The 66,141-nt window shown below is 39.2% G+C and overlaps 1 protein-coding gene across 1 annotated transcript; it reads left to right on the top strand.

Annotated features, from left to right (window-relative positions):
* Positions 1-6,517: 6,517 nt before the first annotated feature.
* NDFIP1 (Nedd4 family interacting protein 1) lies at positions 6,518-29,501 on the top strand. The gene is made up of 8 exons (XM_015597933.2): positions 6,518-6,586; positions 8,117-8,204; positions 13,133-13,263; positions 16,663-16,750; positions 17,642-17,766; positions 19,642-19,708; positions 22,812-22,917; positions 28,463-29,501. The coding sequence occupies exons 1-7, from the start codon at positions 6,518-6,520 to the stop codon at positions 22,913-22,915; spliced, it is 672 nt and encodes a 223-aa protein (XP_015453419.1). The 3' UTR covers positions 22,916-22,917; positions 28,463-29,501.
* The last annotated feature ends 36,640 nt before the right edge of the window (positions 29,502-66,141 follow it).

The following is a 66,141-nucleotide window of genomic DNA, read 5'->3' as shown; positions in this document are numbered from 1 at the left end:
CCCCCATCTCTCCCTCTGTCCCCTCCTCTCTCCCCCTCTCTGCTTTTAGGAGCCTCCTTTTGTCCCCATTGTTCTTAAATTTCACTGTTTTCCCTTGGTGTGGATCTATTTTCATCCATTTGGTCAGGTGCTCAGTGGGCTTTTTTCTGTCTCTCAGCTCTGGGAAATTTTTTAAAGTATCTACTTGATTTTTCTGTGCTTTGATTTTTTTTTTCCCCCTTTTCTCATTGGATCTTGGACTTAATTTACTCATTCTTTAATTTTTTAAATCATATTTTTCATGTCTTTTTCTCTACTTTCTATGAGATTTTTTTCAGTTTTATTTTCTAATGCTTTGATAGAGTTAACTTCTATTAACATTCCTAATTTTAAAAAACTCTTCTCTAATCCCTCCCTTTTTAAAATGGCACCTTGTTTTTGTTTTATGGTTCTAATTTTTTTCTCGCTTCTCTGAGAGTATTGAAAGTTTTTTCTTTTAAAGTTTTCATCTTCCTGCATAATTATTTCCTTTGCATTGCATTTACTCTCCTTGCTTTGGTCTTTTTTTGTGATCTTTTATGGTAGAAGCTTTTTTTTTTTTTTTTTGGGTGCGTGGCGATCTTGTCTGCTTGGTTAAGAGTACATGGTCTGTAAAGCAGTTTGGAAGCTGCTCAAAATGCTTGATGGAGCTTTTCCTGTACCACAGCATGACCTGACTAGGCTCTTTTTTTAAGTTACAGTGTCTTTAGGTCTTTTCTCTCTGGTCAGTTTCCCTAGAGAATAGGCCTTGTTGCTATTCTGCTGGGAGCTCTCAACATTTAGTACATAAATATATGAATCACTTTTTTCTGACATGCTACCCTTTCTCCTAAACTCTCGTGTCTCCAGGCCAAACTCTTTGCTTTACCCTGTTCAGAGAATAAACCTGCAGTCTTCTAATGGGAATTCTGGGAGCTGTTTGTATTTAACTGCATCTCCAACCTTTCTTTCTGCTTTTAAATCTCATTTTCACTCCTTCCACCAGTATCTGGTACCACAAATTCCTGAACATTTTGGGGATGTAGTGTGAGACAGGTTGCTTTTCTGCTTTCTGGTTTAGGATTCTGCCACCTGTCATTCTGTTTCTAGCTTTTAGGATTTTGTTGCTGCTTCCTCTCCTGTTGCTTGTCTTTGTAGTTTTTTCTCTTAAAATTAACAAAATTTTACTAACATTTACATTTAAGAGGGTTTTGGAAGGGGCATTTAAGAGGCAAATGTGTGTGTTTAATCTTCAACTAGAACATTGTAATTCTAATTACTTCTTTTGATTGTCTTTTTTTTCTTTTTTTTTGCTAAACTGCAGGCTTAGTGAGGTCAAAACACCAGTCATGTTCAACGTTGTGTCTTCAGACCCTACACCTGTCATGGCTTGACATGTTCATTGAGTGGTATTAAATTAATCTAGCAGTTAAACACTTGCATAATGGAACATTCTGATAATGGTATGGAAGAAATGCTTAATATATTTCCCTCTTGGCTCTCATGATTCTTGCAGGAGAGGAGGACCTCATGATGAGACCTAAATTAAAGCAGGCTCTCTTGAATAGAATGATCCCAGCCCTGGTATGCCCTGCTCCAGGGTTCTTCATTCCCATCATCATAAGCAAGCATAGCTTTGGAACTTCTCAGCCTGAGAGAGAGAGCTCTGGTGGCTCATGGGCTAGTAGAGCCAAGCAGGCTGCTGACAGCATGCGTCCCTGGGTTGTAGGCATGTCTCTGTCACTTTCAGTGTCTGCACATTTGATTTCACTGACTTTTTAGTGTGGAATATTCCATTTTTTCGATATGCCAGTTGGCCTTAGAAGAAAAAGATATTCTGGAAATTACAGTAGGATCACAATACCATTTTTTTTTTCATATGTACCACAAACATTTATTAAACACCTATTTGTACCCAGTACATTATGCTAAGTATCATAGGTTATGTTAAACATTTCTTATTTCTAAAGAGATAAAAGTTGGATATCTTTTGTTTTTCTTGTACTGTTGTTACAGTTTCTTTTTAAAATTGGTGATTATAGAACCATAATATTCATTTTTATTGTGAAACATCGATATATATGAAAGAACCTTATGAAGCATGAAAAGAAATCAAACACTTATAGGTTTACAGCCCATGCCATAGCAGTCTTTTTTGAAAGGTTTTTGATCTCTCACACCTCCTTGCTTTTTAGATCAGTAAGAGAGAGCTGCTTTTTTCATGTTTACTTTATAAAGCCCTGTTTCTCTTCCGTTCTCTCCATGTTTTATGTGCTCCTTTTGCTGAGTAGTGATGGGGATGCCACCTGCTGCTGATCACTCGTGGAGCCATCCATCATCACTGTCGCTTTTACAGATATGGTAGTCATCTGCATGTGGCTACATGTCTACTTGTATGTTTATTTAGCAGTTTATAAAGTCATTTGAATACTTGGTATAAATGTGAGTTTATCTGGTAGGTTAAGATGGCATTAAGGTAGCAGCCATTTCTTCAGGTAGGTTTCTGTTAGAGCCCCACATCCATGCCTGCCAGTCAGCATGCGCTAGTAAGGTGCCACTCACTGTTAAGTGTTGGGGTGAATACAGTGATAAACCATGCAAAGGTCTACGGAGAGCTCACAGAGTATTGCGAATCCTCGGACAGGCTCCTTTTCTCCTCTTCCCGAATTGTCAGTTAAGTATGAATTACATACAGAAATGTGCACAGATTATAAATGTATAGCTCAGTAAATTATCACAAGCTGAAAACACATTGAACTAGTACTCAGATCAAGAAATAGCATTACCAGGACTCAAAGTTTCCTTCAGGTGCCCTTCAAGTTGCCCCCACCCCCAGGGTAACCACTCACTGGTGTACTAGGTTTGCTTGGTTGATCTTTATATAAATATAATCATATGTGCCTAAGAAACTACTTCCTTTGGTGTTTTAGTATAATAGTATATAGAAATAGTGCTTCTGTTAATAGATTTAATGAAAAAATTATTTGTCCTTATTGATAAATGGTGATCCTAATTGTACATAAAGCACCATTTAATAAATTTCATCAAATTACATTTTTAATCTTCAAAGTTATCAGCCTAAATGGTATTAAGGCTTAAAATAACAGTCTTTCTAGTAAATTAATGAAAAAATGGAAGTGTTCTTTCAGGAATGTTAAGGGAAAAATAGTAAAAAATCGGTGTGATTCTGGCATATTGTAGTGCATGGCAAAATTTCATTGAATGAAATATTCAAATTTCTGACTATCCAGGAGGAAGGTTGTTGTAAGCTATGGCAGAAGAAAAGGCAGTGGTGAGAAGAGAAAGCTTGAGTCACAATATATTTACGTTTGATATAGCAGTCAATCATTCCCCCTTCTGCCCTTCAGCATTTGGCAAGTGCTAACCTACTTTGTGTCTCCATTGGATGCCTTTTATGGACATTTATATCAATACGTGGTCTTTTATGATCGACTTTTGCTTGGCATGATGTTTTCAAATTTTATCTTTGTAGCATGTGTCAGTTCTTTATCCTTTTTTAATAGGATGGATTATTCCTATCCAGCCTTTGTATGGATATACCATTTTTTGTTTATGTATTCATCAGTTGATGAACCTTTGAGCTATTATAAATAATGCTGCTGTGAACATTTTTGTATGTGTTTTCCTGTAAAATTATATTTTCAATTCTCTTGGGTATATAATTAGGAGTGGAAGTGCAGGATCTTTTTCTAACTCTATGTTTAACTTTTTTTTGGAGAACTGTCAAACTTTCCTACAGTGGCTGCACCACTTTACATTACCACCAGTAATGTGTCAGGGTTCCAGTTTCTCCACATACTCAACAACACTTGTTATTTTCTTTTTTAATTTTTTATGGCTGTATTAGTAGGTGTGAAGTGGTGTTTCATGGTTTTGATTTGCATATTTTAGATGTGCTTTATTTCATAGGCTAAATCTAATGAATAATGATGTTGAGCATCTTGTGTACACTGTCTCCTGTTAACATTTTTACCCTTTTAAAAATTAGATCTTCTTTATTATTCAATTTCTTTGTCAGAATTATTTACCTTATTTTAAATGTTATCCCCTAATTAATAACAATTTAATAGAGAACTGTTCTTGAACGTAAAGAAATTTGGCAATGTTAGAATGAACACAATTTATAGTCACTGTACAACATCTATAGTCTGTATAATATAAAATTTACAGTCCTTACAAACTTTGGCTGTTTCTGAACAACAGAGTAAAATAGCATACTCAGTTGTTTACCTAAAGAAATGTGCTTGTTTACTTTCTGGTAATTACACTGTCTCATTTGGTAGGATTTAAAGAGTATGTAGAAATAGTGGGTTGGTAATGAGAGGTTTAAAAATTGCATTTAAGGTAAGCTTTTTAGAAATTAACTCTAAAATTAGAAGTGGTAAATAACATTTAAAGCTAGAGTTTAGGCATTGATCCAAGATTTTCTGAGACTTATTGAAAATAACTGAAGGAAGGGGTTTAAAACTTCAGAAGAATTTTCTTGCTGTTTAAATAGGACTCAACCAAGGAAAAAATGCGTGGTATACAAATACTTGTAACTTTATGGACTTATTGGTAGTTCAACATTATTTTCTGTATGCTTGTTATGTTCACGTGAACTGTACGGTATATTTTGATACCTCTTCTCATGGATAAGGATTTATGTTTTTCTTCTCTTTGTTGGTTTGTAGGGTTTGTTGTTGTTCGTTCTTAGTAAATAGAGATAATACAAAAATTACTTTTAAGTGCCTTTAGTTACTGTTATCAGTAAAATTATAAATACTGCCCCTTATGTAATTAGGCCTAATCCTAGCCCTGGCTTTGCTATTGCTTAAAACAGCTCATTTCTAAATTAAAGATCATCTTTAGAACTACTTAGGGGAGGGTAGTGATGGGGTGCAAACTCAAATAAGAATTTAATCCTGTAGGGCAGGGGTCCCCAACCGCCTGGCAGTGGACCAGTGCTAGTCCATGGCCTGTTAGGAACTGGGCCACACAGCAGGAGGTGAGCGGTGGGCTAGTGAGCAAAGCGTCACAGCCTCAGCTCCACCTCAGATCATCAGGCATTAGATTCTCATAGGAGCACCTGTCCCTGGTGCCAGAAAAGTTGAGGACCGCTGCTGTAGTGTATAAACGTCTTTAAACTTTTTAAATTCAAGTTTGCTTCTATTAGAACTAGAGCTATGAATGATTTCTATATGGGACATTCTTTAAACTGTTGTTTAGCTAAAATGTCATATATTTCTTTCCAATAACAACAGTACAGATAGGATGCAGAGGAATATATTATTTTAGATGTGCTGTATTTCACAGGGTAAATCTAGAGTACAAAACATTATTAGCACTTATTCGCAGGTAAATATTTAAAAAAATTGAGGATGATCAAGGCCAAGCGGTACTACAGAAGGTTGTGATTTATCTAAAGTGAGAACATGGATGGGTTTTAGGGTTCTTCTGGGGAGCCATGACAGAGTCTGCTCAGAGTATGGAGAGGAGCATCAGGAAGGTGGGAGTGAGGCATGGTCTGGCGCGTGGTAAAGAGAAAGGCCATCTGAATTTTCAGATGGTTGAATCATTCCTATCTCAACGATGGAGATATAGATAGTTTTGTAATTAACTCAGGACTTTATATGACATACATAGGTAATCATACGATTCTTTTTGCGGAAAAAATGCCATTTTTACTTATTTACAGATAAATTTGATCATTGTTTTAAAAAATTACATGACAGAAAAGAATCCAGCCACCAATAGGTATTTATTATCTGTTTACAGTTACACAATGAAGGGATTCCCCACCCACCCAATAGCGCAGTGCAGGGAGAGAACAGAGTCCCACCATGACTTTTCAAACCTGCCTCTCACAGTATATCTTAATACCAGGATTCTGTGACAGGTTGGTTGTACTCAGGCTCCCACCGACCCAGCTGATAGAAGAAACTGGGCATCTTTCCAACTCCAGCCCCTAAATGACAATGATGCTTATTTTCTGAGAGAGTCTGAAGATCCCTGATCCCCAGGGCACTGTGGCAGGGAGGACTGTACAGGAAGGGTTTGCAGGGACAGGAAAGGGGAACCTTAAAAAGACATTTTGGAACCAAGTGCCTTATAGATAAGCCCCACTCCAGTTCTAGTACACATGTCCCCCCCTTGTTTGTGTGCCTAACTTGATTGGCCGGCAGAGCCAAATTAATGGCTGTGGATGCCCACAAAGTGTAAAAAGATGTATACTTAGGCATTCAGTTATTTAGCTAGTTATTTTTCATGCACATGGTGATCACTAAATCCTTTTTGAAGGTGATTGCCTCTTTTCCTCCACATTGTGGTGTTTTATTTTAAACACCTTTCTTGATGTAACCTAAACTTTATCAGCAGCATTAGAGAAAACAAGTCAGAGCCGGGAAGCCTGTTCAGTGAGGTCCTGTAGTCTTCTCAGTGTGTGGAGCATCCATAGCCAGAGCGGGTGCTTTTTGCTGTTTTTATCTTCAAATGGAAATAATACATGTGGTACGTCTACATGATTCCAGCGTCACCTGGAGATGTTTCTTGTTTGCTCATCAAAGAGAAAATGGGGGTTTCTGAGACGGTTGGAATTTATTTGCTCTGTTATGTTACCCTGGTGTGGGACGATCAAATTTCTCATTTCCAGGTTGCTAGGAAACAGGCAACCTATCTTGTAGATACTGGCATGTAAGACCTCTTTATTCTTTGGACTTCTGTACTTCTTAGAATTACCATGCTTCCTTTCTAAAACCTAAATTATGCAGAGGCAACACGATTATTTGACCAAGCTCAGGAAATATAAAACAGGTCAGAAATATCAAGCTAGGTTTAAAGAACATCACTAGGTTTAACGAACATTACTGGCTACAGTATATTAAGGCAACATTCTTGAAAAGTCTGTATTTGCCTGTTTTTGCAACAGACTCTTGCTTCTTTTTGTGACCTTCCCAGGGCGCACAAGGTTAGGTGGGAGTAGGCCAAGAGTAGGCTGAGAATACCCTCTCTAGAGCTTCAGATAATGTTAAAGTATTCCAGGTGAACCGTGGCCTCAGGAACTCTTATTTAAAGAAGTTACTGATTTGGTGTCCCAGGAACATTGGCTTTACTGTAACTGTTTTGCCCATATGCCTTCCCTTAAAAGAACAATTCACCTTAAGTTACAGTACGATTATTTTGGGAGTACTTTAAGTTTACCATTAGATTACAAGGGTTAAAAAAAAGAATTGACTGGATGGTAGATGTAGATGAAGATATGGCACAAAAATTCATTTGAAACTACTTTGAAGTATTAATCAGAAAAATTTTGTTGGCTTCCAATTTTGAATGACAGGGGTTAGAGACTGAGATGGTTAATTAAAATTTAATGAATTAGGGAGTTCTATTTCATGTTATGGCAGGTCAAGCTTTCTTTTTCTCTCTCAATTCAAGAGAGAGTTCTTTGCACTAGTTGGCTTAATTGGCTCTTTATATCATGATAGTGTATGGTAGGGACTCAGACCCCCAAGTCAGTTACACCGATAAATATTCTGTTATTACTGTACAGATTGACTCCCATTCTCAGCCGGTTTCATCTTTTAAATGAGCTGTAGTCTATTGTCACATTGGAAAAATTGAATTTAATGTCTCTGTTCTATGAAGATGAGTTGGGTAGACTATCCAGACTGACAATGGCAGGAAGACACACTTTTCAGTGTGAGTTAAAGTAACTAGAGCTGTAGGTTTGACCAGTGAGAAAGTTGCCGAGATAGGGATGTGTTGACAGAGGTCATATGTAGAATTACATAGAATTTTTTGTTTCCGTAAATGTCTCAATTTAAGATCTAATCTCTATGCACAAACAATGTAATGATAAATCATCGTTTGCTGTGATTCGTCTTTGTTTTAGTAGGTTATTTTTCTAACTTAAAAAATTATACAAATAATAGATATTTGTTACAAAAAATTAGAACATATGTATAAATAACAAAAAGAAAAAAAAAATCCCCTATGATTACATCATCTGGAGATAAAAACACATTGCCAAGTAGCCTTCCAGAAAGGCTATTCCAGTTTTCAGGTTCTCCTTTGTCTTACTGGCTTTATGCTTGCATTAAAATGTGAAATTTTTATTTAGTTGCAGAATGAGGAAGAGCCTGGGGAGCCGGAGCAGGCTATAGGCGATGCTCCTCCACCTTACAGCAGCATCTCTGCGGAGAGCGCAGGTAGGTGATGGGCGAGGTGACTGTGGAACTCCTGAAATGCACTTAGCCATAGACTTTTAACTAGTATGTGTTTATTGGTGTTTACCTTGCTTCAGCTTTCCTTAAGTAGTCTCTGAGAGTATTTTCAGTTTTTAGCCTGAGGTGAAAAAAAAACTCAGTTACCATCCTGAAAAACAGGTAAAACCTCATTTCAGTGTGGGGTTTTTATAGAGCTCAATTTCATTCCAGCAGACTCTTAGTATAAAGGAAGTAGAAATCCAGGACTAGGTAATCACCTGAGTTTTGTTCTTTTTGTATTTTCCTCATTAGCTATTTTGTTCTTTGTGATTCTAGTAGCTATGACCTGGAATATAGTATGTTAGATTTCTTTTATGATAGTAAATTTTAATAATAATAATAATAATAATAATAATAATAATAATAATAATAAAACTAGAAGTATCCCAGCTCTTTCATTCTGTTCCTAATGTTTAAATGTTCCTCATAGTTTAAACCCTCAATTAACCTTAAGTCTTTCCATTTTATGCCAGATTGTCTTTTTAATTTTCACGTTTATGTGTAGAAGGTGTGGGAGATAGGAAAGAAAATCTCAGTAATTGAGGACTTTTGATAACTAGAACTTCCTGATAACCAGTTCTGCTTTAATTGCTGAAAGTTGACCAGTTTCGATTAAACCTCTTCCATATTGTCTAAAACAGAACTGTGGCAGAATGGCAAGTACATAGCCCATGGTGCCACAATTGAACCCAATCTACTCCCAGGGTAGATATGCAGGTTGAAGACAGCGTTCATCTCAAACACAGTCTCAGAATCCTTTTCAATAGACCACTTCAGGCAGCTGCTGTCAGTTGATGTGAGTTAAACCTATTGGTAGTTTCTGCGGCCCAAGGCCGCTATGATAATTAGGAGGAACATAGGTCAGAAAGTTTTTCACCTTGACTCTTGCTTCAAAATTCTGAACTCTGTCTCCTTGTATTAGTTAAGATTCTTTTATTTATAAGCATCTGAAACTAACAATGCTAACTTAAGGTTTTGGAATAATTCAAGGGTGTCTTATGGAATTAAATTAAGATAGGAACACCAAGACTTGGGAAAGAATCGCAATGCCCTGCCCTATCCACTGATCCCTGCCCAGGCTATGAGAACTGGTCTTCTGTTAGATAGTTCCAGTGAAAATTCTAACTCCAACTGATTAATAAGAAATTGAATTCCTGTTTTATTAATGATAAAAATCCTTTATATTTATAGTTGGTAATTTTTTCTGAATATCTGAGTTTCTACTTTCTGTAATTGTAAAAAATTATAACCATTTTAGATAGAAATCTTTGTCAAACACTGCTCTCCCTTACTTACATCTCATATTCTTTGTTTATATTTTTCGTTTTGATTTAGAATTACAATCAAACATTCTCTGGTAGGTATTCTGTTCTATATTATATTATAGTGATTCCTTTATTCATTAAGACATATAGAACTTTTTGACTCAAGAATTAAATTCCCTTCTTGCTGTCAGATGGCATCTCCTATTGCTATCAACATATGAGGTCCTTAACCTCTTTCTCTTTTGTTTTTGTTAATCTCGAGATTGGTTATAAAGGTAAACTCTTTATAGTATAAGGATTGAAGAACTCTCTCTCGAATAAAGTCTTTGAGTTTTGTGGCATTTCATCTTGGAACTGTAGACCCAGCTCAGAATGGTCCTGTTCTGTTTAATAAGATGCCGAGTTGCTCTTCAGAGACAACAGACCAAAACTGTATGTCATGTAGCTGAAGTATGCACAGGGGAGAGAACTTTGACTTGTAGCTGCACCCCAGAATCAAAGTCTCACCCACCCTATTCACCCACACACAGAAACAAAGGACTTGGACATAAGTGGAACTTGGACATCGGAACCCTTTCAGAAGCGACGGGTCTGTTGTTCAGGAAGATCCAGTGCTGACAAACTTTACCATAAATGACCAAATTCCAAGATCCTCTAATTAAAACTTGCCCCACTAGTGCTTTCCTTAACCTTGACCAATGAGCAAGATAGGTTTGAGGTGCCCTTTAGCTTCCCATCTTCTTGGTCGGTGCTTTCTTGATCAATAAACCTTTTCTTTCTTCAAATTCTGATGTTTAGAGTTTTGGCCTTTCGAAGTGTCAGGCACATGAACTTGGGTTTGGTAACAGTCTGACTACACACAGAGTCCTTAAACAAACAAACTAACAAAACCCAGACTTAATTTCCTGGCTCTCTACTGAGCTCTTGAGTTACAAGTAAGTGAAATGTCAGGGAAATCCATTTTTATGGATCGCAAGTTACTTAAGACCATTAGTTTTTTGATATTTATAAACTGGAGTTTTCTGATTTTACTTTTTTTTTTTAAGGAAACCTCTAAAATGCCTTAAATGGCCTTTTCCCCCTTTGTTTTTAAATTAACATGGCTTAGATTTTAGATAAATGTTGACTTGTGTATACCTATTATTCCATTTATGAGAAAAACAGAAGCAGAATGGTACACTGTGTTGATGGTGGGGAGGAGCACAAATCATTTTGTATACTCGCTACCTATTTTGTGATTATACATTTGAACTATCTAACAAATTGGATTTTTTGGTTTTGAATGTACTAAATAAACTTGAAAAGATTGTCATTAAACTTTTTGTGAAAACTAAAATTTTATGAGGTATCTGTATTGATGGATTCCATTTTTAAAAAATCTTTTGAAATAGGGAAATAAGAATGTTGTTTTCTCTCAACTTAAAGTATTAATATATTCAGAATTACTATGTCAGTAGGCTAATTCAAATTGTGCATTTCAGTTTGTGATATGACTGGTGTGATTTGATTAAAAGTAAAAACATTTTTTCAGAAATTATGTGGAATTTTTTATGTCTATATATACATGTGTATGTACATATGTGTATGTATGTTAATAGTTATTTTGACACACGCAAAAAATAGGTTCCTTAAATTATAATAGGTGGCAGCTTTAGTTTCAATAATACATTTTCCTGTATTTTCTTCTAAAAGCTTTGATATTTTATTTTCCCCCTCTAGATCTGTATTCCATCTGGAATTATTTATTCTATATAATGTGAGGTAACAATTAACATTAAGGTCCAGCACCATTTATTGAAAAAAATCATTTTTTTCTCCTTTGTAGTGTAGTGCCGCCTTTGCCATAAAATAGGTGACCATCTATATGTTTCTGGAGTCAGTATTCTGCTCTTTGGTCTATTTATCTTTTTTTTTTTATTTAATGAAAACTTTAACTTAAAGGGAAAAGTCCTTTTATTTACTTATTTTTCTCCTGTTTTTTTTTTATTATTATTATTATTATTTTTTTAGTGACATTGGTTAACGATATCCAGTAAATTTCAAGTGTATGGTCTATTTATCTTTGTGTCTGTGCCCTACTGTCTTAATTGTGGAACTTTATATTCTTGATCTCTAGTAATGTAGGTCCCTTGGCCTTTTTGTTCTTCAAGACTGCTTTGGTTCTTGACCTTTTACATTTCCATGTATAGTTTAGAATCAATTTGTCAATTTTTATTAAAAAAAAACATTTATTGGAATTTTAGTTGGGTTTGTATTGAATCTATGGATAAGTTTGAAGAGAAATAACGTCTTTATAGTACTGCATCTTCCAGTCTATAAACATTCTGTATCCCTCTATTAAGATCTTTAATTTCTCTCAATAAGATTTTGTAAGTTCCAATATAGAGGTTTTGCACATTTTTATTAGGTTTAAAAATCTATTCCTAGATATTCAGTATATTTTGGTGCTATTATAATGGTTCTTATATAATTTATTTTCTATTCATTACTGGTATATGGAAATATAATCAATGGTTTATATTAACAGTGTATCCAGAGACTGCTAAATTCATATATGAATTCTAATAGCTCATCTGTAGATACTCATGAATTTTATACATATATAATTATGTCACCTATGATTAAGGACAGTTGTATCTTCCTTTCCAATTCTTATATCTTATATTTCCTTTTCTTGCCATATTGCATCAACTAGTAGGACCTCTAAGATAATATTTGATTAAAGTGGTGCTAGTGGGCATTTTTGTCAATTCTCTAATTTTAAGTGAGAGAGCTTTTAATAATTTCCCATTAATTATGATATTTATTGTAGGTTTTTCATGGAGATTTGTGATAAGATTAAGGAAGTTTTCTTTTATTCCTAACTTGTTAAGTGTTTTATTATTAGGTGTTGAATTTTATAAAATTTTTTCATCCACGTGAAGACAATAGATTTTTTCCTTTTTTCTGTTAATGAGGTGAATCGTATTGATTGATAATTTCAATAATTATCAAATTATTGATATTTTGGTATCAAATTACAGTAAATTAGAAGTTAATTATAATTAACCAAAGAAGAAAAAAAGAAAAATGTTAATCATGAACTACAGAAATTTTTTCAAAAATTATATAGACATGTAATTCATTTGTAAATAGATCTTTTCTAATAGATACTGAATCTTTTATAATATAATCCAGTGAGACTGAAGATACATTAAAAAGAAGAAATGAAAGATTTAATGCAGATAAGTAATGATTTAAAGTTGATTTTTCATGTTTATAAATGAGAGGAAACAATGGTACAGGTTTACAAACACACACACAGGCGAAGTATTTTTCATTTAAATGTTTTCCTTATACCACTGTTAATATTAAATCATTTCGTGAAGACACCACATAACAATTGAAAAAAAGTGTTTGAAAGCACTTGGGAGGGCAAAGTGAGTCTGGAATTTAAATAATTGAAGTATGGATAATTTAAAAATCATTCCTGCCCTTAGTCATCTGTAAACATCTTTTGATTCAATTATTCTACATGTACCATTAGAGGAATGCCCGGTTTTTGTTTGCCGGAATTAGTGGAAATTCAGCTATTCAGATAACTGTGACTTCCTTTTTATTCTGCAGCATATTTTGACTACAAAGATGAGTCTGGGTTTCCAAAGCCCCCATCTTACAATGTGGCTACAACACTGCCCACTTATGATGAAGCTGAAAGAACCAAGGCTGAAGCTACTATCCCTTTGGTTCCTGGCAGAGTAAGTCCAATTTACCATGTTACTTGGTGGCTGTTTATAGGAATTAAGTTATTTTCATTTTCACTTTTGATTTATTATTTATGATTGTATTGATTAGTAAAAGTACAACTAATTTTAAAAAAACAAGCACATTTTCTTTTGCGATAATAAACTTACCTCTTCCTGAAAATAATTAGGTAAAAGGTACAAATGAGCAGAAAATCACAGGTCAAAGCTGTTCATCTCTCAAGTCTCCTGGCATGGCTGAGATTTCTTGGAGCAGGAACTGATTTAGGAAATACGCTGACTTCACCTTGATTGTGCATACTTAATATTTCAGTGTTAGGTAGATAGCTGTTAGGGAGATCTATGGAGAGAATAAGTAAGTGCAACTTTATAGAATTAAACTCATAAAAGGTTCCTAACAACCTTCTAGATGGACCCCCATGCCACCAGCAGTCCAGATTATGCCATCTGTCAGGGCATAGTGAATTCAGATCTCATCTGCCCTGATGTTAACTCATGGGAGTAGGGAGAGATTGTGATGAAAGTGAGCTTGGAGAGTTTTGGGTACTCTTGGTTCTTGATGTCAGGCCTGTAAGTGATGTAGATGTGGTTTAAATATTCATCCAGGTTGAAGCTGATGCGGGTAGGGCCTTGGGCCAGATAATGGGAGAATGGGGAGCAGAATCCAGTCCCCAGGGATGTGAGGCTATCAGGGCTCCAGACTCTAGTCCCGGCAGGAAACTAGAGTGAAAGATAAAAAACAAGCGCAGTATAGTGGCACTACAGAAGTTCAGGCCTTAGATTAGGGAACTGTTTACAGACCACACTTTTAGGGATGGGGCTCCTAAAACCCACTGCATGGCAGAAATAATAGTTTATTAGCCCAGTCTAGGCTGATTTTACATGGTGACGTGCATTCAGTTTTTATATGTGCCAAGGGAAACTAAGAACCCTCATGGAGCTTATTGTCTGAGGGCCAAATTCTTAATATAACTACTATGTATTGGAAGCAGACAACATGCTTGGTCCTATGTTTGGTGCTTTTATATAATATTTTGTATATTGTTTCAGTCCTCACAGTTACCTCACAGGGTAGGGATTATATTATCCCCATTTTTCAGAGTAAAAACAGTTTTAGAGAGATTAAGTAATTTGCCCAGTCATTTAGTTAATAAGTAGCATGGGTGAGAGCCAAACCCAGATATTCTAGACTCCAAAGTCCTTATATGTACTCTATAGATGTGTTGGAATATGTGGCAACTATCCCATGGAAATAGATCAGTCGATTAGCTCTGACTAATCACAGAACTCTTTGGAATACTTTTATTTGGCAAATGTATGCATGTAGAAACATGTTAAAGGGTTCTATTATTCAGCAAACCTATACAGAACACTTTTTTATACAGCGTGTATGTTCTCTATTTTGTAGTAGATAGGTAGGAAGCTTTGTATAAGGCAACATTCCTGCCATGCAGGAGCTTAAAATCCAGATGGGTGGAGGGGAAGGGCCCACAAATACCCATATCTAAGCAACAGCACAGGAGCAGTGAGCAATAAGAACTGTGACTTTTTATTATATGGTCGTGGGGAAGATGAGATTTGAAATGGGCAGCAAGTGTTAATAGATAAGAACATTCCAGAGGGAAAATCCCAGGAAGGAGGTATGACTTCACCTAGGTACAGAGTAGGTTATGTGCATGTAGTAATTGGTTTTGCTTGAGCAAAGAGTTTGTGACCAGAACTGTAGGTTATAGAATCTCCTGAATGCTAGGCTGAGGCATTTAGACTTATATGTAGGTCACATAGAGTCTTCAGTTTTTGAGCAGGGGTTATAGTAAGGCAAGTATGGTGTTTTGGAAACATTAGCCTGGCAGCAATTCATTGGAGGAATTCTGGTAGTAGAGATAACAAGAACAGGAAGAAAAGTTGGAAGCATTTGCAATATTATAGATACTCCTCGACTTTCGTTAGAGCTACATCCTGATAAACCCACTGAAGGTTGAAAATGTTGTAAGTCGAAAATACGTTTAATACACTTGACCTACGAACAGCATAGTTTAGCCTGGCCTAGCCAGTTTCTGTTGATGCGTATCACTTTTGCACTACCGTAAAGTTGTAAAATCGTAAGTCAAACCATCATTGAGTTGAGGACTGTGTGTATTAGAAATTACTTCCATGTATTTTTGTAACATATCTGAGTAGTTATGCAAAAAAAAGAATTAGTTTCTAATCTAGCGAAGCCTTTATATATCCTACTAATAGGAAGTCATAATACTAGGTATTTAGTATTTTTAAAAATATGAAACAAACCATTCTTGTAAAAATTTCAAACAAGTATGTTAAGCTAGAAATGGAAGCTGCCTCTGGCCCTTTCCTCTTCTCTAGTTTCCGCTTCCCAAGGGAAGCACTGTCAAATGGTTATGGGTCTCCAAGCTCATTTTTTTGTGTAGGGCAAGTTTCAATTGCCCTTTAAGTTTTGTTTGTTTGTTTGTTTGAACTTGAGTAACTCTCATTGGACTGTGTACAAGTCTACCACTTTTAAGCGTATATTCATTTATTTTTCAACATCTCAACACATATCTATATCAATTGAAAAAGTAGGCTACAGTATGTTGGCGTCAGTGTTGGTCAAGATCATATTACTTCTAGACTTGAAATACGTTTTCAAGTTATAATGGGAGGGATCCTCTCTACCAGTAAAATTGGAAGTGAGGTTGTTTCAGACCTGTGTGCCAATATAAACCAATGATTATGGAGTCGAGCAGTGGACAGGCCTGATTCTTCATGTATGATCACACTATCCTTTTTTCTTTGCCCTATGTCAGTCTCATAAAAACACTTGAACTAGTCAATTGTATCCCCTTAATAGGCTCTGCATTACTAATATTCTGGGCCACTGATATTCTAGAATTTAAGCCAAATATGTAAATATATGTTTTCTTTTTCTTTTATACATGTGTGTGTATAGTTTTACACACAAATATATATACACATACATATACATTTGTACATATTTATATAAAGGAACTTTGTGAACTTTACAGTTTTTGAGGTGTATTGTTAAAGAACTTGGGTTATAAAATGAAAAATTCTTTTCATTTAGAAAATTATGGAGATTTGTTTTTTTCTCTAGTTATATCTTTTAATTTTTAGACAATGAAATTAAAGTTTTTTAGGTCTTTTAAAAATAATTCTTATTGAAGTAACATTGGTTTATAACATTATGTAAGTTTCAGGTGCAAAGTGAAATTTTTTAACACATATTGAGCTTTAATGCTCATAGTTTTAAATTGAGCCAAAGCAGTAAATTTTCTCTTTGGTGCCACTTTTGTCCCTTTCTCTATTTTTCTTGATGTCTTTCCTTTGCCTAGAAATAATTCATTGTGAATTTACCTTCTTTTTCTTTTTGTTTAGGATGAGGATTTTGTGGGTCGGGATGATTTTGATGATGCTGACCAGCTGAGGATAGGAAATGATGGGATTTTTATGTTAACTTTTTTCAGTAAGTATATACACATAGCAGAGCCACTTTCCACAAACCAGATTGCTTTGGATTATGGGTAGATCTGACTGAATTAAAATAACTAGTTGAACTAATATTTTAATACATTGTATTTGGTGCCTTTTACTGAGATGTCAGAGTTTAGTACACTTTTATCTTAATATCCCTGCTCTTCCTTGTCTACTTCTGTGAATATCTATGGAAAATGTAATTAAAACAGTTATGGGGATGCTGCATTTTTACATGAGCTAAGCCTCATCTTTCAGGTCTGCAGGGCCCCTTAGGCCTTGTTTTCTACTCATACCTGACCTGTAAAATAGGAATTAAATGCTTTTGTCTGATGAATTTTGTTTTGTAAGCTTCTATTTCCTAATAGATCAAAGTCAACATGATTTTTCCCCCTTGATGTTATTATGTATTTATCTTTCCATATGCCTTACTTAGAAATGAGCAGCCATTCCTTTTATTTGTCGCACTGAACAGATATAAAGGAAATGCAGTGCTTTTAGAGGTGACATTATGTAATTCATAGAATTCAAAATTCATAGAAGCAGGAGGATGAACAACTTGAATCAGATTATTTGGGAGCTCTAATTTAATGTTCAAGACATTTACTGAAGTGTAACACATACAGTAAAGTCATAAGTATGCAGTTTGGTGAATGTTAAGGCATTTTTCAAAGTGAACAGCAGAAGACGTAATTGTGTAACATCTGATTTTCAGAAAAGATATTTTCTTTTTTGCTTTGGGGAGGTGGGTTAAGAATTGTGGAGGATGGGTAGACTGCCTTTTGTCCTTGGGAAGGCCCTTTAAGCAGAAGCAAGTGGAGAAGGCCTTGTTGCTCTGGGTAATGACATGTCTGACATCTTTTTTTCTTCTCTGCTTTTACAGTGGCATTCCTCTTTAACTGGATTGGGTTTTTCCTGTCATTTTGCCTGACTACTTCAGCTGCAGGAAGGTATGGGGCCATTTCAGGATTTGGCCTCTCTCTAATTAAGTGGATCCTGATTGTCAGGGTAAGTTATACATCAGAGAAGATAGTCTCTGTTGAGAAACAATAAGAATAACTTTGAATATTTGATTTTTTCATTTGCTTTTTTTGCATTATGTCACATTTAAAATTATTTTTGGTTTGCCTTTGTGCTGGTTTCAAGAAAATGAACCTAAATCAGTTGCAGTTGATTCATGCATACAGGTTTTGTAGTCAAATCTAGTAAATATAGGTGGTCCATACTATACTATACTATAGTATAGTATAGCATCTATACTATAGGCTGTTTACCACTTGTTTTCTCCGTTTTTAATCTTTATAGTATGATAATGCATGTGTTTGTTCTGAAATTAGTTTTTATAATAAAAGGAAGGATATTATATCTCTGGTTTCTTGTCAAAAACTGGCATTCTTCTTATTACTTGTACTGAAGTTTTAGTGTATCTTCTTTCCTCCTCCTCTCTTTTCCCTGCTTTCTCCCTTTCTTTTCCTCCCTCCCTTCCAGGACTGATTATCAGTAGCTTCATTGGTTATGCCAGAATGTTTGGAGAGCCAAAACTGTTTAACAAGTAGCTATTCCATTAAGGGACCTTAATTTCTAAAGTAAATTAAAGATCTCTTCAGTGATTTGGAAGTTACCAGTTAGAATTGCATGAAGTAGTTTAGTTATAAAAGATTTTGTCTCTTAAAGTGTCCTCTGATTTCAGATAAGTTTATTGCTATTGTCAGCTTTACAGATAAAACCAATATATTTATCATAAATTTTCATTAAACTAATTAATAGGTGTTAACTGACCAACCACTGGAGTTGTTTAAAACTTATTTATCTAAAGAAGTTGTTAATATTTTTTAAGATTCCAAGTTCTTTTGAGAATCTGATAAAAGTTATGGGCTTTTTCCCCAAACAGCTAATATATACTCATCTAAAACATGGACTTTGGGTTAAGAACCTAAGCCCTTCTCTAAATCTTAATTGTTATTAAGAAATAAAATACTATATTTTAATGCTCAAACTGTGTTAAACTCTTGGACACCAAAGTCCCCAATAGAAAACAGATACAATTAGTTACCAATTTATTTTTACTAAATATTTAAATTACCTAAATTTTAAAACTGAATTTAATCAATTTATATTAGTTAGGATGGCTTTGTCTGTGAGTAACAGGAACGGTTCAAATGGCTTAGAAAACAGCGGGGAAAATTTATTTCCTGTGAATCAAGTCCTGTTGTGGAAGTTAGTTAAATCAGTGTTCATTGACTCTGCTCAGCCTGTTAATATAGTTGCTCCTCCTTGAGGGTTAAGGCATCATATCAGAAACACAACAGTGCTTGATGAAAGAAAGTTCTTTAACCTTTCTCTTTAAGAGCAAAGAGGCCTCAGTAGCCCTGAATTCCCTTTGGCTAGAATAACATCATATGCCGGTCCCTGCAAAAGAATGGGAGTTTCAGGATGTGTAGGAGAAAGCTCCTCAGGCCTTGGCTGGAGGAGTAGAAACAAAATCAGGGCTCTTTAGAAAGGAGGCCAAGTTGTTGGTTATGGCACAGAGTAAGCAAAGTAAAAGTATCATCTCAAAACATATTTCAAGAAGAGCCAATATCATGTGGGCCAAAAAAATAAACAAAAATACCCCATATTCAAACACTTTCAAAACAAGGAGTCTATAAAGCTCAGTGCTATCATATTTCAAGATTGCTTTTCCATGAGAGGAAGGATATTTGCATATGTTGTAAGCATTTCAAATCAGTAATATATAAAATACTTCGATTTATTTAAAAAAATTATCGTAAGAGCGAAATGACAGCATTCGTATACAAAATAGTCTTGTGTTTTGTGTGCTTTTAAGTTAAAATATGAAATTATCTGCTAAGCTACTACGAAATGTTTTGCTTTATTTTTTAGTTTTCAACCTATTTCCCTGGATATTTTGATGGTCAGTATTGGCTTTGGTGGGTGTTCCTGGTTTTAGGTAAGTGCTTTTAACATAGACAAAGGAGAGAAACGATTATCTTAAATTTACAAATAAAATTACTTTTAGTAAACCCTCATCTTGCTTACTATCTACAGTAATATATTAGTCAGCAATAGTAAGTATAATTTTAAAAGTATTTCTCTCTTAACAGGTGGTTGTCACCATCAAAATAACATACATGTTAATGAAACGTCTCTTAACGGTGCAGGTTTTTCCTAACCCATTCATACACACTTCTCTGGTTCCCCATGTGACCAATGGGGCACACTGATAAGATGACTTTATAGTCTGGATTTTTTTCCTTGTGAGTTACTGCTACAAAGCGTTCACAAACTGAACCCCAAATTGCTTATAGACATATTGTAATCAGTTGAACTACTCATGAATGAATGTGTCCCATCATCAGTTGGATTGGTCAGTAGGAAACAGGAAATATATAGCCTGGCTATAAACATAAGTTCTGGAAGAACCATTGTTGGGTTTCCAGAATTCTTTAGTTCATTATTAATGAGAATAAGAATTATTTTGTGATAAGGAGGAGGTTTTTTTTAATGCCAGGCATTTTAGCTTGTTGGTCTCAAGATCATATTTTTTACCTTAAATATTTATTTAAAAATCTTCCAAGACATTTTAAAGCAAAGAAATGAACAATGAGGTGAATATTGTTGGCTTTTTCATTCTTTGTGAAGAAAATGTTTTTGATAACAGTAACAGAGCACCATCATTTCTATAAAATAGTAATAGCAGGGCTATCCTGTAGCTATTAAAGATGTTCTAATCGCCTTGCTCTGCTTCTGTGACATCACTTTTTTCTCTCTCTCCTGTTTTGGTACTTCTTACTTAATGGCAGTGCCGTTACATGGTCTGGCTAGCACAGCATAGCACATACCCAACAGGTACTTAATACAGTCAGGACCTATCTTCTTTGCCTAGGGTGACAAGAGCCATGCATTCCTGACCCTAAAAAGTGCAAATCATCTATCTCGCCATCCCTTACCTCCCCAATAGCATCATCTTCTCTATTATTAGTCATTAGAATTCTAAGGAAAGAAAAATAGTGATTTTTCTCCCTCCCTTGATTACTGAGAAGCTTATTATATTAATAATAAAAACGACCTACAGGAGAGTTACTTTGGAGGAATAGTTTCTAGGCTTGCTTATTCTCTAAACCAGGGGTCCCCAATTCCCAAGCCGCAGACTTCTGTGGCCTGTTAGGAACTGGGCCACACAGCAGGAGGTGAGCAATGTGTCAGTGAGCAAAGCTTCGTCTGTATTTGCAGCTGTTCCCCAGTGCTAGCATCACCACCTCTGCTCCACCTCAGATCATCAGGCCTTAGATTCTCATGGAACACCGGTCCCCGGTGCCAAAATAGGTTGGGGACCACTGCGCTAAACTCTGTCTTTAAGAGAATGGCTGACTTCCCTCTTCCCCAGATCCTAAAGTTCAAGCAAACCCTGAATGGACCAAAGAAAAATCATTAAAGTATATTTTCAGGTTGATCGTTAACAACATAGATTAAAGAAATTTAATAGACCGATTTCTTAACTATATTAAAGTTTCATGGGAGATAAATTTATGATGCTTTATAATTGATCATTCTTGCTATCTTGCTGCTTAAAGTGGTGAGATTTTGGATGTGTACTTAATGCATTTGGACCCAATGTTTGGGTCATTTTTGGAACTTCTCTTGCAAAGAGAATTTTTGGCGTTTTCCCTGTAAGGATCAGGTCTGCACAGAGTTCTTAAGGTGGCAGCTCATGAGCTACATCTAGCCCGTAGCTGTTGGTTTGTTCTACAGTTATTTTGAGAAGTTTTTTTTTATTAGTTGCCGTCGTTTAAAAATCAAAAGTTTTCACATAAAACGTCTAAATTATTTTTACTTTTCTTAAAAATGATAATATCTAGCAAAACTGGACTATATACATGGCACCTGCCCTTTGACTGGATCTGAATTGTAGCTATCCCCTCCATACAGGCTGTGTATACTCTAGTTCACTAGGATCCCCCCACCCAGCATTTGGAGGGTGACCCTTGCTCTACAATCTTGTTTTGGTGCCAAACAATGGTGTTTACTGAGCTCAGTGCTGACTGATGACACTTGGTTACTGCCAAAAATCAATTCTGAGTACAAAGCATTTCCCACCACTGAGTATGTTTTAAAATGTATCCACAAGTTACTGCTAACAGGTACAGATTTTTTTAGGGGTGATAAAAATGTCCTAAAATTAGATATGGTTTTGGTTGTACAACTCCATAACTATACTAAAAGCCAGTGAATTGTACACATTAAATGGGAGAACTTTATGGTACGTAAATTATATCTTCATAAAGGTGTTTAAAAATGTGTCTAAGACTCGGACCATCTTTGAAGGAGTGTGTAAGCTCCCGTGGGAAGGGCATATCACCTTCCTGCACACTCTTCCAAGAGGTGCAAACTTCTGTGAATGTATAAATTCTGGTGTAGCCATACAAAATCAGCCTTACTCCTTTACCTGTCTGGTAAATAAATGGCAAAGTACCCTATTTTTTTTCTCTTAAGAATAAAGAAATTAAATTTGAGACTGTAAGAATTACTGTAAATAGGTAAGAGGATCCTGACATCTAGTGGACAACATTATGTACAACATTCGACAGGGAAAAAAATTGCATGTCAAGAAAGGATGAAACTTTTTTTTACTTGAAAAAAAGTTTATAATCTCTCTTTTTGTAGTTATCTTGGAATAGATTTTGGAACTCAGAAGATAGATTTTGTTTGTTTTTTTTTTTTTAAATTTTAGAGCTGTTTTATTTTGAAGATAGGTTTTGATAATGCTTCTCAGTAAGGCTTCCAAATACAAATGTTTGCCCCATTTTTTATTTTTTTTGACCAATTAGATTCTGAATATGCAGAAGAGACTTTTATTTGGTTCTTATATTTTCTCATTGAGAAGTGGAAATTTTGGTGTGGAAATCCTTCAGAAAGTTTGGAGGAAACTGCTCATGTTTTGATAGCTTTTAGCAGAAAAACAATGAAGTAGCGCTATCAAGAGGGATATTTTTTGGGAGAGGACTTAATGTGGAACTTGTAAATTCATTCTTGACTTTTTTTTTTTTAATTAGGCTTTCTCCTGTTTCTCAGAGGATTTATCAATTATGCAAAAGTTCGGAAGATGCCAGAAACTTTCTCAAATCTCCCCAGGACCAGAGTTCTCTTTATTTATTAAAGGTATTAAAGAAAAAAAAGCTTTTATAGTCCCTATAATCATGTGATACATTGAATATTTTTATTGAGGTTTAGAGTAGAGCATACCCCCTCTGGTTGGGGATATAGAGAAGGTAAGGGAGTCACAGTCATTGCTTTTTAGCAGTTTCTGGTTTAGTGATGGATGTTTCTACAAAAAAAACTGTAGAAAAGCAAGTTAGAAAAACTGCCATAGGAAAAAACGTTATCTTATGTTCTGACATTGCAGAAAAGACAGGAGTCTTAGTAGTCATCAGGGAGTTAGGATATTTGGCTGGGACTCAGAGTTCTAGATCTTTGGATCTTGAATCCCCAAATCACTCCTTACTGTTATACCAGTCCCAAAAGACAGTATCAAGAAGGAGCCTTTCAGGCCTAATCACTCAGCTCTAATTATGTAGGTCCCTGAACCCTGAGTCTGAAGAGACCATGGGATCCTTTAGGGACTCCTTTTGCATGGGCTGCTGACAAGCCCACGAAGGTTTGCATTTCTTAAAATTAGTCAGGGAGGCTTTCCTTTGCTTCAGGGTCACAGCACTGATGTACCACTCTGGTAGTAAGGAAGGTCAAACCGAAGGAAAAGAAGGGGAGAAAGGGCTTGATCCCCTGCCTAGAATAGGAGCACTAAGCCCAGCTCTTCTTTGAGTCACGTGTTTGTTTTTCCCCAGAGGCTGATTGCATCTTATTTCAGCTGCAAAAAAAGAAGAGATAGGGAGTCTCGGAAAGAGAAGAGTACATTGGAGAGAGGCCTCTCATAATAAGATCTAATAGACTTCTTGGACCTCACCCTTTGTTCCTTAAGACTGTTGAGGATGGGTGGATCAGTCCTGGCCCCTGGGAGTCTTGAGCAACACCTAGGGGCCAGGCCAGTCAAAAGCCTCAGGCAAGGCCTTGCCAAGGGTGTAGGAATTGAGATAAACCTTAAATGATAGGTAGAATTTCTACTAGTGGAAATTGGATAGTCAGGGGAAGAATTTTATAACCACCTGAGGCAGAGTGGAGAACAGAAATACAGGCAGGGAAGTATGGCACTTGCTCAAGGGACAGCAGTTTGATTGTAGCATCAAGGAGTCGAGGGTCAAGGCTGGAAAGCCAAGTTGAGACAGTGTTCTCAAATATCTTGAGTACTAAGGCCATGTGCAACAGAGTCAATAGAATTCATGGAGTAGCCCTTTAAACCCAGTGATGTGTTGGCTCAGTGCAAGGCTAATAAGCCTACGTGAACATCATTGTATTCTGTGTGAACTGTTGAGTTGTAATAGTTTATATAGGTAATTGTATGCTAAGAGTGGAGTTCTCAATTTTGAAGATTCATGTAGGTCTCAGAATGTATGTTTCTAGAAAAGAAAGTATACCATATTTAATTTGCCCCCTGGTGGAACAGCATTGAAATTTTTTAAGTAACAGAATAATATGATGAGAATTTCTTGAATGTAACAAAATTTTTTTCAAGCATGGTATATTAATAATAACATTTATAAACTTTTCGATATTATCAGATACTGTATTAAGCACTTTACATGTATAGTTAAATGTACTTATACAAGTAACAGAGGGCTATAGTGATAGATAAGCTCAGATTCATGCATGGTAGAGTGTAATCATAGGCATTTCTTATAAAAGTTAAAGCATACAAAGAACTTAGTCTTGTGTTGGTTAAAGTTGGTTTATTCAAGGAAATACTTTTATTGGAAAGAAAATTTTAATCATTAAGAGTACCATCTGTGTTTATGATTTTTTTAAAGAAAGATAATGTTTTATTACATGTTTAAAAAGTGTGTGGCATGTCCTGAATTGGAATTAGGTTACAAAGCCTGGACACACATGGACATTGACACCACTGGCCGAGGCCCTAATGCCTGTGATGGATCTTTCTTTGTGTTTAGGACATCCCAACTTTAAGAGGCTTATCAGATGTTCTGTGCAGTTTTATGCAAGTACCATTGTCATCTTTTTTCTTTCCTCTCCATGTCTGATAATAATTTACGGTTACTTCCAAGTCTTTAGTTTAACTCTTACCTACCAAAGATCCAAAAATTAATTCTTTGAGATTGCTACAGATTGCTTTCTTACAAAGGGCGCTAAAATCACCGACAGATTTCCCCAAATTCATTGATTCCTAAAATGTAGTGAGGGAATAGATTTCTTACTTTTTTTAAAATACTTTTTCTAAGTCTAGCCAAAAGGTAGCTATGAATTTCTAAATGGACTGAGGTCATACCTCTGTCTGTTCTCTTCATTCTTCTCTTAGAGAGAAATTTGCATCTTCAGTAGGGGATTGTACACATTATTCATCTTGCTTCTAATACATAACAACCAGGCAGAGAGAAAGCCTGAACATCTGTTTTCCTGAATCGTTAAAGACTTTATTGACGGTTTTTCGTTTATGAAATTTGTTTTTATTTTGTGTTCTGGGAGTATCCTAAATGTAAAACAAAGCATCTCTAGGGTTATGATTTGTATTAGGCAATCCTTAGTAATAATGCTGTTGGAGGTGTAAAGGGAGATTATAGACCGGCTTGTCTCTGTATTTGGGAGTCAGGAGCCTTAAAGTGCTTTAGGAGTTGTCAGAAAATCAGAGGTCTGTGAGCTTCCTCCATAGGAGGGCAGAGGAGGGCTTTTTTGCTTTTCTGTCTGACTTTGCTATTCTGGTTGATTTGAAATCATTCCTGACGTGCCCAGAGTATTCAGAGCTCTAAATTAAGGGTTTGGGGACTTAGAGCAGCATTTAGAATTCTAATGACTTCCTTACTAATTTTCACTATCCCCAGAGGGGATAAACCATAGTATCCCATGAGACTGAATTTCATTCATCCGTTGACAGGGGTAAGAACTGTCCATTCAGATCCAAAAGTATAATATTTTCTTTCTGTAGTTCAGAGAAAATTTAGTTTAACTAAGTTTAAAGATGTGCTAGAAAACCATCATGTAAATTATAAATATTTTTTCTCTCATTGAGACTTTTTGCTTTCTTTAATGAAGATGTCACTAGTTAAATGCTAGCCATAGGCTTACTTTTTGCCAGAAAGACACAGAGAATTTTAAAAATAACTTTGCTCTAACAGAATAATAACTTAATGCCCATGCTGTGCTAAGACCTAGCATTTTACTGGAAAAAGGCATGAGAATAGTGACTTTCCTATTCAGGCTATCCAAAACATAGTACATACAAACAAACCTTGAAATGACCCCAAAAGGCTGCTTTCTAATCATAGAGGCAGCTCTTAGCTTCCCATTTGAAGCCCATTTAAGCTTAAAAAAGGAAATTTGGCTTTCTACCCCACAGTAAGAAAAACCAGAAGGAACTGCTAAAGGTGGGCACAGTGGCACCAAGAAGTGTGACCATGAGGAAGCAGAAAAAACAAGCTGTTTCTTCTGTGTTGTTTAAAAAGAAATAGATACCTGTTAGAAACATCTTTATCTGAAATGGTAAAAAATGTAAGGTGTTCATACTTTTTCTTAATTAACTAAACTAGTTAACTAGAAAATAAATTTTTATGGATTACTATTTCCTTTGGTGTTGCCAGGGAGTTGAGGGATTAGCCACAATAGCCATAAGGCGGTAAACACAATTAACTGGTATCTAACACTATTCCAAGAGCACTTGTACATATGAAGCTTAATAGATTTTAATTTCTGTTGTTGTTGTTGTTTTTTTAACCACATCTGAAATAGGAAAGAGAGCTTGTAAGCCCTGGTATTAAAGTCTTTCATAATTAGATAGTGATTGCTTTGACCTGGTGAGCTATACCTATTAGGCATCAGATATTTTATCTTCTTCCATATGATGATACATGCTTTCATTTCTCCCTTTCTATAATCTTCTTCCTCCTTAATACCTCTCTTATTAAAGAAAATTCGCCTCAAGTTAAAATTTGGTTTATTGGACTGTGTTATAAGGTAGAAGGGTTTCCAGTGGAATTTTTGCTTAAAAAAGAAAATCACATAGCATCCAAGAAGAAATGGTTGTCTTCTTGAAATTAAATGATATGTAAACTGTTGAATTTCTTTTGTTTTTGAAGCGATATGATCTACAGTTTAGTAAAGATGTCCACAGTCCCTAAAACCTGTCTGTCCTCCAGTTTGTGTTCCACCATTGTTTTTGTTAACAGCTTGTGAGTTAAGTTGATCTAAACAGGCCTCTAGATCTTAGAGAGATAATTAACTTCTGTGGAAGCAGCACAAGCTAAGCAGAGTGGCCAGGTAGTTATCTAGACTGTATCACATGTTCCTGCAAACTCCATTATTTTTCATCTGTTAATGGAAACTGATAAAACTGAAGTTACTTAGGTTTGTTTTGAGTCCAGGCTCATTGCAAAAACTTCCATTTGATACAGTCCATCAATTTTCTTTTTGAGTTCCTTATGTTCTTGCCTTTGTCCCTGCACATTTTGAGGTCTCAGTCTAAAGAAAGGTTGCACTTGTGTCAGTATCATTGGTTTACTTCAAATCAAAATACTAACTGAATTTGGAGTTTGGGACAGTATTAACAGTTTTAAAAGAATATGTTGATTTCCTCCAGTGTGGTAGCTTCTCTGCATTTTGTCAGCCTTTTAAAGATTTACACAGTTGTCTAATCACAAAAGATATAAAAGGGCTGGTCGTGGCTTTTACAGTAATTTGGAAAGATGGAAAAGTAAGATAAGGGCCTATATGATCCCATCCAACTCTCACTTGGTACACAAACCTCACTTGGGGCACAAAGTAGCTTCTTGATAAATATTTAACTAATATATCTCTTTAGCATTTCTTTTAGCATTAATATAGGGAGTTACTTGTACTTTTTCGTGTTATTTCCATGAGAACCAAAAAATATATTATGCCAATACAGAAATGCCTCGAAATAGTAGATGAAAACTACGTTTAACAAAATATACAGACATTATTTTTGAGAGCATTTACTTCAGTCATGTACATTTCTTTTTAAAAGTTAGTTTTGGGCTATAAATATTGTTTTTTTCCAGAGATAATTGCCCAAAATACATTGACTTTTTTCCTAATTGATTTTTTAAAAGTATTTGTGATGCCTATGAGTTTTTAACTTTGCCATGCTCTAAGTACAGCATGACATCATAGGCATCCTTATGGGAGCTCTTCCTTGCGTGAGATCTGATAGAATTGGCAGGGTAAACAGCAGCTCAGGCGTATTAGAAAAATGACCTGTGTACTTGGATCCTACTGTCTCTCTGTCCGCAAGTTTCAGTCATTACTGTTGAGGTTAAGTGTGTGATGATGGAAGTGCTATTTGCATTCTGTTCTTTTATCAGGAAGTTTGGAGAAAGACAGACCCCTGACTGGATGGGTCTTAAAGAAAGTGTTCAGGTTCTTTCTAGTTCTAGAGTCTTTGATAATTTTAAGAAATTTTAACGTTTATTGAATGCTATGATGTCAGTGTATAGTCATCTTAAAGCTATGTTAAAATGTACTTCTATGTCTCTAAACATCCTGCCTTCTTTTGTGACCACATCCTTCTCTCAGCCAAAATAACAAGCTAACTAGAATTTCAATATTCAATATCCTTCTCTGGCAGATGTTTTCTGGCAAAGGCCTTCCTGCGTTTATGAATTCTCTCTCAAGAAGCAAGAGAACACCTGCAGGAAGTGAATCAAGATACAGAACACAGAGGAATAATCACCTGCTTTAAAAAAATAAAGTACTGTTGAAAAAGATCATTTCTCTCTATTTGTTCCTAGGTGTAAAATTTTAATAGTTAATGCAGAATTCTGTAATCATGGAATCATTAGTGGTTAATGTTTGAAAAAGCTCTCGCAATCAAGTCTGTGATGTATTAATAATGCCTTATCTATTGTTTGTAGTCATTTTAAATAGCATGAGCCTTGTCCCTGTAGTCAGTAGGGGGCAATCTTGCTTTAGTCATCCTCCATCTCAAAATGAATTTGGAATTAAATATTTTAGTGTAAGATATGTATGGCCATTTTAAAGGGGTTTTCTCAAAAGTTAAAACTTTTATTTTGATTGTATTTCTGCCCGTAATTCATATTTGCTGTTAAAATTAATCTAGAAATCTATTCCATTGTACTGTGAACACCTGGAAGCAAAACCATAGTGCAAAATACATTTAAGGTGTGGTCAAGAATATGTTCTCAATTGGTAAGTAAAAAGCATTAATTTTTTTAATAGTCTGTACTCTAAATTTTATAGTACTTATTGTTCTTTGTTGTGTACCTACGGGACTGTAAAGGCTTGTCACTGTATAAAATAGAAAGGACAAGGACAAATGCAGCTTAATTATTAAAATGCAATTCTTGACACTTTTCTGTATGATTAGAGTCCCTTTCCCTTTTTTTTTTTTCTTTTATCTCCTGATGATTAGGCCAGAGGCTAGGAGTAGGGAGGGATTAGGTACAAGGAGCAAAGAAAGAATTAGCTTGGAACTTTTGAGATGATCCCTAACATACTGTACTACTTGCTCTTACAATGTGTTAGCAGAAACCAATGCTTTATAAATGTAGAATGGTGTGCTTTCTGCCAAGTGGTAATTCACCTTGGTTTGCTATGTTAAAACTGTAAATACAACAGAACATTAATAAACGTCTCTTGTGTAGCAACTTTTGCTGTAGATTAGTGTTTAATTTGTTGGTTTGCATTTGTTGATTGCTAAGACAATTTTTTTCTAATCTTCATTTATACACATTGCAAAATCAGTCAATATAAAGAAATTGGTCTTGGGCCAACTTTTCTTTTTTTTTTTTTAGCACAGGAAGTTTCCTTCTTTCACATCATAATCAATACATTCCTAAAACTGTATGTGAACATTGGTTCTACAAAAAATAATGGAATAAAATAGAGAAGAGATGTAGAGATTTTAAAGCATCCTGGAATTCCCAATTGTGCTTCATTTAATAGACATAATCTTAGATAATTTATTTACAGTATTTTCTGTGTGGCCCCTGCGTTTACCCTTTCTCTCAGTTGAACACAGCCAAACTGGTTTAAGTCCTTTGAGCAAGCACTGAGTTGAGGCAAAAGATTTCTCATTCCTTCTGATTTTTATTCTTGTCTCAATTGTGTTAAATTTAGAGACCGGTGGTTCTTATAATATCAGCCATTTGATATTTTCCCCCTCTTCCAGTTACTCAAAATATGAAGAAGAAATGCAACAAAATGGTCAAATAACCACACAAAGCAGCACTAGCATGGTGTGATAGCTGCAATTGTTCATTTATCTGCTACAGGTGAGCGTCTGGGTTCAGCAAAGGAAATCTGTTTAGGAGTGTCAGTGTGTGATGCACAGAAGTGTAGGTGGTTTGAAAGCTAAACAGGGAAATTGAGAGCCTCCTGGACTCATGTCAATGATCAGTCTAACTAGTTTATTGATTATTATAAGTAATAGGATAGTATAGCAAGGGGTTTCATGAAAGCCTCTGAAAGTTTTTTTTATTTTGAATTAGATTATACCAACAGTAGAGTTTGAAAGAGTATATAGCCTATAATGTTCTAAATTTCAGAATGAATATATCTCTAACTGAATAAATGTGGACACATGCAACAGAACTGTAAATTATCTTACAAGACAGAATAATCTTTACCTAAATCATTCAAACATTGTGGACTCGCGTTGTGTTTATTCTTTAGGTCTTTGTGCCTTATTTGGTCCTGTATATTCAGGGAACTGAAATATTTGAAGTTTCTGTTTGTACATATTAGGTGGTCTGTGCGACTTGGTCAAATGGGAACCTACAGTTTGATATGCTTTAAGAGTCAGTCCTTAGTCAGAATGACTAACATAAAAATAAGAGCAACATTTTGAAGATTTATTTCCAGTCTTGTAGGAGGATTTTGTATTTGTTTTGGTTTTATTTAAGTTAAATAACTCTTATTATTTTCTTTCCAGTTCTTCACACAATAGAACTTGACCTCATGTTTACACTATCATTTTTCCAATAGATTTTCTGAAATCAGATTTTTGGTTCAAAGAGTTAATTATTTGTGTATAACATGGAATTGTCTATCATTTATATCATCTCAGACCCAATAGGTATCACCTGTCAATTTTCTTCCCAATAAAAATTTTTCCCAGTGTCTTCAAAAAAAAAAAAAAATATATAGAATACTAAAGATGATGATTTCTTTTAAATGTTCTAAAAGTCTTTTCAGATGCATAAAGTTGGTACCATATGTCACCTAGATCCTAGATTCCTTACTCTTCATTTTTCTCTCTTATTTTCTGTCTCTCTTTGGTAGGTTCATTATTAAGAATAAGTCTTTTAGAAATGGGTAGGTCTTTAAAATAAATTATTTTGAAAGGGGATATTGAAGAACCACTACTATTTGCTTACGTTTATGAAATAAACTGGCTTTGACCTTGGCCTGAGGGACAACCAGGGCTCACCTATGGCCACAGAGATCCCTCATGTCTCTTACGTGACGTATTTACAAACTATGTTTAAAGGATTCTGCATAGCTTTTTTTTTTTTTTTTTCTTTCAGGAAGTTAGATTGCTTATTATGAGAATAAAAGGTGTTATCAAAATTTATGTGTTAAAAAATACTAAGAATGACTCTTTACTAATAAGATCAATTTTGTGTAGAGTTTTAAAGAAACAACAGTTTTAGTGAAGTAAATAATATTCCGATTTTTTTTTTCTTCTTCTTGTTAGGTATAAGTCATCTGACTTGAGCTGTGGCCCAGCATGAGTCATTTGTAGCACAGATCAAATTTCTTTTGACCTTCACTATATTCTTGCACTAGAATATCCTCTTCTTAGCTGTTAAGTGTTTATATTTAAAGGAAGAAATAACTACTGAAAGGGAGTTTCAAGGCCATTAGAAGTGATAATTCAATTTAAGTGGTTGCCTGAGGTGGCAAGATTCTAGAGGTGAGAATCAGCAAATACACACCCCTCGGAGTGTGTAGAATGGAGCACTGGCCTCAGCTTTGAATTCAGCCGTACCACTCCTTCCTAGAGTGCCCTTTGACAGGCAGCCTCTGAGTATTGGTTTTTTACAGACTCTGCTACTAATAACGTGGAGGACATGTCAAAGAAATACACCAGGAATTCCCAAAGGGGAGAATAACTTTAGCTTGACTAAAAGGTTTTCAGGAGGAAAAGACAGTGACAAACTCATTTTTATATCATCCCCATTCTAAAAAGAGGCTTGTTTTATAACCCAGATTATTGTATCACCTACTACTTTATGGCCTATAGAAAGACTTGCTCTTATGGAAAATCTGTGAATGGAGACCTGTCCTGAGGACAGTTTCCCTGTCTATAAGATTTTTTAAATATTCCATCTACAGCATGGCATTTTGATCTCCTCGGCCCTCCAGTTATTCTCAGAATTTGTCACTTAAAGGATAGAGACATTATTCAAGTTTTGGTTTAATATCTGTTTTTACTTAAACATCTGTTTTGTTTTTTTTTTCTTTTACCAAAGGGCATGTTTTCTGATTTTGAGAGTTTTAATTCTTAAGTTCATCAGTTGGTGAATTAGTAAGATGTAAATATAGAGAATTCATTTGCATTTGTGCAGTATTCCATCCAGGTCAGAAACTAAGATGTAATCATATGAAATAGACATCTCCCAGTCCTGCTTTGTTATGTTGTTCATCCTGTTCTAAAAGTAATTTGTTTTTACCATTTATGTTGGAAATAAAATGTTTAACTTTCCCCGATCCGTATGTGATTGCAGGTTTATAGACACCAAAACTGACAAAAGTGGTTTCCTTTAAGTCTTAGAAAGATTAGCACTGGAGCTCTGAGAAAAAAAACTATATTCAGTTGTACTGTGAACACCCAGAAGCAGTATTCATTGTTATGCATTAGTTGTCTGGAAAGTTCACGAGTGGTATAGCAGCGCGGGAAAGAAGAAAATGGTTGAAAAACTTAAATCTCAAATAGAGAAGGTGATTTTTTGACAAAGCAATTATCAGCTAAACTATAGTAAGGAAGGCCTGCCTTCTGACTATGAAACCCAGCTTGACTCTCCTGGAATTCATCCTGAGCTGTAGTGACTTTTTACCTTGCATGTTAGGGTTTGCATTCACGTCCCCTACTGAGAGCTGCTTCCCCCATTTAAGCCAGTTACTTCCTGAGCCAAGTAAGAGAGCACCGGAGCAACCTGTTATATCTCGGCTAGAGTTTCACTTGACACATCCTTTTCATTTGCACAACAGTCAGAAATGCCTAAAATGTTCCCTTAAATGAGGTTTTAGAATTTTGCCATCTGCTTCCTGATTCCATGTCTTTTATCTTGACAACATTTCACAGGTTTTATTTGAGTTTAGATGTCATTATGGTCATTTTAATGTTTCTTTTTCTCTGATTATCAACATTGAAGATTTACACATCCATGATTTATTTCCACTTTATATTTTACTTTTTGGGATTGCAAATAAATTAGTAAGCGAGCCACCGGATGGATCAATATTTTAACCAACGCTTTTATTACTAGCATCATTTGGTATTATTATATAGTTGTTTAAAAAAAGAAAGTGGGCACTAATGGCCAAAAAAAGCAAAATAAGCAGTCTACTTTTTTTTTTTTTCTTTCTTTCAGTCTGACTCAGTGACTCCCAAGCCTTCGATCTGTGTACCCATGGGCATGTGTATGAGGAAAGCCTTATTTGGGATAGTTATATATGTTGTTCCTGAGGCTACAGATGGGGTGTAATCTGTACTAGATCTCCCACCTGTGTGTGGCCTTAAGCCCTCCTGTGATTTATCAGTTCCCTAGATTTAGGTATTAAAATCAAACTTTTATGTTTTTCTAACACCCATCTGGTGGAGTTATAAATGGTCAGACTTGGTTCCTGCCAAGAGTTCTACAGAGCTTCCAAATAAGGATAATAGGTAAGAACTCATTTCAAAATCTTCACTCCAAAATGAAGGTCGAATAGAAGAAAGCTGCAGAGCATGTAGACCTACACTTAAAATTGTGAGTTAGTTTTTTATTAGAATATTTGCATGGCATTGATTGTTGGGTAAAATTGAAAATGTTTTTTTCTTTGTGTAGGTCTTCTCAAAGCTCATGGCTACTATATTTTCCTCTTCTTTACGCCAAGACTGTAACAAGGAATGTGTGTACAAAGCAGTGGAGAAAGGCCATAGGGAAATTAATTTCTAAATATCTGGCTAAATGTGATCGTGGACTCTTCCTTGGAGGTCCTTTAAAATAGAGTAGAACCTCCTCGACTGGAATTGTTTAAGGGTAAAGGAAGAGGAATGGAATTATCAGGCCCTTAAAGTCCCCAAGAGTTCTAGAGGTTTATATGTGGCCCATGTCAGTGACAGATGGAACAGCAAGTTCAACAGATGTCACATCTGTTCCCAGGCAGTGCCTCCTTTAATGCGGCGACCTTCCGGGAGCATTGCAAGAGAGAAGGGAGTGCGTCTAGACTATGGTAAACTTAATTCAGTTGGTTTATTACCTACTGTTGACACTTTTTTAGAGATCCAATGATGAAAAAAAGTTGCACTTTGCTCAGAATTCCAAAATAAAACAAAAAACCACTCTTTAATCTCTGAAACCATTTTCAAGCCTTTGTATATTCTGAAGGAATATTTCCTAATATTATTTTTAAAAGTCCTTCCCCTAAGGGACCATGGGTGGAAGGAAGAAAGATTAGATAGGTGAGGAGGGGCGGCCGTGGAGGAAATGAAGTCTGACTCGTGCAGAAAGGAGGACTGATGGAAGAGTGTGGCAAATCTGTTCCTTTTGTTCTTTGCTCCTGCTTTAATCCTTTAGACACAGGGTAAGATTGCCAGCTAATTGCTAGGAGCCCCCTACAAAAGAGGATTCGCCTAAATTGAAGAATGAATTTAAAGAGTGACTAAGGATTTTTTTAAAAAATTCCTTCTTTATTCGGGTCACTTTTCTTTACATGTGATTATGTCTCCAGGAACTGGTTGGATACTTCTCAAGAGGTTTTCTTCACAAAAAAGAAAAAAAAAATCCCTGAAATTCCAAAGACTTTCACCCTCCACTGTAGCATTTATGTAAGAGTGTGATGAACTAACTAGACTGTAGTTTAAGCTTAAAAAAAAACAAGACTAATGTGTTTTATGGTGGCATTTTTATACAAGTGACTCATTGGTAGAAGTATATGGACCATTTTAAAGTGCAATCTGATCTTTCAGGGGGAGACGTTTAAATTCTCTGAGTACAGACACTGTACTCAGGACAAATTATTTTGTTTGTACCTTAGTGCCAATCTTAATCATGTCCACATTGGGTGCTTATTTTCAAGTAATACCCGATCCATCCAAAAACTATACTAAAAATTGTCGTTAAAAACATATCAAGTTTTAATAGCAAGCCATGGATACTTTTACTGCCTTTTATTTATTACTGGCTGTATTTTATTAGAAGGAAAGGTAAATAAATGTGTTTTGCAGAAAATATGTAGTGTAAGTCAGCTCCGGTAGCAGTTAGGTTATTATTTTTTAACTAGATGATGCAGCATTTACACACTTAGTTTATTAGTGACCTTCTCGTAAAATTTTTAGGAACACAGGGCCAAGCAGAGGTCATAAGTTTATCCAAGCTGGCCCTGAAGAGCACTACTTTGGTGACATCAGATAGCTGAAGAGAAGCCAAGACACCTTCCCTGCATCTTCAGATTCCAAGTGGCCTTGGCTTCACCTCCATCTACAGTATTTTATTCCCCTTGGAAAGACAGATGAAATTTGGAAAATCACCTGTGTCAGGAGTGATAAAGTTCTACTTTTGAAAAAGAGTTTCTATATGCTGGAAATACTTGTGCTCTTGCTTTTTTCTTTTTCTTTTAAACCACTTTTTTTTTTTTTGCGATATGATTGACATATAAAAAGCTGTACCTGTTTAATTTATACAATTTGATGAGTTTGGAGATACATATATATCTGTGAAACTATCGCCACTGTCTTATGCCATCAACATATCTATGACTTTCAAAAGTTTTTTCCTACCCTCTTTATTTTTTATTATGTTTTTTTGGCGGGGTGGGGTTATAAGAACACTTAACATAAGCTCTACCCTCTTAGCAGATTTTTACGTGTACAGTACAATACTGTTAACAGTGGGTACCATGCTGCACAGTAGATCGCTAGGACTTAGTCATCTTGCATAATAACTGAAATGCTCTGGCTTGCATATAGTTGTTCTAGGCCTTTATTTAATATATATTTATTTTCATTAGCTGATTATGATGTGTATGACCTTGGCTATAGTGTACACAAGATTGTACAAGATAGCCCCTGGCCACAAGGAGATTCTTCTGGTCTAGGGATGGGGTTGGGCAGGATAGAAGACAGTGCTTTCCTGTCCAAGGAATCTTAGTATGTTATTTTCTCTGCCTTATTTGTATAGTGGTGGAAGAAGCTTTTTATACTTTTTAAGTTATGATTACCTGCTTCTAAATTTCACCAGAAGGACGCTAAAGATCTTTATAAAACCAAATACCTTCCAAGTGAGGAAAGATTACTGCCACCTGGCAAAGCTACCCCCGAGGAGCCTAGAGGAATGGAATGGGCAGCATCTCGGGGTGCTGCGAGTCTGCGACCTGGAATACCAGCTGCTCGTGGGAGAGGCGAGCATGCATTTACTAGGCCAAGGCTTGAACACTCACTCCCCTCTTATTAACTGTGTAATCTTGGGTCCTTCATGTGCCCTCTCCAAGTTTCCTCTCGGTACTGTCTTTAGTTCTAAAAATATCGTAGGTAAAGTGCCTGGCACATAGAAGACAGCTCTTTGCAGCTCTCCAACCAGCTTCAGAATTGGATCCAAGGGCAGGACATGAAAAGCACAAACCTGTAACTCAAACCAAGGGCTTTCGTTTCCTTCTCAGGACCATGTAACTTTCCTAAGTTCTTCCTTTCCTCATTCTTTCTTTCCTAAAGGCTGTCATTAGACCATCCCTAATAAATCACACCACTCTTCCTCCTAAATCCCCGCAGTCCAGATGAGAATATGACTTCCTCTTGCTTTTCTGGTAATACCATCATGTGTTTATGTAGGACCTTATATTTATATACATGTTTGTTTGATCCTCAAAGATTACTATAAAAGGGATTATTATGCATTCTTTACCACCAAGCAACCAAAGCCTCCCTCCCCCTGGCAAATCATTTTTCAACACTCATCACATCAAAACACTCTATAAGTCCAATCAGCTCTGATTCTCGTTTCCTGAGTTCTATAGGCTGAAATTCTGGCCTCCTTTTTTCTTGGGCCACTTGTATTATATTACAGAATTTGCCATAAACTATATCTTTGTATGGATTTAGGTCTAAGTGTCCCTTGAACTTCTCATCCATTGCCTTGTTTCTTTCTGCACTTGCTTTAAATTCTTTTCTGCTTCTTCATAGACCTTCTTTGCCAGCCTCTCTGCACCTCCCCCTAACAAGCTTTCCAGTGCTTCTTAGATCACTCTACTTCTCTGCCTTTTCCTGTCGTGAATTCCTACACATTTCTTTTCTACAACTGCAGAGAAGGTCATTTTCTCAGTGGCCACCTCTCCCTTCCCCTTCTCATCTTGCCTGGGCCATGTCAACCCTAGCTACTTTCTGCCTTCCTTCACCGTCCCACTTAGCCCCACCCAACAAGTAAAGCACAGGCTTTATATTCCTTCCAGAAGCCCTCCAGTTTGAGTTCCTGAATGCTCCTAGGTAGATGTTCCTAGTCTGTGTGTCTGTACCTTTACCCCGCAAATCCAAGCCTGCCCAGGAACGACTTGCTTGTTTTCTCCTTTTATTTGGGATCTGGGAGCTTTTCACAGATGTGGCCTTTGTCACAGTGTCCCCAGGCTTGCCTTTTCTCCATGCCTCTCGTGTTAGTTTTGTTTGGTCATTGAACAGAAGATGTTGGGGTGTCTTCTGCTCACTGTCCTTCCCTGCTTTACATGAACACAAAAGACGTGTGTGTGAACCCATGGCAAGCCTTGGGTCTATATGGTGTTCCATATAGAAAACCTGGCAGTCGACTAGCCCCAGTAATCCTCTAAATGTTTCTGAACTACCTTTCAAGAAACAGTAGGAGTCTGTCAGCTTTTAATTGGAATTTTATCTTCTAAAAATACTTTTAATCATTAAAAACAATAAAATATCTTTATTCGAGTATGTATTCAATCTGTGTAGTTATTTGTGCAGTGATTTGCAGACCTAAGTGGAGCAGAGATTCAAATTGAACATGTAAATGAATTTGCTTAATAAAAGCATTTTATCTGCTCATATTTGGGTCTCAAGATTTTATTTACAAACAAAAAAAGTTTTTCAGTTAAAGTTTGAAAACCACTGCCTTAGGTGCACACCCGAGCTCCTCTCTTCGCTGTGCCTCAAGCTGTTAGACCATCAACATTTTTTTTAACCCCTTGGTCTTCTAGGAGTTTCTAAAAATACCCTGATTTTGCAAAAATAACCAACAAATCTAAAAGTTACCTCTAATATCACTACCCACCAAAATCAACTGTTTGCTCTTTTTCAGCTTTGTTTTTATTAATTTATTCTGTTTATATAGTGTGGTACTCGCCTACCAGCACAGTCTGATGAGATGAGGTCTCTTTTTAAGCCATTCTGCCTATGTCAGATGTTACATTTTTTAAGTCTTTTTGCTACACTGAAGGCTATCTTGCCTTTTCCTGCTTTTCAGCTAGTTTTAATGAATCTTAAAATGGTAGTGTTTTTTGAGTCAACTTCTAATGCTGCTTTTCACTATTTCATTGCTGAGGAGTATGACTAGGCTTTTGTAAGTTAAAACAAAGGCTCCTGTAATCTTCGTCTTTCATTAATAGGTATCCAAAAGAGACCTAGTTTTTCTGGTGATCTGAAATTCACATCAAATTCCTTGACCCCAGGGATTAAACCGACAGTGAATACATGTATTATTGTTGTGTTGCAGATGCCTCCCTTAGATTGATAGTAATGGGTACCATGGATGGAGCATTTATCATGTGCTAAGTACCCTGCTTCGTTCTTTATACACATACCTCATTTAATCATCATCCCAAACTTTTGGGGTAGGTAGTCATATTATCCTCATTTTATACTTTATAAAAGGGAGGCTCAGAGTGGTTAACTGACTTGCCCTTTATAGCTCTTGAGTGATGAGGCTGAGACTAATTTGGTCTGTGTTGTTGGAAGATGAACTCTTAGCAGTGATACAACACCTGCCCCTCCTGCTTCTTTTTATTCTCCTGCCCCTTCTCGATCCACCTGTAATACTTATTCCTTTCTCTTTCCCCAGGGCTTCCAGCCTGACAACTCCTCTTTATTGGAAGTGGGAATAGGGGGTTCTAGCCTAGAGGCACAGAAGATCCATGCTAACACAGCCACCCGAGGTGGCCTCTGGTCCTTGCATATTCTTTATGGAGTAGGCTCAGACCCACCTCTCATCACTGTGTCACCCCCATCTGGCCTGGACCTTGAGCTTAGCTTTAGCTTCCCTAGCTCGCACTACAGGGTTTTTCAGACAGGACTCGCTGAAGATAGGAATCTTTCTTGCTACTGCTTAAATGAAGTGATTTCTGCAGGCTCTTAGAGTTAGCACTGGACAGAGACAGGACTGATGTCTTCACTCTCAAATTATGCAGAATGACATCTTGAGACAGTATGTTGATACAAATTCTTAATAGCTTACATTTATTCAGCACTTATTGTGTCCAAATGCTGTTATAGTGCCTTTTAATCTTATAATAATTCAACAGCAAAGGCTATTATCCCCATTTTACACTGAGGGAGCTGGCTTAGAGAAGTCTGGTAACTTGGGTAAGGTCACACAGGGATATTCTGACCACTAATCGATACTTCTTTCTCCTTCCCACCCCTTACCCGCCAAAGGTAATCCATGTTGATTATGGAAACATTTCAACTCTGATTTTGTAAAATCTGCCTTCTGTCAATAATGCTAAATCTGGAGTCCTTTTTTAACCTCTTAAAATGCCACTAATTCTAACGTGTACAGCTGTGACCCTTCATGGGAAAAGCATCGAGTCTTTAGACTTCTAAGAATAAGCTTGTTTTCAAAAAGGGTGTTTGAAGTTGCCCAATTGATGTCATATATATTGAGCTATTCATGAGAAATATTTATTTAGACCTGAGAACTGATTACTAAAAACAAAATTTATTATATTAACAGGTCTACTACTATTAGTCTCATCCTTTTAAATTGAACTTTATTGTTTTATACTCACTATTTAGGTTGCAAACCTGAAGGAAACAGTCTATAATATTTTATTATCCTTTCATACACCTTTCCTGGAGCTTTATATATACTATAACCAGTACTTCTCAGACCATAGCATGCATATGAATTGCCTAAGAATCTTGTTAAAATGCAGATTCTGGTTTAGGAGGTCTAGGCTGGGACTGGAGATTCTGCATTTATAGCAAAGCTCCCAGATGACACCTAGCCTGCTCTAATCCACTTAGTATTCAAGAAAGAAATTCACATTCAAAACTCTTGCTTTACAAAAGCTATTTACTAAATAACCCTAAACTCAAATGGTTAAAAGAAACAACCCTGTCCTCTGCTTCATAACAGTCTGATTTTCTTTGGGCTTAACCTTGACTCTCTTTTCTGTTTACATTAGTGCATGTGGGTAAACTCACTAGCTTCCTCTCTGTGCTTCTTTGTGAGCTGAGTCATTCATCTCTTTTAGTGTGATGTGGGTGGGTCATGGCTTCAACTAGTGCATATGTCCTGTTTCAAGGACCCACAGTGAGTTTCCCAGAAAACATTTTCTCAATCTCAGTTGTTACAAGATCTCTGTAAGGTGGGGTAGGAGCCAGGGACAAAGACTCAGAGCCCCAGAATTGAAGATCAACTTTGTCCTGCCTGTGTGCATTTATCTGATAAAGTACAGGAAAAGTTTGCCTCTCTCCACCCTGACTCCGCCTACCCTGAGCCTTGGCCTGGGCTAGAATGGACTCCGGATGGCAATTGTGGATGCTCAGAGCACAAAAGGTTTCTTGTTTGCCCAAGGGTCTATCAGTGTTTAAATAGAACCAGCGGAAGCTCAGGCACACTGTATCAGCAGCTTATCGGGATCCATGGTTTTTCAGGTACATTGCTAGTCCCTCGAATTTACCCAGCTACATCAGCACTGAGTTAAAAATTGCAAGGCCAGGTTGTACTGTGCTGAGATAGGGCAAGGAAAACAAGCCAGTTACTGAGGGTAGGGGTGTGTGGGGGTCCTTGAGACTTTATTTACATTTTGCCCATGTAGAGAATAAAGCTGTAGTAGCCTGTGTATTAAAAGGCACCCAAGAGAGAACCAAAGTCTGGTTTAGGAATGCATCCAGAATGTGGGCTGACTCTACGCCTTTCTGGGGGCAGAAGTAGGTGGAAATACCTGTTGGTACCCGGGCTCTCCATCTTAGTTTAACAGGTCTATAGTCAGCTCAGGAAGTGGTTAAAGGGGGTATCAACTATAAACACCTTAAAATTGTATGCAGTTTTGGGGTTTGCAATGTGTCTGCATGCTTATTTCTCTGAGAGCGGATCCATGACCCACAGGACTAAATGCTCCTGTGCTATTTGGGCCGCATCTTCTTGTAAGGAAATTTTCAGAACAGATAGATGAGTAGCCTACTTTAGAATGAGCTCTTCCATTTATAAAGATCACTCTTACTGTCTAAGCACTTGTTCTATGCCTGGTGTTATACTAAGCACTTTATGAGTATTACCTTGTTTAATTGTTAGAACAATCTTATAAGATAGAAAATTTTATTTCTATTTTACAGATGAAGAAACAGGCTTAAAGGGTTGTGATTTGTCCAAGGTCACAGAGCTAAGTAAACGATAGAGCTAGCATCTGAACCTGGGCTTTCTGATTATATAGATCTTAGCACCATGAAAGGCTGTCTCTAATGTTTTAACATACTTGTTTGAGTTTTTCATATACATTGGTTAATTTGTTTAGCTGACACAGAATTGTCCCAAATCAGCTTCATGAATTTTGCCCTACTTATATACCACCTATATTATTAAATTACTATTTAATTTTTATTATTAAATATTATTAAAAGTGTTATTACTTAGCCTCATCTTAACCAATATCCATAACCATTGATGTGCTGTTTCATTGTTGTTTTTGAATTCACACTGAAATAACTACATTACCATTCAAATGAAAAATGTTATGTGCCGCCTACCATCATTTAAGGTACCATCAGCATATGGGTCCTGCACTTTGAGCAATTCTGATGTAAGACGGAAAGGCTGCATATCTGTATTGCAGCCAAACTGTGGGTGAATTACAATAGCCTTTACACCCCGAGCTGACCTTGGGCAGCCTCTCTTGCCCAGGCCTGGGCTGCCTCACAGGGTGTGGTCCTGGGAGCTGAGGGGTGGCTGGGTTGTCTCCGGTAAAGCTGTTCTAGGGGAGACCACACTCTATTTTTCAGGGCCTGTTTTCACTGCTCCAATATGACGGTGGTGCCAAGAAAAAAAATATTATTTAGCTTGCCTTGAGGGGGTTGAAAGATTCTGGGGACTGGAGCAAGAATCTGTACTCAAGTCGCTGTGTGCTCCTGCTAAAGAGAGTTGCTGGGGTACTGGGGTAATGGGAGAAATAGCCTCGCCAGAGGCAGAATTTGGGTGGTAAGGGTCTCAGCCTAGGCTGAAAGAGGCCTCTAACTAAACTCCATTTGTTCTCATTTTTATCCTAACCAAATGTTCCTCTCCTAAATTCCATCCTCCGTGGGACATAAAGGGAAATTTGAAGTCCTACGGCCTAAAATTGTGTGTGCATCTGACTTACATCTCCGTGTCTTTAATACAAGCAGCTAAAGAATAATTCCTAATTTCCTGACTTCGCTTTTACACCCAATATGTGCTAACACCCTCCATAACTGAACGCCCTTATTCTCCTCCCCCCAATAAAGTTGCATTTTACATATTAGACTCCCCAGTCTTGGGCCTGTAGCAACTATGTAATTTGGCAATCTCGCTAACTGCCAAGTGGGAGAGGATGGCAGCATACTTGTGCCAGGATGCGGGGAGGGAAGGTCCCCGTGTCTGCCTTCTCGCAGGGGTCTGGAGAAATCTGAAAGTAGGAAAGGTTTTATTTTTAAAAATTTTTTTATTTAAAAAAAAATTTTTTTTTTTTTGAGGCCCAGCTGGTCCTCATATCTCTGACTAGGCCCACCTGTAGCAGAAAAGTGATTATTTGTCTGCCTCACACCTGATCTGATATCTCGGTCATCCCAGTGATTGCCTGTCCATGGCGATTCCAGCTGTTACTATTTCAGTACAGGAATGCTTTCTGTTCATTGTGCTTAGCTTTACTGCACCTCACAGAGGATGAGCATTCTATAAATTAAAAGCAAGACCCTCTACCAGCTAAAAGATTATGACTGCTTTACTGCAAGACTCGCTTTACCGCAAGTCTCACTTTACCGCAAGACTTGCTTTACGGTAAAGCTGCCATTACTGCAGTGGTTTGGAGCCCAACCTGCAATACCTCTGAGGAATGCTAGTACCAAGAAGTGCGGTGGGGAACCCTGTAAAAAAGAAAGAAAAAGAAAGAAAAGTCTCCTCTTGGATTTGGCTCAGTGTTTCACATTCTGACCATCCTCATCCTTGTGGGTCAGCATTAGCTGACCCAGAGACTCCTCTGGGAACTGCAGTGTTCTGGACACAAAACACTCCCTGTTCTTGGAAGTGCGGTTCCTAGTCTTTCTTGACTGTCTATCCTCCAAAATAGCTTGGCTTGACCAAGGACTCAAAGATACAGTGCTCTTAAAAATGGCTGTCGCCAGCTTTCAGCTTCATATTCCCTTCTCCAGAGCCACCCCTCCTCCCACCGGGACCCTGTGGGTCAAGTTTATGAGAACACTAGGCACAGATGGAATGCTGCCAGTCACAGGAGATTCCGAGGGAGATAAAAAGCACATCTTTGACCACTTCTTTACCAAACAGACCCAAGATGTGTAATTAAAGGCCCCGGGGACTCTACTGGAAATAGGTTTAAACTTGAGGTAATCCCTTCTGGCACTTCCTCTTCCTAATCACCATCAACTGAAATCAAACAAATCCACCTGGCTCCAGCCAGTGAGTCTGTAACCAGAAAGGTCATGGAGGAGCGATAAGAGAAGAAAGCGGCCACAAACAGCGTTACTGGAAACACATGTCGGGACGTGTTAGAAAGTGACTCCTGCCAGGACCATCCTGGCCCTGAGATGGGCCCACTCTGCTGTGGAGAAGCTCGTTCTCCCCCACTGAGAAGGACTGTTAGTGGAACCGAGTTTGGGAGCTTGTTGGTGCTCTGTGCCTTTGTCTCTTCTCTGTAAGAAGTGGCACAGCCAGAATAACTGGAGGTGCGACAATTCTTAATGTTCTTTTAAAATTAATTTTTTTCCCTTTTCCAAAAATAATGCATGGCCATTATTGAAAATGCTATTTGATAAGCAAAACAAAGAATAGAATGATTGCCCCTAATTCCACCACACAGTGATTGTTCTGCAAACATTTTGGTGCATCTTCCAATCTGTTTTTGATGCATGCTCATGTACACAGGTGTAAAACATATCAACACGCATGCATGGGAAAGGTTTTTTAAAAAAGTATCAAACCGTATCGTCACACTGTGTAAACTATTTTTAGCTTGCTTTTTGTCTCAATCTGTCTTGAGCATCTTTTGTCATAGTCTCGCTTCACAGCATTTTAAGTGGCTGAATCGTATTCCGTCGCCTGACTGTATCATAATTTACTTTAATAATCTCTTGTTATTGAATTTTTAGGTTGTATTCAATTCCCATCCCTCCTCTCCCCCCATTAAGCTATGTTGTGGAAACATCCTGACTACTGGGCTTTTGGCTGAAAGGGTGGGTGAGCCTGCCCAGGCCAGCTCAGCAGCACCTCCCTCCACTTGGAGGGAAGGAGACTTTGGGCTTCTCACTGGGTGAGCCCGCGCCCCACTTACCTTGAGGACAACCAGAAAACAACCCCGGGGGTAAGGGCCAAGCAGGTCCCTCCCTGGTGCTGAGGGCATGTGGGCTGCAGAAGTAAGGAGGTTACTCTAGGATGACATGGCTTGGGGTGGGGATGGGGTGGTTTTCTGAGGGCAATGAAATATAGAATTGCATGGAGCTTTAAAGAAAAAGAAGTCTTCACTCCTTTCCTAGGTTGTCTTTGGTCCCTGAACTCGAGTGGTGGGTCCATGCCAAATGGAGGGTCGCAATGCTAAAAATCTAGTTATGTGAACTTGGCCCCCAAGGTTATGCATACTGCTTACCTGTGTGTCCCCCTCCACACTCACATGTGTTCTCTACTGTGACATTTGCAACGGGATTGCAATTAGGGAAAACTGCAATGTCAAGACAAATAGAATAAAACAGCAGTGAGCATGTAGGGAGCACCTACTATGCGTCAGGCTGGTGCCTGTTGCCATCGTCCTGTTTCAGGAGAGGAACCATAGGCATTGAGAAATATTGAGTCGCCTGCCTAAGGCCCTTCAGCTAGGAAGGTGGAGCTGAGATTTCATCCCAAGTCTGACTCCAGAACCTGCTCTCAGACAATGGTGCCGCATTGCCTCATTATGAAGCATTTACAACTTTCTATGCAGGCAGGTTTATATACATAATTATAGTTAACAGGACAAGCTAAGGTCATAGTGAAAAAAATTGTCATTGTTCAGGGTTATTTAGACAACGAGCTTTGCGAAAAGCTGGGGTCGGGGCAGAGGGAGAGGGCAGGTCCTGGAAGCATTCTGTCGGAATGGTTTCATAGGAATTTGTCACAACAGGAAGTGGGACTAATAGATTGCATTGAGTGTTTGTATCTTGGGGTAGGATATAACTTCAAATGTTTACTATTTTGAACTGAATTTCTTAGTTCGAATATCTTAAATGACTATAAATACATAACCTCAGATTTGTTCCATCTAAAATTCGAGTATGCATTCCAAAAGTTGGAGTATAGCTTTAAAAACAAATGGGAGCAGAATTCCAGTTTTGTGCTTTTTGAAGTTGTTTCCAGCCTTCAGATTTTGCTTGTGATACTAATAATTTTGACCTGATTGACCAAAATGAAAAAAGGCCTCGAAAGTCAAGAATGTGCTCAGCAGTGTGTACATGCTGTAAGATCTAAAAACTGTCAGTGAATATCATATGGTGAAGAAAACTGTGGAGTCATTACAGCCACGTGGGAGCCTGGAAATCATGCATCTTCAGTGCCATCCCTGGGAAGGAAGGAGCAAAATATGGCACTGAGCCATCTGCCCACACTGAATATGAAATTCCTCCCACAGAGGCATGGACCCTGGGGAAGGGATGTTTCCTTCAGAGTAGCTGCTGTTGCTATGATTCCAATTTGGCCACCCGGTCCCTCAGTCAGAAAGACAGTTGTACCAGGTTTGTGTGAGGTTATTTTCTCTGACAGTTCTTCCAGTTTTATAGAACTGTATTATAAGTTTCTATGTACAACTTTTTAAGTGTACAAATAAAATTATACTTTTTTTTTTTTTTTCAAAAAAAAAGGGACACTTGGGGAAACCTATGTCCTTGGGGTCCGAGTGCCAAGAAACTGTGGCCGAGCTGTTTGTCCTGCTCTTGTCCTGCCAGAGCCCAGAATACTTGCTGAGGGAGCAGGCCTGACCCAGGAAGCAGTCTTAGCAGCACCTCTGTGCACACAAACAGAGACCTCCTATTCTCTCTCTGTCCCCTTGCCCAGGTCTCAGGGCTGGATTGGAAGTAGCACATCCCATCTGCTTAGTGAGTCCCCATCATACATAGAGAAAACTGGATGGCCCAGAAGCCAGGGCCTGGGGAAAATAGGAACCAGCACTGACGAGGTGCCCACCTGCCTAAGAATGGAACAGCCAGAAGGGGCTCAGGACCTAGAGGGGGACTTTGCTTCCAGCAGGGGTTCTTAGCACTTGTGTGAGAGGCTCTGTCAGAAGAATGTCCCCCCACCCCCCACCCTGCCATCCCCCTTCCAGCTGGGGAGGAAGTCAAGAGAACCCAGGCCATCCATTGGATTCCTGAATGATCGGGTTATGGGGAGGGTAGTGAGCGGAGTAGGACAATAGTGTAACTAGTTCTCAGGACCCACCAGGCAGATAAGGTGGGGAATTGGATGATCACTGCGCACCTAGTTACTCTCTTTCCCACCTGCATTCAGTATGGCCCACACCCTCTCGGTGCCGGCAGCATTGTAACTTCGGGAGCCCGTAGTCACTCAACTGCAGAGGGAGAGAACCCTCTTTATGTATGTCCTCACAGTGTAATGTGATGAGCACAGAAGCAGGAGGAGCCAGGTGCAAAAAGGTGGTGTAGGTGCAGTACAGTTTAGTATGCTATTCCTTCTAGTTATATCATGTTATCTTCACAAACGGATTATAAGTGCCTTTAGGCCAGAAACCAGTTTCTGCCTCTGGCTCCTGCAGGAGCCTCACTCAGTTCAGAGTAAGCGGTGGTCAGTGCTTTTAAACTGACCAACCGGCCTTGAACTGTGTGGCAAGAGTGGGGGTGGGACTGATATGTTTGGGGATTACAATCTTTTTAGAGGAGGAGGCAGGAAAGCTTCCTGGGCTGCTTAACTCAGGCTCTGCTTTCTGAAATGCCTGTTTGAAATCTATCACACATCAGCCGAGCTGCTTTGGGCAAGTGACTTCACCTCTCTAAGGCTGTCGCCCTAGCTATATAAGAGTGGAGGGCAGTGCTGACCTCAGAGCATCTGCAGAGCTGCCTTAGAATTGTGACTGGCTGTAGTAAGCACTCACAACAGATGTGGCTTCTCAGGACTGCAGAATCTGAGTCTCTATCTTTTTTCATCAGGCATTAGCTCTTTCTAGAAGCTACCTTCTCCATTGTGCTCTGAACTAGACTCTGTGGAGATGCAGAAAGGTCCTTTGGCCTTCTATTGGCTTTTTGAAAGACTTAGGGTGTAACTAGAAGAAGAAAAAAGACCAGATGACCAGAAGGGTGTTTATCAGTCTTTAAAAAAAATTATTTTGAAAGTTTCAAATGAACAGAAAAGTGGAAAGAATAGTAATAGTACAATGAACAATCACCTAAGTTTTTTAATTGTGGTAAATTATACATGAAAAACAACATTTTAACCATTTTTAAGTTCAGTGACATTAAGTACATTCACATTGCTGTGTAACCTGGGCAAAGTAGGTGGGGGGAGAAGGGTGGAGAGAACAGTAAGGTTCTCTTCCAGATCCTGTGTTAGTTCCAGTTTTGGAATGAGCTGGCAGGGCTTTTGGAGGCAGTTGGTATCATTTTTCCTCACTTCTCCATCCTGGCTCTCTGCTTATAGGAGGTTATAGATTCCACCAGCCTTTTCTTGAATGGCCAAACGTTTCTAGTCTTTGTTTTTGCCCTTCTTCATATGACTAATAATGGGCCAAATGGGTATCATCAATTCATCATAAACCTAATATTTATAGAGCATCATCTGTGGGCTTTGTCCTCAGGCTAATTCCAGAGGAGGCACCCCGAAGGAGCTCACTATCTAGTTTGGGAGGAAAGACATATACACACAGGAAGTGGAGCAGAGAACAACGTCAGCCCAAAGAGACCCCTGGGCTGAAGTGTCCTCCTGCAGCGGAGCCAGAGGGAAGGAAGAAAGGGCAGCCAGGCTGGGCCCATATTCGGGTCTGGAGGAAGGACGAGAAGTGCCATTCTCTTACTCCATCTCTCACCACCTTGGCGATCACAGGGGCACCCCAAAGGGGCTCTACCCAGTGATCAGTGGCTAGATTCCCTCCTCTTTTCCACCTGGGAAAGTTGGTTAAAGACTCTGCCTGGCCTCCAACCCATCAACTCTTCTGAACCCACCCCTCGGAAGGAGTGGCACTGATGGGAACTACTCAGTAGACCAGGCCACTTAGTGTTATCTCCTCTCCCCTGGGAGCATCTGCTCCACTTAGAGAAGGCCCCGAGTGTGCACCTCTGTGCAGAGCATCTACAGGAGAAACCAGAGGATGCTAGCCAAAAGATAGATCACATTATGATTTATTATGTGTCTTATTACGTTACTTAGAAAAATGGTTTGCCAACATCTCTTTGAGAAGTGGCTATCTCTTTTGGAAAAGTTTGAACTGGTTGCAGGCTTGGAGTTATGTAAACATGAACTTTGCGGAAGCTTCCTTGTCCTCAACCTCTTAGGCAGAAAGACTGGACATCCTGGTTAGCCTGGGGCAGGCCAAGTTTATGCCTGACACCTTTCATTTTTTTGTTTTTAATTAAAATATAGCTAACATAAAATATTGTATTAGTTTCAGGTATGCATTATAATTACTCAACATTTATATACCTCTGGAAGTGGTCACCACTATAAATCCAGCAACCATCTGACACCATACAATACTATCACGATATGGTTTATGTTCCCTATGTTGTACACCACTTCCCCATGACTTGTTCGTTTTATACCAGGAAGTCTGAACTTCTTATTCACCTTCACCTTTCCCCCGCTTTTTTGATTTTCAATTACAGTTGATATTCATTATCATTTTATATTAGTTTCAGGTGTACAGCATAGTGGTTAGACATTTATATAATTTACAAAGTGATCTCCCTGACTAGTCTAGTACCCACCTGACCCTATACATAGTTGTTACCATATTATTGACTATGTTCCCTATGGTTTATTTTGTAACTACCAATTTGTACTTCTTAATTCCTTCACCTCTTTTACCCAGCTTCCCAACCCCCCTCCCAGTCTGGCTTAGTCCCTGCATTATGAGTCTGTTTCTGTTTTGTTTGTTTATTTTGTTCTTTAGATTCCACAGATAAGTGTTATCATCTAGTATTTGTCTTTCTTTGTCTGACTTATTTCGCTTAGCATAATACCTTCCAGGTCCATCCATGTTGTAGCATGACCCCTTTCATTTAAACAAGTATCTTGATTTTAACAATAAATTATGGCCACCCTACCTGTACGGACAGGTGACCAGTCTCCAGAAAAAAAGTAGAATTTGGGAACTAGAAGGGATTTCCAGAGGTCTTTTAGTTCATTCTGTTTCTGGAAGGCAGCAGGCAGAGCTCACGCCCACCCCACACTCTTCCATCCAGGAAGAAGTTCCCCTTGACTCAGTGGTCTAGAGCTCAGGCCTGGGTGTCTCAATGGGAAGATATTCCTTTCCCCCTCACCTCTTCTCCCCTCTGCTCAGAGGTCTCTCATAAGAAATAAGAAAGATAAGAAAAGCTAGGACTTCTAGAAGTATGGCCTCCTATTCTGACAGGAGAAAGCCCTAGGGACTGAAGATAAGTCATGGAGGTAGCTCGTTCTCCTGGCTCCCTTGTGACAAAGGTGATGAGATCGTGAGGAACCCACAGAGAGAAGGAGGCCAGGGAGTGTGAGGTCCCATGGGAAATGGCAGGCGCTGCAGGCCCTGTCTGTGGGGTCAGGGTTATGACTACCTAAAGCTCAAATGGCCTTTAACCATCTGAGCTGGACCAATTCCTTGCCCACTGCAACACCTGCTGAGGTAGGGTGGGGGGGCATCCGCCAGCTCTTTCTGAGCCTGGACTCCTGTCCAGGGCCGTTTGGGGAGTTTCAGCCTAATTCTTATCTTCTTTCTGCCCCCACCCCATTGGTCAGCCACTTCCAGGGGAACAGAGAGGACCAGAATGGGCATGTCTCAGAATGGGTTGGGGGTTTATAGTCACATGCTGCTTAAAATGGGAATATGTTCTGAGCAATGCATTGTGTGAACATCATAGAGTGTACATACACAAACCTAGACGGTACAGCCTACTGCACACCTAGACTGTACGGTATATATACCCTATTGTTCCCAAGCTACAAACCTGTATAGTATGTTCTCTACTGAATACTGTAGGCAATTGTAACACCGTGGTAAATATTTGTGTATCTAAACATAGAAAAGGTATAGTAAAAAATACAGTATAAAAGATAAAAATTGGTACACTTACATAGGGCACTTATGATGAAGGGAGCTTGCGGGACTGGAAATTGCTCTGGATGAGTGCATGGTGAGTACATGTGAAGGCCTAGGGCATTACTGTACATGACTGTAGATTTTATAAACACTGTACACCTGGGCTACACTAATTTATAAAACAATGCAAGATTGAATCAAGAACAAGAGAAAATGATGCAATTAAGAGACACGGTAAACATGAGATGTATGAGGCTGCTGCTGGTGTAACACAGCATACTGTGTTACAGCAAAAACATGTTTTCATAGGTACAAATAGTATACACTAAAATAATGATAAGAAGTGTAGTATAGTAAATACATGAACCAGTAACATAGTCATTTATTATCATTATCAAGTGTTATGTACTGTACATAATTGTATGTGTTGTACTTTTATACGACTGGCAGCACAGTAGGCTTGTTTACAGCAGCATCGCGACAAATATGCAAGTAATGCGTTGCGCTAAGACTTTGATGCCTATGATGTCACTAGGCAATAGGAATTTTTTAGCTTCATTGTAATCTTATGGGACCACTGTCATATATGGCATATGCAGACTGTCATTGACCGAAACGTTATGTGGCACATCACCATGCCTGTGTATTTTGTTATTCAAAGAAGGATGTGCTTAATTATAGGACATGTATGGTGTTTCTGCTGTGTGGCAGGCAGGTGACTGTGCTGACCCTCCCTGTGACTACACTGGATTTGTGGTACAATGCCCTGAACTGAGGACCCAGAGAAGAAGTGGTTGTTCTGCCTTGCCTGTGGGGGGCAGGTCTGAGGAGGCCTCAGAGAGCAGCAGCGTGTGAGCACAGTCTTGGGGGATGAGGAAGCCTTTCTGCAGTAGGAAGCATGGCAAGGGCCTTCCAGGCCAAGGAGGGTACTGAGGCGTTTGAGGAATGGGTGCAGTCGGGTGGGATTGGAAGCTGGTGCAGGCTGGAGAGTCCGTGATAAGAGAGGGGATAAGAAAGTTCTCTGGGGTCTCACAGGCTGGCTGAGCAGCCTTGGGCAAGTTATGTCACTTCTCTCAGCCATAGTTTATTTATCTGTATAATGGGGGTAATATAACCAACTTCATAGGGTTGTCGTGAGAAAGGATATATTGGAGGTAAATCAATCAGCATGCTGTCTGGCATACAAATGCTCAGGAAATGTAAATTACTGGCACTGTTTCTACTACTGCTAATAAAGGTGGGCTGTTCTTTTCTAAAACATATGGCTTGAGTCACTGAGTGAGCTGGCAATGCTCCACTTCTAAAGCAGGTCTGGCCTTGTGATTTTGTTTAGGAAGATGCTATCTGGTACGAGACGTGGATGGAAGAAAATGCATGTGGCTGGCTGGCTGGGGGCTCTGCTGCCATCTTTCTCTGACAATTGCATCAGGCCAGCACTGCAGCTCTTGACATCAGTAAATTTATAAATTGTTTTTTTATTTCATGAATATGTATCGCGAACCTGCTATGTGTCAGATCCTGGGTCCAGTGAATTAGTAAGAAGACAGAGAGAGTTTTTTTTTTCCCTAACTAGCTTTATAATCAGAGATGTATTTGGAGGCCATAATTTAGCTGCTTCTTGTTACTCTGTACCTGGAAACTTGGTGATGGGGGGAAAAAGATTTTCTTCTCTGTGTCTTTTCCATAGGGTGTAAGTGCCTCAAGAGGAACCACTGTGGGAACCAGGTCACATGTGTCCATTTGGTTGCCCAAAAGGTATTTATTGAGCAACTACTATGTGCCTGACACTCTTTTGTGCACTAGCTGTTTAAATGGTCTTTGAGATGTGAAGAGCTCTTTCCTTGTCAAACAGACTTGGAAAGAGAAAAGTGGAAAACCCATGGATCTGTATTATTGTCCCTGCTGGAATCAAATGCTACTCAGGGGAGTAATGGGTGGGGAAAGGCTGGGGGGAGGAGGGGCCTCGGCTCCTATTTATAGCTCCCTTTCTGTGGGGGTAGGATGTTTCCCTAAGGACAGCCTACTGGACTTTCCCATCCAGGATGTCACATTTCAGTGTCAGTTGGGCGGGAGTATTTCATTCTGTTTATGGAAGGAATAACTGCATACTCTCCCCTCACCCCCGGCACACCTGAAATCAGTCTCTACAGAAGGAAGTTTATCCCCTTGGAGGAAATGGGTGCCTCCGACATGTTGAGGAGGAAACTAAAGAGTAATAATGAAACTAACAGTAGTGTAGCCATCATGTTTAAGTACTTATATAGGTAAACAAGTGCTTTTCGTATATCATTTATTTAATCCTCACAACAGCCCTGCCAAATTTGTGCTATCGTCCCCACAGGCAAGAACAGTGAAGACCAAGGAAATGGGTAAGTAACAAGGCCCTGGTCACAGAGCTGGTAAATAGAATAGCTGGGAGTTGAACCCATTTCTCTCAGGCTTTAGGTCCCTTTACCCATACACTATCCTTCTAGAGGGGCAGACCCTCTCCTCTCTTTGACCTTCTGATTCCCCGCCCCTCCCCACTCCTCCCCTAACTTACCTCTCTCCTTCTCTTTCTTACTGATTCTTCAGTTAACCAAGCCAGGCTTAGAAAACCTTATGAGCTTTCTCTAGCAGTGAGGCCATTTGTAGCAAGGCACCCACTTCGGAGATGCAGGGGTTAACTCTGGCCTCACGCTTCAGAGATGGATGTCTTGGCCTTAGGAGGTGGCCATTAGTCCTCCTTTCTAATTAAAAATTGCCGCCACTGGCTTTCATCCCATGCTAACTAGAAGTGTGTGTGTGTGTGCGCGCGTGCGCGTGTGCGCGTGCGCGTGCGCGCATAGCTCATTATATCCATTTCCTGTTTCATATTTAATTCGACATTTTTTCCAGTTTGTGAATGTGGAACACGTGTCAGGTTGGCATTTTTTCCAGTTTGTGAATGTGGAACACGTGTCAGGTTGGGACATGGTCTGTTAGTAATCATTCCTGCATTTGGGGGTTGGCTTGTTCCCACTGAGCCTGACCAAAGGCTTGTGGATCCTAATCTCTTTGCCCCACAGAAGTTACTTTGTCCTGATCGACTTAGTTTTGCCTTGCTCATTGCTTTCCAGTAGGTCTGAGATGGTTCTTGTGTAGCAAGGGTGGGTAGCATGGAACCCCAACTTGGGATTAATATAAAGACCGAAGACTCTGGTAAGAGTAACCCCCATCAGTGATAAAACACAGCTCCAGGCCGTTGTTCTTCGTCAAGGCTGGAGAGAGTCACAGTGAATATCATATATTCACTTTCTGACCCTTCTCTAAAGTCTGGGGCCCAAACCAGTCTGGACTGGGCTCTCAGGCAGTGCCGCCGCCGCTCAGCGGATGGCCTTACAGACCTCCATCATGGAGTGCGGGGCTGAGGTCGCATAAGAGTACGATGGCCCTGGGGACTAGGGACACTCCGCCTTCTTACTGGTTCGTCCTCAGCCCGGTAGGGAGTCTGATGAGGCAGATGGAAATCCTTCCTGCATCATGGGTGAGAGTTGGGGTTTGGAGCTACTGTCCAGGGGCCTGCCGGATGAACACCCTGGTGGTAAGTTCTTATCCTGCTGACTGGCGCTCCAGCACCCTCCTGGGTGTTTCCAAGCCACTGTTGCTAAGGATTATCTCACATACAGAATGAGTCAAAGCAGTTGTAGAATGAGAGCTGGAAAAGAAGCTTACCAGTCTGTCTAATCTGGGAGGGACAGAACCTGGGGTCCTTGGAGCCTTTGAATGTGCTTGGGGGACAGACGGGAGAGTCTTGGACCCCCTGTTCTATGTGGTACGCACACATGCATTTTTCTGTGGAGAGTGTCCATGGCCTTCATGAAATTCCCAAGTAGTCTGAGACTTCTCCAAAAGGTTGAGAATCACTGCTCTAATTACTTCCTCACCGCACCAAAGAGGGCTGTAGAAAAAGTCCCAGCGGAATATGGTGGGGGGTGAGGTTCAGAGGGTGCAGAGGGGATATGGGTGGGTCTAAGTACTTCTAGATTTCATACTTTCAAGTAACTCTCGGTGATGGGAGGGGACACCCTTAGAAGGGTGGATGAGGTTGAAGTAAATAGTTCATATTTCTTCGCAGACAAGAGTAATCCATTTTTATTATTTGCTCTTAGCTTTGAGGATATATAGTGAGTCTCAAGTATAAATTATAACCAGCCCAGACGCCCTGACTTAGAATAATCCATTATAGGAGTACAGTTCCTTTTATCACAATATTCTTATCTTCTGTTTGTTTCTGAGCTGAACAGAAATGCCCTAAGCTACACCCCAGCTGTAGAGTTTGTAGACCAAAGGCTACTGTTTTCTTCCTGCAGGAACCCTGGGGTGTTTGGGGGTTAAAAGGCCCGGGCCAGCCATGTGTTTAAAAAACAAGCCTGATTCCGCAGCCGGTGGCTCCAGCCTGACTCCATCCTGCTGTTAATGGAGGACAGAGGACCACTTATAGCTTCCTCTTCACCCCATAACAAATAACCCAGTGCTCCCCCAGGCCTTCCTGCACCCCCACCCCCACTGCCCTCCCAGTGGTGACAGCAGCAGGCCTGTTCTGAGTCTGGTTTCTCAGCTCCCACAAAGTGTTAGGCTCAGCTCTTCTCAGCTCCCACAAAGCGTTAGGCTCAGCTCCTCTCTGCAATAAGGCCCTAACTAAGCACATTAGCAGGGTGATGGGCAGGTTTGCCTTGCCTGTCTTGTCTTTGGCCACTCCAAAGCCACCTGGGCAGGGTGGAGGCCTGTCCTGCAAATAAAGCTTGGTCCCGCTTTGAGCACGGGCTCCCATGGCACCTCCTCTGGGAAGTCTTCCATGACTACTCTAGCCCAGGTAGGTTGCCTCTTTGCTGCATCCTTTAAAAAAATATTTTATCACAGCCTATATATACATAATTTAGCTAATAATAATAAAAATTCCCATTTATTGGAATTTACTATGTGCTCAGTTTGGCACTAAGCATTTGACATTAAACGTTTTATTGGCTCAGCACAAGAGTCCTGTGAAGTTGGCACCATCGATATCCCACTTGATATACATGAAAATTGAGCCCTTTCTGTATTTCCTTTTCTTAGCTTTTATCACTCTTTGTGGTCATATTATGTATTTATTTGGTCACTTGTTTTATAATTTGACTGCCATAATTATATCATGAGCTCCGGCAGGGCAGAGATTTCCCTCCTGAGGTACTGGGCACCTGGCATGAGCAGTGCCTAGTACCTGGGAGGTGCTCAGTAAATGCCGTTCTGTGGTTGACCGAGACACAGGAGGCTGTCACTTGTCTATGGCCTCACAGCTGGTCAGCGGTGAAGCTGGGATTTGAACTGGGGTCTATGAGTATAGTTTTTGTATCCTCCAGTGCTTCTTGTATATGTGAGTTTTTTTCCCCAAGCAGACCTTCAGCTCTTTGGGCGAGGCCCAGTCTCGCCTGAAAGGGCACATAGGCTTTGGAGTGGGACCTACCTGGGTTCAAACACTGTCCCTGCCATTCAGGTGGAAAGCTACCTATCCATTCTGAACCTGAGTGTCCATAATTTGAAATAGGAAAAATCATGCCCACCTGCCTGGGTTGTTATGAAAATTAGAAATACTATGTGGGTTTCTGGTTTATTGTAGGTGCTCAGTGAAATGGCAGCTAGTGTGGAGCTGGGCTCATTCTAATTTCTTAGGAAGTCAGTGGACTGAGTTGAAAAGGCTTAGAAATCTATTTGTCATCTTTTCTTGGACTGTAAAACTAATACATGAGTATATATTCATTGCGGGAAAAAAAAAAAAAACTTCAAACAATGCAGAAATAAATAAAACCTAGAAGTTTCTGCTTTCTTTGCCCCCAAACCCATCTTTCTCCTGGGAGTAACTACTATTAGTGGTTTGGTATGCATGCATTTATCTAAATAATATGTATTTTACATAAAACTATACTAGGTATATTGCTCTGAAATTTGCTTTCATTAATCTGTCTTGGGGGCTTTTCCCTGTCACTGCATTTAGATTTACTTCAGTCTTAATGGCTGCATAGCATTCCTGGTATGGCTGGACCATAGTTTAGGTGACCATTCTCCTACTGATAGGCTTTTAAGTTGTTTCTAGATTCTTTCATATGAAATGGCAATGAATATTGTTTCTGTTTTCTATTGCTGAGGAACAAAGTCCTCAAAACTTAGTGGCTTAAAACTACAATCCATTAAGCTTCTGTGGATTGAGTGAGTGGTGGCAAAGATGGAGGGGCCAAAATGAACTCACACTGCTGGCAGCTGGTGCCGGCTAGTGGCTGGGAGCTGAGCTGGGGCCGTCGCCAGGAGCACCTTGGCTCCCCTCTAACTGGTCTTTCTATCTGTGGCTTGGGTTTCTCAAAGCTGGGTTCCAGAATGTCATTTCTGCCATATACTCTTGATCAATTCCTGTCACAGGGCAAGCCCAGATTCAAGGGGGTGAGAGACAAGCTCTACTTCTTGATGTGGGAGCAGCATGTGTCCTCATATAGGGACGTGGGGATTGTTGGGGACCATTTTTGGAGACTGGGTCCCATAAATATATAAATATAAATATGTGTGTATGTCTATCTTTATTCTTCATATATCTTTGTAAATAGATGGAAGTGTTTTCATAGGTTAAATCCTAGAGGGGAATTGTTGGCTCAAAAGGTATGTACTTTTCCAAATGGGAGGAGGTGGGGGGGTAAGGTGTAAAAGAGAAAGGGGTTAAGAAGCACAAATTATCAGTTATAAAAATAGTCACAGGGATGTGAAATACAGCATAGGGAATATAGTAATATTGTAATAACTACATATGGTGTCAGATAGTACTAGACTTATTGAGGTGATCATTTTGTAAGGTATATGTAAATGTCTAATCACTATGTTGTACACCTGAAACTAATATAATATTGTACGTCAACTGTAATTGAAAAATAAATTAATATTTTTTAAAAAAGATACGCATGTTTCCGATCTAGATAGCTACTGCAGAATTGCCTGCACCGAAGCTGTACCAACACGTACTCTCGTTTCTCCACACCCTCACCAGCGTTGGGCATCTTCAGTTGTCTAATGGGTGAAAGACTGTATCTCGTTTTCACTATTAGTGGTATTGAGCTCCTTTATAAGGTTTCATTCTTCTTTATACTTGAAAGTTCAATCTGAGGATATGCCCATGAATTTCCTATACCTCTGGCACCATCAAAGAAACAGGGAGGTGGTTTGAGGGGCTGGGGGCAGCAAATGTGCCATATGAGGACTGACTCAAGGCCTCCTCAAACTGCTCTGCTGCCTGCCACCTGCCCTTGAGAGAGAGGGTTTCACAGTGTTGGTGAGCAAATGATTAACTTTGTACTATCTTCAGGCTCATTATTTACTTGGAAATGTTTTCAGAGGACCCTGTAATTCCCAGTAAGAGAATGTTCTGCACCTCACTGGAATTGTGAGACCAGCTCTGAACTCTGAGCCCAGGGGTAGGGCAAGATGGTGGTGACCTGTGGCTCCTCATCCCCAGGCGTTCAAGTTCAGCCTGAGAGAGGGTCAGTCTCTATGTTCCTAGCAAAGACCTCTGTGGCCCATGGGCTCTGGCTCCCCCAGGCCCACTTTCTCATCCCTGATGCAAGCCCCGTGGCCCTGGGAATCTGGTGCTTTGTGTTCCTCCCAGAGGCCTGTGTTTTGGAACCTTGCCTTGACCATGGAGGAGCCCTGGGAACTGATTCCTGAAGGCAAGAGAAAGGACATAAGGGATGCCCAGGTCAAAAGTCACTGCCCTTGGTTCCTCTACCATGCACCTCACACGGTCATTCATTTAGGATATAAAATCTACAGTGGGAGGGATTTGGGGGGATTCAACCCATTCTCAGGTAAAGCTAATTCATTTCATCCCAGTACATCAGCAGCAAGCAAAAAACTGCAGGATAGTCCGAGAACAATTAGCAATGATCCCAAAGCCTGGCTTTAGTCACCAGTTTAGCTCTATGTATCTGCCTTCTCTGAGTGGGTGAGGAAGAGGCCAAATGTGACCCCCTTTCTCGGCTCTCTTGCCCTAAGGGAAGGCATCTGAGTGGAGAAAACACCGAGAAGGAAGGGAGGGCAGGAGCTGGTGGAGATCAAGTGCTTCCTTTCAAAAGCCAATTACAGGATTCATATTTGTAAAATTGATTATCTTTATTGCAAATTATCTGTGCGGCCTTAGGTCAGAGGTCTATATTTTCTTCAACCACAAACTTAAATAGTTTGAAGTGAAATGCCCTTCTTTGCTTGGCTGGGCAGGCAACCTTGGAATGAGCTAACAGGTACCATGGGATCATTTGCCTCCCGTTAATCCTTTTATGGTTTATTTATTTATTTTATTTTTTGTTTTTTTTAGAGAAAACTCAGATTAAATATTTATTGTAGAGCAAAGGAATACTACTGCTTCCTCCTGCTTCTCCTGCTTTGTTGCTGTTAGTTGTTCAATAGGCGGTAGCATGCAAATAGTATAACTAAAAGATACGAAATGCTCTATTGGAAAAGTCTGTTGCCCCTGGAATGTCTGCTCTCCCTACCCTGTTCACCACCCCAATCCACCCCAGAAGCCGTCTCTATGACCAGTTTCCGTTGTATTCTGCCTGAAACAGTCCATATACTATGCCTTTTTCATAAAGAAATGCACCACATACACATTATAGAACGATGACTTATTCTTTTGTTCTTTAAAATAATTAGAATTTTCCACCACAGTGATTTTAAAGCCCTTGAATTAAGGCTACAGAGTTAAAGAAACAAATCAGACCTTACCTCCAGTCAGCTAACTTGTCGACCTCTGATGAATGCTCACTGAGGCCAGAAGTTTATACACATCTGTGGGTTCTCTTCCCACAGTGCTCCCCCATTCACAGGGCCTGCGCCTTGAACTGCTTCCTAGCACATTTGACCAAAACTGGTTTCACTCAGCATTATTTGATAATAAACTCCCTCTTGCCTTATTTGCTATTTGGGCTCCAAATGGCCCACAGTTTTCAAAAATAAAGCCTTTTCTCAAAGTTAAAGACTTGTCACCATGGAGGGTGTACCAATGCTGCTGGCCCAGAATCCAAAGACATTTTTGAAAGAAGAGGCAACAAATACTTCAAATAAGGGCAAAGTTCCACCGGGGAGCATGAAGTAGCCCCTCTATGTTCTAGGCTTTGTATCGAGTCTTTGTGTTTAAGAAAAAAAATCATTCATTCCGTAGTCCCTTATAATGCAGCAACAGAGGTATATGGAAATAATACTGGTAATAATCCGTACTTATTGATGAGCAGAAATAATAAGTGCTCTGCACAGGGGTCAGGTCCTGCCCCAAGTCCTTTTACCTCCAAAGAGCCCTATGAGGTGGGGTTGAGTGTCACGCTCATTTCACCGGCAAGCACTTGCCTCAAAGAGAGGAAGTTAGCAGCTTGAGGCCACAAAGTTAGGGCTCAGTGGAAGCAGCCTTTATACCAGGTCCTTCTGAGTCTTGTGCCCATGCCTTAGGCCCAGTGCAAAACCGCTGCCCACCTGGCACTGTGAAGCCACCAACCCAGCCTTTGGCAATTTTCTTATGAAACAAAAGTATATTTTAAAGTGAGCAGTTAACTATTTCTAGAAGAAATTCTTGATTCCTGGTAGACAGGTTCAACTACTGAGCTAAATTTGCATTCTATCAAGAGGTAACATGATTATTTAACAAAAAGAAATACCTCTATGAGATTGTAGTAGGGCCATAAATTTAGTTCGCACCACTGTCAGATGTGCAGAGAAGATAGAACGTCTTTATTTAAGGCTTTAACTAGTAGAAGCTCCACCCCACTCCCGTGTACAGGGAGTGCAGGAAAAAGAGGCAGTTCAGTTCAGTGCAACTTAAACTGTCTCTTGAGGTTTCACTTGGTCTCTTCTCCCTGATCTGAGAGGGGATATGTGGAGGGTTGTGGGAGAATTCATAGTCTGGGGTAAGGGTCTCTCTGTCCTTGTTCTTGACCTTGGGTATGAGCCGGCTGGCATCAAGGAGGACTGTTACCCAGTCCTGTCCCTGAGCCGTCCTGGTATCTGCTGTACTTGAGTTCATTCCTCCTCAGCTCAGACAGCTCCTGGTAGGACATCTTTGCTGACTTGCTTTCCTCTTGATGAGTCCTTCTGTGTCACTGCTTGCTTTTCCATATTGGCCCCTGGCGGGAGTTCCACCCTCAGCCTCTGGCTTTTAACTCAGTGTACTCCTCCCCACAACAGGAACTGTGGAAGGCTCCAGGGGTAGCCCAGACCCTCTCTTCCAGGCCATAAGCTTGGCCCACTGTTCTATTCAGCCTTGTGCTGTCATGGTAACCCTTCTAGAAGCCACATCAGAAGCAGGGCAAGAATCTCCTCTGCTCACTGTGTTTTTACCTGTTCTAGCCCCTCACGTCTGTCTGAGAGAAAATTGGGAATAACACACCTATGTGTCTACCTCTTTTTGCTTGCCAACCGCAGTGAGAGATGCCTCAGCACATTGATAAGTCTCTCCAGAGAAATGATCATTTCTAACTTCTTCAGTCTTTTCCTTTGATGCCCTTAAAGTGGATTTTGCCAATGGTTGTGAAGTCATTGTTGACAACCCCCTTTTCAAATCCCACGGTGGTGGATTGGTGTCTCATTTTGGTGCATAGAAATGCTTGTCATCAATGGTTTTGTTTGAAGCCAAGGGAACCTCAGAGAAAACCAAGACATTAGAGTCATCTATAACATCTGGGGTCTCTAGCATTATAGTCATTGTAAGTTTCTGTATAGACACTGCATTCTGAGCCTCTCAACAAGGCCTGTAGGGCAGACAGGTAAACCGAAGCTTAAAGAGCTTAAGTTACTGAGTAGATCAAAATGAGCTGGGCTAATAAAAAGGTCATGGTAGATATTGTTGAATTTGAAGTAATTTTTCCAATTTTAGATTTTTTTCTTCCATGATTTACCCCATGTTTGATGTTTAGCTTGTCAAGTTCAACTTTCACTTTAGATAGGTAGGCTTATGTTGATTTAAAACACTTTTTAAATCATTTAATTTTTCAGATATTTATGTGTTCATCTTTTTTGGGATGCAGAGGCCACATTCATATGAGAGAGCCATATTTTTCAGGTGCAAAATGTTCCTGGTTCAGGAATGGAACTAAAGATGTCAATATTTTATGATGTCACATGTGATGACTCCCAAATTCAACACCACCTGGACAAGTAGGCAAGGAATGCCATTTACTGAAATGTGTCCTTAGAGCCGATATTGCTAAAGAAGGAACAATGGCAGGAGGTGTGTGTCCCATGGTCAAATAGGTTTGGGAAACAGGCTGAACAGTCAATCAGGCTTCTTAACTACTGACTTCTAACCCCTTTCACAGTACCCATCACTGTACTAATCCCAGGATGGGACTATTGTAGATAGTATTACCCAAACTTATTTTTTGATGAGTACTTCATGGGACTAACGTTGTGTGGAACCCTCTCTGGAAAGTGCTGGTCTAGGCTGAGCCATGTAGAGAAAAACAAGGAACTCATATTATCTTAGTACTTCCTTGTGAATAAAATCTGTGGTCCCTGAGTCAAATAGGGAGCCTGCAGGAGAACAATTTCCATAGTTGGCAAAGAGCCCAGGGTTGCAGTGCTTTATTGCTCTGGTCCAACAAGTCCTCTCCCACAAAGGAACCAGCACGAGCTTCCTCCTGCCTCTGACAGAAGCAAATCCTTCCTAAGGAAGGGATGAGGTTGTATAGCTTGGCTTGGAGGTAGAGGAGGGTCTGTTGAGCCCCAAGAAGTAAATATCCTTCAACCCTCTCTCACCCATCCCTACATCAGACACTACAGATCTCCCCCAACCAAACACCACTACAAAAGGAAGAGGTGGGGGAAATGAACAGGAATTTCAAGAATTTACATGACGCTTCCTTCTTTGCCCCAGCACCATGTTGCTTTAGACTGCAAATGTATTTCTAGCCATGTAAAATTTGAATGACAATTAGTCGTAACAGGATTCCACCTCTGTTTTGTTGTCCTGTAGACCCTTTGACTAAGGTCTTAGAGATGATAGAATTAACTAGAGCATGTGGGTATTAGCAAATTGAGTTGGCTCTCCAAGCCTGTGGGCTAACAGCAATTGGGTGGCTCAGTGAACATTTAAGGGCTTCAGGAGGGAGCTAGGCCCCATCTTTCAACTACATTGGAACTGTAGATTGGATTGGCTTTTCCGATGAATAAAGACAGCCTGAGTGCAAGTATGTGTTTGGAGGGGGCGGGGGTCAGGTTAGGAGTGCTCTGAAAGAATCTATAGATGAGAACAAAATCTTGCCCACCTGGGAAAGACCTCTTGGACTGTATACCACCCTCTAACAGATTTATATGTCTGAGGTATGAAGCCAGCTCTCGGAGAAGCAATACTATAAAAACAAAGCCACAGAGGGTATAAATTTTCTGACTGCACAAGTCATAAATCAGTGGCGAGGGGTCCAGAGCCCTGTGGAGGCCCGCTGCCTGCAGAAATAGAGGACAGCATGGCTTATGGGACCTCTGCTTGACCTGTCATTTCCACTGTAATATAACCCCAAATTTTCTTCTTTCCCTTCCTCCCACCAGCCTCTGTCTTGGGAACTGAGATGCTGCTGATTAGAACCTGGCAGTAGGTGGGGTCTGTCCATTCCTGAAGGCCACCAATGCTTCTCAGAGTTCCTGCCACATAACACTTGCAGTCTTGAATCATTTTTGGGTGGGGGCGGGGGTGGTATAATAATGGCTAATATTTATTGAGTACTGACTATATGCCAGGCACTGCTGAATCACTTTTTTACTGTTTCATATCTTAATTCCCTTCAGAGATTATTGACTTGAAGATATGGGTTGTGTCTTGTCTGTTTCTGTGTACTTCACAGTGGCTACACAATCTTTTGCATTTAATAGATGAATAGGTGGCACTTGTGGGGAGTGTTCACCTGCCCATTGACCCCTAGTTTCTAAGGAATGTGCCCTCCACCATCAAGAATGGGCCCAAGAGCCAAGTTTATATGACATAACCTTGCTCCCCTGGCTAGAAGATGTGACGAGGGTCATGCTAGACCGCTCAGATTCTGTCTCCTGCAAATTTGGGACTGGGAATCAGACAGTGGTTGGTTTCCACTAGTCTTTTGAACAAGATACTAGTTGTTTTAGACTAACCTTTTGAATCAGACATTAGTTTTATGAGTAAGGTGTCCAGTGCTGTGGTGGACACCCTCCTGTGGGGAGATGGGAAGACAGAATCTGGGTGGGAGAGGAGCATGGTCATTGAGAGGAGAGGCATTTTATGGGGTATCAGAGTCCAAATAGAGTGAGGAAGGTATCTACACAGAGAAGGGGCCTGGCGTGAAGGGTCAGCATACAACCAGAGTGAGGAATATACCCATGTGAGTAGGGTTTGTCTTGGCACAGAATCAGAGGGTAAGAAGGATGTCCAGGAGAAAGGATGGTGATAGCTGATTGGTGATATCAGAAAGAGTGATCAAATAGGTAAATATATTAGGACTAATGAAAGCCAAATTTCTCACTGCTAGAGAGGGGAATTATAATTGTGGAGAATAAAGCTTAAATGAACCCTGTAGTGTTGGACTGGAATTGGAGACATCTATCAGAACTCATGGCTTTCAACATTAGATAGATAGATAGATAGATAGATAGATAGATAGATAGATGTAAATGTCTACTATCTCTGACCACCGAGGACCCAGGAATAGTGACACCTCCATAGTGATAGATATGCCTGGTAGCCAGATCTTGGTTTCTAAATATTATTTTTCACAAGTAGGAATTAGGGCTCCTTGGAGAAATGGCTGATTTCAACATTAGCGTTTGGAAAATACAAGAAAAGCCTGAAACATCTTATCCCAGAAAGCAAGGATATGCTCAAAAAATGATGGGGAAATGTCAAAAGGACACAGAAAATGGCTTGAAGGAGGGGCTCTTACTGGCCAAATCTGGGACAACTTGAACATCAAAATAAATAATGATAGTGATGGATTATAATCTATTGACTAAATTAGGAAACCATTACTTCATACTAATATAAATTAGTGAATATGTACTTGGTTTCAAATTATCTCTGCACAATTTTCAATTTCGAAGAGGAAAACAGTAAATTTACATTGAATTCTGGAAGACATTACAATAATCAAGAGGACAAATTTAAATCACGTACCACTGATAAGATGCAATAAGAACAGAGCCTCACTTCTTTGATATTCTTGCCAAAGATGCATCTAATTACATTCTGGTTGTAACCAGAATCTAATTACAACCAAATTGAAAGACATCCTATGAAATAACTGACCTGTAATCTTCAAAAATGTCAAGGTTGTGAAGGCTGAGGACCTATTCCAAATGGAAGGAAAATAAAAAGACGCGGTGCCATATGTGATTCTGAACTGTGTCTGGACCACAGGGATTCAGCTGATCGAAGCTAGGCTCTGTTGGTCTTGGCTCTCAGCTTTGGGCTGAGTCCAGGTCTGTACCACATGTCTCTCAACCTCCTTGAATAAGCAGGTACCGGAGGCACATTCTTTTCATGGCCAAAAAAGCAAGTCAAGCCCAACTGCACAATCATATTTCAAGTTTCTGCTCACGTCACATCTGAAATGTCTAATAGGCTAATGCAAGTCACAAGGCCAAGCCCATTATCAAGGGCAGAAAGGCACATTCTGCCCTCCATGAAACCATGGCAAAGGTACAGATGCGTGCTACTGGAGGCCAGTAAAGAATTGAGACCAATAATCCAACCTAGCACACTTACTATGTGCCTTAACCCTTTTCTAGGCACACAGTGTAGTCTAGGAATTCCCATCTCGGGTAGATATTAGTACCAGCCACACTGTGAACTCCAGGAAGGTGCTTATCCTGACTGATCAAGTGCTGCCAAAGGTTTTCTCTATCCTTGCTGGGAAGAGACTAAAACTACCATGTCCATGTTCCCCACCTATGTTGGCTCCAGACACAGGTAGCCTTCCTGCAGTCTGGACCGACTTGCTAAACCGTGAAATGTCCCAACTTTTAGAGTCATCAGTGTCATTTCTCCACCCTGGAGAAATAATCACGGATGTGATTAAAAAAAAAAAAAAAGGACATGAACAAGTTTGCTTCTTATTGCAAGGTTTAAGAGCGACAAAAGGGGAGCTTCCCAAAGGTCCTTCAGTGGGTAAAGAGTTAAATAATGCTGACATTTTCATGGTCACTACAAAGAATAAAGAATATAGTTACGTGTTCTTATCAGCTCAATTAGAGAAGAGGAAGCAGTAGAAAGAAGTACGTGTGTGTGTGTGTGTGTGTGTGTGCGCGTGTATGTGTGTACGTGTATGTGTGTGTGTTATAAGGATTTGACTTTACAGTGTTGGGAGAGCAGGTTGGACAGTCTTGTAAGGCTGATGTCTTCTCATCCGATCCTGGAGCTTGAAGTTCACAGGGCGG

Source organism: Pteropus alecto, unplaced genomic scaffold (assembly GCF_000325575.1).
Source record: "Pteropus alecto unplaced genomic scaffold, ASM32557v1 scaffold78, whole genome shotgun sequence".
NCBI classification, from domain to species: Eukaryota; Metazoa; Chordata; class Mammalia; order Chiroptera; family Pteropodidae; genus Pteropus; species Pteropus alecto.
Note: the sequence above shows the minus strand (reverse complement) of the source record. Positions and strands in the feature narration are given on the sequence as shown.

Excerpts from the sequence above, each read along its gene's own strand:
- NDFIP1 (XM_015597933.2), top strand. The coding sequence starts at position 6,518 with ATGATTCCAGCGTCACCTGGAGATGTTTCTTGTTTGCTCATCAAAGAG. Across the intron at positions 6,587-8,116 it reads AAATGGGGGTTTCTGAGACG|TTGCAGAATGAGGAAGAGCC; the intron begins GTTGGAATTTAT and ends ATTTTTATTTAG. Across the intron at positions 16,751-17,641 it reads TTTTATGTTAACTTTTTTCA|TGGCATTCCTCTTTAACTGG; the intron begins GTAAGTATATAC and ends CTGCTTTTACAG.